The sequence below is a fragment of the Macaca nemestrina genome, chromosome 3 (genome assembly GCF_043159975.1).
Source record: "Macaca nemestrina isolate mMacNem1 chromosome 3, mMacNem.hap1, whole genome shotgun sequence".
In the NCBI taxonomy this organism is placed as follows: Eukaryota; Metazoa; Chordata; class Mammalia; order Primates; family Cercopithecidae; genus Macaca; species Macaca nemestrina.
Genome location: NC_092127.1, coordinates 146,106,841 through 146,178,929, shown reverse-complemented (window position 1 = coordinate 146,178,929; position 72,089 = coordinate 146,106,841). Strand labels below are relative to the sequence as shown.

Genomic DNA, 72,089 nt, shown 5'->3' with positions numbered 1-72,089 from the left:
ATATCCCCACTATTGGCGCAATCTATTACATGCTCATTAAATGCCAAACCGAGCTGTTAAGCAGAGTCTATTATGTTATAGAATTCATGGATCTCCATGGGAAAGTAAAAGTTTCTGAGTATATGAAAGGAAAATTGCAATGTGGTTATTTCTATACAGGTTCAGTTTGGTTTTTTTGGCTGAACACTTTATTTGCTTTGAGCTGGGAAAGGAAACCCTAATCTGGTAAAACTTAATGAAACTATTTGGTCCATAATCCTTATTGCACTATTTTTCTCCTACATAAGTTAATTTTTTTTTTTTTTTTTTTTTTTTTTTTGAGACGGAGTCTCGCTCTGTCGCCCAAGCTGGAGTGCAGTGGCCGGATCTCAGCTCACTGCAAGCTCCGCCGCCCGAGTTTACACCATTCTCCTGCCTCAGCCTCCCGAGTAGCTGGGACTACAGGCGCCCGCCGCCTCGCCCGGCTAGTTTTTTTGTATTTTTTAGTAGAGACGGGGTTTCACCGTGTTAGCCAGGATGGTCTTGATCTCCTGACCTCGTGATCCGCCCGTCTCGGCCTCCCAAAGTGCTGGGATTACAGGCTAAGTTAATTTTTTAAATATTCAGATTCTGTGACTAATATTTAGTAAATTGCCTTTACTTCCTAGTCAGAGTTCTTTGAATCACAGGTAAGAGAAACCCAAGCGAAGTAACCTAGGATGAAACAGAGGCTTTATTGTAAAACGCAGGGCTATTTCATAGATCCCAAGGCAGAATATACACTCAGGTTCACAAGCGACTGGCACCAGGAACCAGAAATCTACCAGAAACTAACTGCTTCGTCTCCCCCAGGCTACTAGGCCATTATCTACCTTTGATTTTCTAGGCCTAGCTGCTTCCCTTTCTCTCTCTGCAAATGGGCTCCTTGGCCTCTACAGATATGTCATGTGAGGGGATGATGACCACACCAAAATAGTAGCCTCAGAAACCCATTTATAGGGCCATGCATTTGCATATCAATAGGTACTCTGCCGGGTCTGTCTCAATTTCCCAGAAAACAGCAACCGAGCTTAAATTAGATTCCCATTCTTGGTCCATCAGCTGTGACCAGGAAACAGTGGCTATCACATAGAACAAATGCACAGAATCAACCGCACAGAAATCAACTCTGTGGACAGGTGGGAGGAGCAGTTCTTGGAGGCAGGAAGTGGAGGCAAACATACTAGAGCATTTGGGTGACAATATCCCAGAGAACAGAGACTTTGTAACTTTAATGTGAAATTAATGTAACTGTTAAATCGCATATAGGAATATCATGGCCTTCACATTTACAAAGTGGTGCCCTTTGCATGTGAATATGGACACTTGGCCCTCCACATCAACCAACCAGCTGATCTAATTCAACCAACTGCAGATCAAAAATATTAAGAAAAAGGCCAGGTGTGGTGGCTCATGCCACCTTTGGGAGGCCGAGGCAAGTGGATCACTTCAGGTCAGGAGTTCGAGACCAGACAACATGGTGAAAACCTACCTCTACTAAAAATACAAAAATTAGCTGGGAATAGTGGTGTGCACCTGTAATCCTAGCTACTGGAAAGACTGAGGCACAGGAATCACTTGAACCCAGGAGGCAGAGGTTACAGTGCAGACCACGCCACTGCACTCCAGCCTGGGCAACAGGGCAAGACTCTGTCTCTAAAAAAAAAAAAAAAAAAAAAAAAAAAAAAAAAAAAAAATCCAAAATAACAATACATCAGTTAAAAAAAATACAAACACAAATATAGTATAACAACTATTTACATAGCATTCAGATTGCATTAGGTATTATCTTTTTCTTTTCTTTATTTTTTTAAAATTTCTTTATTTTTGAGACAGGGTCTCTCTCAATCACCCAGTCTGGAGTACGGTGGTACAATCATGGCTCATGGCAGCCTCGAACTCCTAGGCTCAAGGGATCCTCCAACCTCAGCCTCCTGAGAAGCTAGGACTACAGGTGCAAGCCAACACACACAGCTAATTTTTAAATGTTTTTGTAGACACAGGATCTGGCTTTGTTGCCCAGGTTGGTCTTGAACTCCTTGTCTGAAGTGATCTTCCTGCCTCGGCCTCCCAAAGTGCTGGGATTACAGGCATGAGCCATGGTGCCTGGCCTGTATTAGGCATTTTAAGTAATTTAGAGACAATTTAAAGTATGCAGAAGGATGTAGATAGGTTATATGCAAATATTACACCATTTTATATTAGGGACTTAAGCATCAGGGATTTGGGTGTCCATGGGGGTCCTGGAACCAGTCCCCCATGGATACTATATTAGTCAGGGTTCTCTAGAGGGACAGAACTAATAGAATATATATATATATATGAATTTATTAAGTATTAACTCACATGATCACAATGTCCCACAATAGGCCATCTGCATGCTGAGGAGCAAGGAGAGCCAGTTCAAGTCCCCACACTGAAGAACTTGGAGTCCAATGTTCGAGGGCAAGAAGCATCCAGCATGGGAGAAAGATGTAGGCTGGGAGGCTAAGCCAGTCTCGTTTTTTCACACTTTTCTGCCTGCTTTATATTCTAGCCATGCTGGTGACTGATTAGATGGTGCCCACCCAGATTAAATGTGGGTCTGCCTTTCCCAGCTCACTAATTCAAATCTTCTTCGGCAACACCCTCACAGACACACCCAGGATCAATGCTTTGCATCCTTCATTCCAATCAAGTTGACGCTCAGTATTAACCATTACAGATACCGAGGGAACAACTTCTCATATTCTCATATAGCAACTTAAAATAGCCCACATTAGCTCGGTGGTTTTAGTGTTTCCCTTATGCAAGCAAGATGATATGGCTACTCTGAGAATGGTTATCAAAGTAACTAGAAAGTTAATTAATGAGATAAATAAAAACAGAACTTAGATTTTGCTTGGTGGCTAAATCGTGCTCAGCATGCAAATTAGGCCATTTGAAAGGGGCAGCCATTTATTCAGGCCACTAGGGCACCATTTAAGAAATTATTATTCTGGTAAATGAGGGTAAATAGGACCCTAGTGACCGAAAAATTTGAGGTTGTTTCCAGAAGCACTAATTTGTACCCAGGGAGTACAAAGAAGAATCTGGGTGGAATAAATAGCTGGATAAATAATGCAAAAGCAGAGAGTTTGGGCCAAAGTGGAACCCTATTTGAAAGATCAGGTACTGATGGTAAGTTTTAAAGTGTCTTTTACAGAAAGATGATAATAGCAAATTGATTGAGGCAGTGCTTTGACATTTGGGTGTCACTATTTAGGTCATGTACCACATGAATTCACAGATAAATTCACAGCTCAAGCTAAGTTTGGGACTGAAACCAAAACATGGCAATGTGAGCTTTGGGCAAGAGGAGCAGGCTCCTATTCTCACACGGTTCCTGGTATCGATGCTTTCGCAACGTGCCCTCCTCACTGCTTATCTAAAGCTGATCCTTCCACTGGCACATCTATTGTTAGTGAAAGGGTTTTGTTTCTGTTTTTGTTTTTGTTTTTCCTATGTCCACATGGGTGATTTTTGTACACAGAAAGTTATTTTTATTTAAAAATTAACATTCAAATTGTTCAAAATCTAGTTATTTCTTTAGTTTTCAAGAAGTCACAGTTGTTTTTTGTTTTCTGTTTTTAGATGGGGTCTCACTCTGCCGCCCGGGCTGGAGTGCAGTGGTATGATCATAGATTACTGCAGTCTTGACCTCAGGGACCCAAGTGACTCTCGCACCTCAGCCTCCAAGTAGCTGGGACCACAGGCATGTACTACCATGCCCAACTAATTACCTATTTTTTCATTTTTTTGTAAAGATAGAGTTTTCCTATGTTGCCTAGGCTGGTCTTGAACCCCTGGGCTCAAACAGTCCTCCTACCTTGGCCTTCCAAAGTGCTAGGATTTCAGGCATGAGTCATTGCATTCAGTCAGAAGTCATGGTTTTAAAAGCATATAATACTCCTTATAAATATAGACAATTTCAACACTTACTTTAAAGAAAAAAGGTTAATTTAATTGGGTAAATTTCCTGAAATATTTCCAACTATATTTATACATTTAACATACTTGATTTTCCTTTCAAGTACTGCCTAAACAAACAAAACTTTCCCATTTTCTTAGGTAAGTTAATATCTAATAAGTTAAAACAATAATATTTCAACTTAAAATCATGAGCTAAATCAATTGCTCAATTACACACTTGACTGAGAATTACAAAGCTAAAGTATTACTCTAATAGGCCAAATTCTCTTAAATGTTTCCATATCAAATATGTACAGTTTCTTTAACCCCAAAATATTCATGTATAGGTGTAATTTCTTCTAAACATTCCTATACTTAATGCTCTCTGAGGTTGACAGATGCTTACTCACCAAGGAAAAGATTATGTCATTCCACATTCTTTGCAGAACAACCAGAGGTTTTAGCCAGGACATTAGGCCTAACAGCAGACCGCCAGGATGGCTTTCCTCACAACCCTGACTTTGGTTGAAATCCCTTTAGTAATTCCTATAGTTTTTCATGCCATACCTTAAAAAGGGCATGGTCACTTACAGGGCTGACTTATTCAGAATTAGGCAGAAGGTCATAGTGTCTAGAGCCTACGATACTTTCAGATGCCCACAAATGTGTTTTAATTTTCATTTCTTTTAAAATCAAGACAAAAATTAATAAAATAATAATGCACATAAAACATTGAATCCATTTGGATTATGTTTATCTGTATACCAATGCAGTGGTAAAATACAATTTCTAATTTATTTTCCCACAAAGGCAAAAGTGCCCAGAGCCCATGAGAGTCATAATGTGGCCCTGGTCACTTAGCCCACATCCCTGAGTGTGAATCCTATCACGACCTAATTCTTAAAGCAACTTACAGAACTCTGATACCCCACTTAGACTGGCTCATTGTGCCAATGCACTTTGCATTTCTTTGGCTCTATAGATACTTACGTATCTGAATTCATAGAATTCTGAATTCCTTTAAAATGTTTGCTATTTGAAGGGCATACAATCCTTATGTGTGTTAAGATGCTATCCAATTAGCAAAAAATTCAACAGTCATTTCATAAAGGAACCTATTCAAATGGCAAATAAGCACATAAAGAACATTATTAGTCATCATAGAAATGAAAATTAAAACCACAGTGAGGTGGATTATACACCCACCAGAATGGCTAAAATTTTAAAAACTGGCAACACGAAGTGTTGGTCTAATGGAACCACGAGATCTCTCATACATTGTTCATGGGAGTGTAAAATGATACAACCACTTTGGAAAAATTTTTGGCAGTTTCATACCAATCCTATGACCCAGAAGTTCCACTCCTGGTTATTTACCCTTGAGAAATGAAAACATAGCTCTACACAAAGAGTGAGATAAGAATGTTCTTAGCAGCTTTATTCATAACACCACAAGTTGGCAACAACCTCACACGCCCATCAATAGGAAAACAGATAAACAAGCTATGATATATTCATGCAATGGAAACTACTTAGAAAAAAAATGAATGAACTCAGATACATGCAATAGCCTGAATTAATTTCAAAACACATTGTGCTGAGTAAAAAGAACTTAACACAAAGAGTATGTAACCTGCGATTCTTCTTCCTCTTCAAGTTCTAGAGCAAGCTAAACTAATTTATGATGGACAAAGTCAGAGCAGTGCTTGCCTCTGGGTATGGGGTGGGGATTTACTGGGAAAGGGCTCGAAGGGACTTTCTGGAGTGATAGACGTTTGGGTTTATGAATTTGTCAAAACTCATCCAATGTTACACTCAAGATTTGTGCATTTTATTGTAGGTAAATATTACCTAAAAGCAAAAAAAGCCATAAACAAATGTTGAACTCTAGTTAATAATATGAATGTTGAAGTTGGCTTTTTTTTTTTTTTTCTTTTCTTAGAGATAGGGTCTCACTCTGTCACCCAGGCTGGAGTGCAGTGGTGCAATCATAGCTCACTCTAACCTTGAACTCCTAGGCTCAAGCAATCCTCCCACCTCAACCTCCCAAAGGGCTGGGATTATGATTACAGTCAAATGGAGCAAGAACCCTCTCTTAAGAGCCTGTGAGCTTCCAAACATGGAAATAAAGGAAAATCCTGAGTTCCTTCAAAGGAAATTCCAGGCACCTAGCTAGCCGTGAGAAGGAAATAAGCAACTTGACAAGCAGAAGGTAACAGTAACCTAAAACAATAGACAAGGAAGTTAGAGTCAGATGCTTGGTTCCTGTATAGAAACTAAAGATAACAACTTTTTTATTTTTCTTTTTCTTTTTTCTTTTTTTTTTTTTTTTTTTGAGACAGGGTCTCATGCTGTTGCCGAGGCTGGAGTGTAGTGGCACAATCTCAGCTCACTGCAGCCTCTGCTTCCCGGGCTCAAGCGATTCTCCTGCCTCAGCCTCCCAAGTAGCTGGGATTACAGGTGTGCACCACCAGGCCTGGCTAGTTTTTGCATTTTTAGTAGAGATGGGATTTTGCCATGTTGCCCAGGCTGGTCTTAAACTCCTGAGCTCAGGCAATCCACCCACCTCAGCCTCCCAAAGTGCTGGGCCCGGCCCTAAATATGACGTCTTAACTTACCCCTGAGTTGTTTGTCAAAAACCTGGATCTCCACCGAATGGATCCACTGACACATCGACCTCAGATAAGCAGGAACTGAAGACTGAATTCTGAGCACCGTTCTTTGCTCTAAATTTCTTCCTGAGGGGCCTGGAGGGAGTTGCACCCATAAGCCAGAGCTAACATTATTTTCTGCTGATCCCAAAATTTTAAAGAAAGCTTCCCTTCCGGCCAGGCGTGCTGGCTCACGCCTGTAATCCCAGCACTTTGGGAGGCCGAGGAGGGCAGATTGCCTGAGCTCAGGAATTCAAGACCAACCTGGGCAACATGGCAAAATCCCATCTGTACCAAAAAATACAAAAATTAGCTGGGCATGGTGGCACACGCCTGTAATCCCAGCTACTCAGGAGGCTGAGGCAGGAGAATTGCTTCAACCCAGGGGGTGGAGGCTGCTGTGAGACCAGAACGTGCCACTGCATTCCAGCCTGGGTGACACAGTGAGACTCCGTCTACCACTCCCACCCTGCCCCCGCAAAAAAGCTTCCCTTCCTCAACCAATTGCAAATCAGAAAATCTTTGAATCTACCTCTGACCTCTAAGCCCCATCCACCCTTCAAGATATCCCACCCTTTTAAGGCAAAACCAGTGTGTGACCTTCATGTATTGAGTTACAATTTTGCCTATAACTTCTGCTTTCCTGAAATTTACCCTGTCTTTAAAAACCCTTACCTTCAAGCCATCCAGGAGGTCAGGATTTAAGCATTAGCTGCCTGATCCTCCCTGAAAATAAATGTCTTCCTTACTTTTTTTAAATTTATTTTTTTAATATAGAGATAGAGGTCTTGCTATGTTGTCCAGGGTGGTCTCAAATTCCCGGCCTCAAGCCATCCTCCCACCTCAGCTTCCCAAAGTCCTAGGATTACAGGCATGAGCCACCACACCTGGCCCACATCTTCCTTTCTACAGCTGTAAAATCTCAGTGTGGATATCTGGTTTTACTGCTCCAAGCAAGTGAACTCCCTTTGGTTCTCTTTTTTTTCACCCTTTTTTGAGATAGGGTCCCATTCTGTCACCCAAGCTGGAGAGCAGTGGCTCACTGCAGCCTCAACCTCCTGGGCTCAAGTGATCCTCCCCGCTCAGCCTCACAAGTAGCTGGGACTACAATCACATGCCATCATGACCAGCTGTTTTTTTTTTTTTTTTCCTGTAGAGACAAGGTCTTGCTATGTTGCCCAGACTTGTCTCAAACTCCTAGGCTCAAATGATCCTGCTGCCTTGGCCTCCCAAAGTGTTGATTACAGGTATGAGGCACCACACCTGCCCCAGTTCGGTTGTGTAACAACAGACATGAGCCACTGCACCTGGCCTGAATGTTGTGGTCTTTAAGGGTAAAGTATACTAAGGTCTACAGCTTATACATATTGCAATGTTTCAAAAAATAAAATAGTCGACAAATAATTTAAATAGGTAGTTCCCCGAAAGAAGAATGGCCAATAAACACATGAAAAGATCAGCATCATTTGTCGTTAGGGAAATGTACATCAAAACCACAATAAGATATCAACTTGGTAAAACAGTTCAGAACGTAACGCACCAAAATATACCACTTTTGCATACTGATTATTTTGAACTAAACACACTTGAGTAACAGCAGTTGTAGGAATTCTCTGATCTCCCCTTTTTTCACCAAATAGCAGATCCTAAAGTTTCCTATGAGAAAGGTGCCCTCCTTGTTACCAGGAAGTAAAGAACATTCTTATGACCAGAAACTAAGAGTTACCCTGAAAAGGATCTGTACAACTCTGAACATACTAAAGTAGCTTTTATTTTCCACTATTTTACCCATGTTTCCTAGTCTCTATACCACAGTTTACTGCTCTAGCCTGAGCCCCCTTGTCTGGTTACATCCCCACTAATTTAGTACTCTTTGTGGACAAAGGCATGTAAGCTTTAGGGCCCAATGGCTTCTTTGGGTCTTCAATATCCTTGTGAAGACTCCCATGTACATGTAAACATATTGAATGAATTTATATGCTTTTCTCCTATTGATCTATCTTATGTCAGTTTAATTATTAGGCCCGGTCACAGAACCTAAGTGGGTAGAAGAAAATTTTTCCTTCCCTACAATGGCTATAATTAAAAAAGACACATGATAATAAGTGTTGGTGAGGATGTGGAGAAAATAGAACCCTCATATATTGCTGATGGGATTGCAATATGGTATAGTCACTGTAGAAAACAGGTTGATAGGGTTGATAGTTCTTCACAATGTTAAATATAGAGTTATCATATGACTCAGCAATTCCACTCCTAGGTATATATCCAAAAGAACTGAAAATCTTGAAAAAAATCCTATTTGTTCATAGGATTATTACACATAATAGCCAAAGAGCAGAGGCAGCACAAATTTCCATCAACTGATAAACTGACAAATACAAGTGGTATATCCATATAAATGGAATATTATTCAGCCACAAAAAGGAAAAAAGTACTAGTTTATGCTATAACATAGAAGAACCTTGAAAACATTGTGCAAAGTGAAAGAAGCCAGACACAAAAGGATACATATTGTATGAAATGTCCATAATGGCAAATCCATAAAGACAGAAGGTAGATAGCAAGTAAGAGTTACTTCTAATGGATATGGAGTTTCTCTCTGGAGTGATGAGAGTGTTCTGGAATTAGATAGTATTGATGGTTGCACAACCTTGTGAATATACTAAAACCCCTGAATTGTACACTTTAAAAGGGTGAATTTATGATATGAAAATTGTATCTCAATTAAAAAATAAGATAGATTGATGAATAGAGAGAGGGATGAATAGAGAGAGAATTGTACACTTTAAAATGGTGAATTTATGATATGAAAATTGTATCTCAATTAAAAAATAAGATAGATTGATGAATAGAGAGAGGGATGATTGAATGGATAGACACATAGTTAATTGTAGAACCTAGGTGGTGGTTACAAACTTTTATGTATGTTTGTAATTTTTATTATAATAAGAGGATGGAAATGATAGAAAAATTAAAATGTTTCCCTGTTCCATGGGGTTGTGTCTGAGTTCTGGGGCACTTGCACAGTGCTGAGGTGTGATGCATGTCAGGAGTGAGGCCAGGAGCAGGCAGATGACAGGAGGAAGTGATCTTGCACTCATCTGTCCATCCAGGTATCACCTGGAACATCTATTGGTCCACCTGCCCCTGGGTCATCTGCAAGTCCTTTCTGTCAATTGCAGCTTCATCACTATTTTACAATATGTAATGTGAAAATGTTGGATTGTATCTAAACTTCATTTACTTTATCACAGAAAATTTCATCATTGTCTTTTTTATGGTTTGATTCTGGGTCAACACTATCTTTCTCATGAAAGAAAGGAATTGCTGTGAGATTCTTTTAATAAATACAACTGTTAAAATTTTTAAATTGTTTGTTACCTACTGGCATGAGCAAAGTTTTTATTAGGAATTTGAAGAGATTATTGAAAGTCATTAATTAAGATGGTGGACAGACATTTCAAATACACTGGATATTAAAAAGTTATGTTCTAGCCAGACTTGGTGGCTCACACTTGTAATCCCAATACTTTGAGATGCTGAGACGAGAATTGCTTCAGCCCGGGAGTTGGAGACCTTGTCTCTACAAAAAATTTTTAAACTTAGCAGGGCATGATGATGTGCACCTGTAGTCCCAGTTACTTGGGAGGCTGAGGCAGAAGGATTGATTGAGCCCGGGAGATTGAGGCTGCAGTGAGCCATGATTGCACCTCTGCACTCCAGCTTGGGTGACACAGTGAGACTTTGTCTCCAAAAAAAAAAAAAAAAAAAAAAGGTTGTGTTCATGAACTCAGGTTTTTATTAAGAAAATGTAAGAAACAGCATTTGGAGGTTGTTGACAAATAAAATATTTTGCAAACGTGTGGTCTGTATTTTATGTTTCTTATCATAATTATGTAACATACAAAATGTAATGTATTTTACACCAAGGGTGTACGGATTTTCTCAAAAGCATCAGCTTTCCCAGAGTGCTCTACAAATGCTGTCATTTTCTATGTCATTTGCCCTTTGGAAGGGCAAAGCAGGAGAATCACTTGAGGCCAGGAGTTCGAGACCAGCCTTGGCAACATAGCAAGACCCCCATTTCTACAAAAAATGTTTTTTTTAAATTTTCCAGGAGGAACAGAAAACCAAACATGGCATGTTCTCATTTATAAGTGGGAGTTGAACAACGAGGATACATGGACACAGAGACACATCACACACCGGTGCCTGGCAGGGGGTGGAGGGCTAGGGGAGGGAGGGCATTAGGACAAATACTTAATGCATACGAAGCTTAAAACCTAGATGATAGGTTGATAGATGCAGCAAACCACCATGGCACATGTATATCTATGTAACAAACCTGCATGTTCTGCACATGTATCCCAGAACTTAAAGTAAAATAATAAATACATAAATAAGCCAGGTGTGATGGTACTTGACAGTAGTCCTAGCTACTTGGAAGGCTGAGGTGAGAAGATTGCTTGAGCCCAAGAGTTTGAGGTTACAGTGAGCTATGATCATGCCACTGAACTTCAGCCTGGGTAACAGAACAAGATCCTGTCTCTAAAAAAAAAAAGTATTTGTTATAATTACTTTTAATTATTTAACAAATATATTTTAAATGTTTCAGTTTTAATTTTTAGTGCAGCAAATATGGCAGATGTAACCCATGTGGAAAAAAAAAAATTCTTTGGAATCCCCAATACTTTGTAATAGTGTAAATGGTTCCTGGGATCAGAAATTTTGAGAACTGCTGCCAAAGTTTTACTCTGCCACACCTCTAATATGTGAAAACTCTGCAGCCATCAAAATGGAGCATGAAAACATTTATTACAATGAAAAGATATCCTTTTCTATTGTTAAGTGGGTATAGTGTGATCCCATATTTAATTGTAATAAATGTGTGTGTTTGTGTATGTATGTGTCTATTCATAGGGAAAAAGTATGGAAGAACACATACCAATAATGCTAATTATTTCTAGCCTGTAAGATTATGACAATAGTATTTTATTTTCTATTCCTTTGCTATGTATACTAAATTTTAAAGCTTTTAAAAATCGTGGTTAAAAAAACACATACAATTCACCATCTTAACCATTTCCAAATGAACAGTCTAGTAGTGCTAAGTATATTCACATTACTGTGAAACAGATCTACAAAACTTTTTTATCTCGTAAAACTGAAACTATAACCATTGAAAAACAACTCCCCTTTTTGCCCTCCCCCTCATGCCTGGAAATCACCATTTTACTTTCTGTTTAGAAACAAGTATTTGACTACTTTAGATATCTCATATACATGGACTTACAATACTGGTCCTTTTGTGACTAGCTTATTTCATTTAGCATAATATCCTCAGGGTAGCAGCATGTCAGAATTTCCTTCCTTTTTAAGGTTGAATAATATTTTGTTGTGTGCACAAGAGGACTTCAGAAAGTTCTTGGGACCATGTGTGGTGGCTCATGCCTATAATCCCAGCACTTTGGGAGGCCAAGGCAGGCACTTGAGGTCAGAAGTTCGAGACAAGCCTGACCAACATGGTGAAACCCCATCTCTACTAAAAATACAAAAATTAGCTGGGTGTAGTGGCGTGCACCTGTACTCCCAGCTATTTGGGAGGCTGAGGCAGGAGAGTGTTTTGAATTCAGGAGGAGGAGGAGGTTGCAGTGAGCCAAGATTCTTGGGAAACGTAATTAAAAGACAAATAAATAAATAAATAAATAAATAAATAAATAAATAAATAAAGTAAACTTTGGCCGGGAATGGTGGCTCATGCCTGTAACCCCAGCACTCTGGGAGGCCGAGGCAGGAAGATCACTTCAGGTCAGGAGTTCAAAACCAGCCTGGTCAACATTGTGAAACCCCATCTCTACTAAAAATACAAAAATGAGCCGAGCATGGTGGCACACACCTATAATCCCAGCTACTCGGGAGGCTGAGGCAGAAGAATCGCTTGAACCCAGGAGGTGGAGCATGAGCTGAGATTACGCCACTGCACTCCAGCCTGGGTGACAAAGTGAGACTGTCTGTCTATCTATCTATCTATCTATCTATCTATCTATCTATCTATCTATCTATCTATCAATCAAAACTTTATTTCTCAACATAAGCTCCAGCAAAGATATCCATCATTTAGTTTATCCCTAAAGAACGGAGGGTCCTGGGAATGTAACCATGTCAATGCGGTCTTTTTAAAATTATTGACTGAAGAAAAATGGGTGCCCTTTAAAGATTTTTTAAGATTAGGAAACAAAAAGAAGTTAAAAGGTGCCAAACCGGGATTTTAAGATGGATGGCTAATGATTTCCCATAGAAACTCTCACAAAATGACCCTTGTTTGATGAGAAAAATGAGTAGGAGGATGATTATGGTAGAGAAGGACTCTGTGCTGAAGCTATCCCAGGCATTTTTCTGCTAAAGTTTGGCTAATGTTCTCAAAACACTCTTATAATATGTAGATGTTATTGTTTTTTGGGTCTCCAGAAAGTCAATAAGCAAAATGTCTTGAGCATCCCCAGAAAAATGTTGCCATGACCTTCGCTCTGGCCCAGTTCACTGTACTTTGACTGGACCACTTCATCTCTTAGCCATTGCTTTGATTGTGCTTTGTCTTCAGTCATGTTCTGTTACAATTTTTTGTCCTGTTACAATTTTTTGAAGAAATGCCTCAGGATCTTGATCCCACTTGTTTACAATTTCCATGGAAAGCTCCGCTCTTGCCTGCAGCTGGTTTATGTACACATCATGGGGGAAGTTTGCTCAACTTTAATTTTTCAGTCAGAATTTTGTAAACTGAACCAATTGAGATGTCTAATGGTGTTGGTTATTTCTTCTGCTGTTAATCATCAGTCCTTTTCAATCAAGACATGAACAAGGTTAATTTTCTTTTTTTGCAAATTGATGTGGATGGGCTGCTACTGTGGACTTAATATTCAACATTGTCTCAACCCTTCTTACAACAAGTAGTCCACTTGAAAACTGTTGATTTCTTTGGGGCATTGTCCTCATAAATATTTTGTAAAGCATCAATGATTTCACCATTCTTTTATCCAAGCTTCATCATAAATTTTTTTTCTTTTTTTTTTTTTGAGACAGAGTCTTGCTCTGTCACCCAGGATGGAGTGCAGTGGTACAATCTCAGGTCACTGAAACCTCCACCTCCAGGGTTCAAGCAATTCTCCTGCTTCAGCCTCACAAGTAGCTGGGACTATAGGCATGTGCCACTGTGCCCGGCTACCGTTTGTATTTTTAGTAGAGATGGGTTTTTGCCATGTTGGCCAGGCTGGTCTCAGATGCCTGACCTGAAGTGATCCATCCGCCTCAGCCTTCCAAAGTGCTAGGATTACAGGTGTGAGCCACTACACCTGAGTCATACATTTTGTGTTTGTTCTTGTTTCAATTTTTGCAGAATTCATGTTGCTCTGATAGGACTTGATATGGTCTGACTCTGTGTCCCCACCCAAATCTCATCTTGAATTGTAAACTGAATTGTAATCCTCATGTGTTAAGGGAGAGACCTCATGGGAGGTGATTTGATCATGGGGTGGGCCCCTCATGCTGCTCTTGTGATAGTGAGTGATTTCTCATGAGATCCAATGGTTTTATAAGGGGCTTTTCCCCTCTTTGCTCTGCACTTCTTTCTTTTGTCACCACATGAAGGATGTTTGTTTCCCCTTCTTCCATGATTGTAAGTTTCTTGAGGCCTCCCTGGTCATGCAGAACTGTGAGTGAATTAAACTACTTTGCTTTATAAATTACCTAGTCTCAGGTATGTCCTTATAGCAGCATGAGAACGGACTAATACAGTAAATTGATACCAAGGTAGTGTGGTGCTGCTGTAAAGATACCGAAAAATGTGGAAGCTACTTTGGTAACAGACAGAGGTTGGAACAGTTTGGAAGGCTCAGAAGAAGACAGGAAAATGTGGCAAAGTTTGGAACTTTCCAGAGACTTGGAGGGCCCAGAAGACAGGAAGTTGTGGGAAAGTGGAACTTCCTAGAGACTAGTTAAATGGCTTTGACCAAAATGCTGATATGGACAATGAAGTCCAGGCTGAGGTGGTCTCAGATAGAGATGAGGAACTTGTTGGGAACTGGAATACAAGTCTTCTTGCTATGCTTTAGCAAAGAGACTGGCAGCATTTTGACCCTGCCCTAGAGATCTGTGAAACTTTGAACTTGAAAGAGATGATTTAGGGTATCTGGAGGAAGAAATTTCTAAGTGGCAAAGCATTCAAGAGGAAGCAGAGCATAAAAGTTTGGAAAATTTGCAGCTTGACAATGCAATAGAAAAGAAAAACCCATTTTCTGGAAAGAAATGTAAGCCTGCTGCAGGAATTTGCGTAAGTAACAAGGAATTGAATGTTAATCACCAGGATAATGGGGAAAATGTCTCTAGGGGATGTCAGAGACCTTCAAGGCAGCTCCTCCCATCACAGGCCTGCAGGACCAGGAGGGAAAAGTGGTTTCATGGGCTGGGCCCAGGGGCCTCTTGCTGTGTGAAGCCTAGGGACTTGGTGTCCTGCATCCCAGCAGCTCCAGCTGTGGCTAAAAGTGCTCAAGGTACAGCTCAAGCTGTGGCTTCGGAAGGTGCAAGTCCCAAGCCTTAGCAGCTTCCACATGGTGTTGAGCCTGCAGGTGCACAGAAGTCAAGAATTGAGGTTTGGAAACCTCTGCCTAGATTTTAGAGGATGTGTGGAAATGCCTAGATGTCCAGGCAGAGGTTTGCTGCAGCAGCAGAGCCCTCATGGAGAGCCTCTTCTAGGGCAGTGTAGAAGGGAAATATGGGGTTGTAGCCCCTACACAGAGTCCCCACTGTGGCACTGCCTAGTGGAGCTGTAAGAAGAGTGCCACTGTCCTCCAGACCCCAGAATGGTAGATCCACCAACAGCTTGCACTATGCACCTGAAAAAGCAGCAGGCATTCAACACCAACCCGTGAAAGCAGCCAGGAGCGGGGCTGTACACTGCAAAGCCACAGGGGTGGAGATGCCCAAGGCTGTGGGAGCCCACCTCTTGCATCAGCATGATCTGGATTTGAGACATGGAGTCAAAAGAGATCATTTTGGAACTTTAGGGTTCAATGACTTCCCCATTAAATTTCAGATTTGCATAGGGCCTATAGCCTCTCTGCTTTGGTCAATTTCTCCCATTTGGGATGGATGTATTTATCCAGTGCCTGTACCCCTAGTTTATCTAGGAAGTAACTTACTTGCTTTTGATTTTACAAGCTCAGAGGTAGAAGGGTCTTACCTTGTCTCAGATCAGACTTTGGATTTTGACTTTTGGGTTAATGCTGAAATGAGTTAAGACTTTGGAGAACTGTTGGGAAGGCATAGTTGTGTTTTGAAATGTGAAAAAGATGAGATTTGGGAGATCGGGGTGGAATGATATAGCCTGGCTCTGTGTCTCCACCTAAATCTCATTTTGAATTGTAATTCCCACATGTTGGGGAAGCTACCTCATGGGAGGTGATTCGATCATGGGGACAGTCCCCCATGCCATTCTCATGACAGGGAGTGAGTTCTCACAAGATCTGATGGTTTTATAAGGCACTTTTCCCAACTTCATTCTGCACTTCTCCCTCCTGCCACCATGTGAAGAAGGACATGTTTGCTTCCCCTTCCACTATGATTGTAAGTTTCCTGAGGCCTCCCCAGTCATGCAGAATTGGGAATCAATTAAACCACTGTTTTTAAAAAATAAATTACCCAGTCTCAGGTATGTCCTTATAGCAGCATGAGAATGGACAAATACAGGGCTTTTTTCAAACTGATGTCTTATCCTTCTTAGTGCATCATACTAGATTCTGTTCAGACATGTTATAACAAGTTAGTAGGAGTTTATTTTGGCACAAAAAATTCAAAATCCATGCATAGTTTTTTCATAATACATATTTTCCATGAATGTTTTGAAGACCCTTTATATATACCACATTTTCTTTATTCATTCATCCATCTATAGACTGTTGGGTGGTTTCTAAATATACTAACTTTTTTTTTTTGAGATGGAGTCTCACTCTGTCACCCAGGTTGCAGTGCAATGGCGCAATCTTGGCTCACTGCAACCTCCGCCTCCCAGGTTCAAGCGATTCTCCTGCCTTAGCCTCCCAAGTAGCTGGGATTACAGGCACCCACCACCACACCTGGCTAATTTCTTGTATTTTTAGTAGAGAGGGGGTTTCACCATGTTAGCTAGGATGGTCTTGATCTCCTGACCTCGTGATCTGCCCACCTCAGCTTCCCAAAGTGCTGGGATTACAGGCGTGAGCCACCACACCTGGCCTAAATATACTAACTTTTTAAAAAGAACATGTAGTCACTTTATAAACAGAAATAAAACAAAGCTATTTCCTTTTTGGAAAAAGATAAAACATACTCCCTCACAAAGCACAGGTAACAAAGAGAAAAGAAAACAGAAGTACATAGGTCTTTAACTTCATTGATCAGCCCCTTCTGCAGGACTCCTGGGAAGTTAACCTACCATGGTGGGTTGAGGAGGAAAGACTGTCCCGAATCCCAAAATCCATGAAGAAATAAGGGTTTCGACTAGTTTTCTAATATAAAATCTAGCAAACCACCTGGAAGCTGAAACTTATTCTAATTTGACCCTTTCACTTTGAATATTGTATTCTGCCTGCTGGCTACTCACCATACTCTCTTCTCTCCTATTTGACACAAACAAACCCATCCAGACAGTCACTGACTTTCACACATGCTGCAATGTGTATGACTAAGGAGTCTGTGAAAGTTTTCCATACTGTAAAGAGGACTCTGTCTCCAAAGAGCTAACACCATTGTAAAATTCCCAGTCACATCTCACCTTTTAGATAAATCTGATGGTGTATTTCTACCATTTTTTTCAATGGCCATACAAGTTTTTAAAAAATGTTTTATTACAGACAATTTCAAATATATACAAAAGTAATAAGCAGAATGGCATAACACAGCCCAATTTCATTTATATTTTACTATGTAACAAGTTACTCCAAATCCATGATGTAAATCAAGAGCCATTATGCTCATAGATTCTGAAGATCAGGATTTGAACAGTACATGGTAGAGATGGCTTCTTTATGCTCCATGATGTCTGGGCTTCCACTGGAAAGACTAGAAATGCTAGTGTAACTTGAATCACTGGGACCAGAATCATCTGGAAGTTTCTTCAGTCTTATGTCTGGTTCCTGGGTGGGACAACTTGAAGGCTGGGCTTGGTTGGGACTATGGGCTGAAACATCCACACATGGTTTGTCCATTTGACTTGAGCTTCTCTCTTCCTTAAATAACTTTTTCCTTTAAAATAACTTCTTCAAAGTTTCTTTAAAATAACTTTTTTCTTTTTTCCCTTTTTTTCTTTTCTTTTTTTCTTTTTTTTTCAAGACATGTGGTCTTGCTATGTTGCCCAGGCTGCTCTTGAACTCTTGGGCTCAAGTGATCCTCCTGCCTTGGCCTCTCAAAGTGTTGAGATTACAGGCATGAGCCACTATGCTCAGCACGATTTGAGCTTCTCATAATATGGCAGCTGGGTTCCCAGACAGAGTATCCTAAAAAGAAGTGTCTGGATAATAACCATGCCAAGAGAATCAAGGTGGGAGCTGCGTGGCCTTTTATAGACTGGCCTCAGATGTCACATTGTGTTATTTGTTTTACTTTATTGATTAAAGCCTGCCTAATATTCACAGGGAAAGGGCATAGATCCTTGCCTTTCTATGGGATGATGGAAAAGTCAAATTACAGACTAACATGGATGGAAAACATTATTGCTACATTTAAAAAATAAAATCTGCCACACCCATCATGTACCCATCACCCAGATTCAATAACTGTTCACTCAGAGTCAATCTTGTTTTATCCATATCTGTACCTACTCCCTTTCTCCCTTGGAAGTTATGTTGAAGCCAATCCTAAACATCATGTCGGTTTACCTATAAATACTTCAGCAGATATCTCTGAAAGACAAGCATACTCGAATAGCCACAATGCCAATTTTCTATCCTTAAAAAATTAACAATAACTTGCTTAATATCATTCAGTATCCAGTCCATGTTTCCTTGATTGCCTCATAAATGGTTTTTAATAAGGTTTATTTGTTTGAGTTGGTATTGAAATAAGGTTATTTCTAGCATTCTTCAATAGGTTCTTTAGTATGAGTTTTTCTTCAGAAGTGAAAACACATTTCACTTCTGTTTTAAACCTCGAGTATCAGACTGAGGATAAAGATTTGTCTCTCCTAGCACACCTAATGCTTTTCCACCTGGTTGCAAATGAAGTAAGTTAATGAAACTCATGTTTCTTATCAATAGCATTTTCCATTTTCTATTCATTTTATAAAATAATGACAAAGTCTAATACGATATTCAAACAATTGAACAATCATGCCTATCTTAGTCTGTTTTATGCTGCTATAACAGCATACCCAAGATTGAGTAATTTATAATGAATAGAAATTGATTTCTCACAATTCTGGGGTTGAGTAGTTCAAGACTGAGAAGCCCACATCTGGCGAGGGCATTTTTTGTTGCATCATCCTATGGCGGGAGGTAGAAGGAGAGGGTGAGAGAATGATTAAAGGAGTCACACTTGTTGTTTTATAACAAGTCCACTCCTACAATAACAGCATTAATCGATTAATAGTCTAATCGCCTCTTAAAGGCCCCACCTCCTAATAGTTACAATGCTGATTAAATTTTAACGTATGTTTTTTTGAGGACACATTCAAACCATAGCAATGCCTGGATCAACTATTCAATTAAAGTTGTAAAAACAATTGCCTATCCAGTTCTTTGGCCATTCCAACATGCACCTTGGCTGAATCTGGATGCTAAGGGTAGCCACTACAAGGCCTTAGTCACCAGTGATAAAGGAGATCTTTCACAAGGAGTGTTTCCTACACAGTCCACTTCCCTTATTAACTCCTTATTTGGAGTCCACAAAATCGAAGGTATTTTTGCCCTACTTCAAAGCACATATTTCTTGAGAGGGCCAAAAAACTGACATCTGGCCAAAAGCCAAGCACACAGCAGAAATATAGTCTACACATAATATCAGGATAGGACACTTTCTCCTAATCTACCCACCCCAATCACTTCTTTATGTTCAACGCACTTGGTAGAATTCTTCCATCTATGCTGTGATGTTATGATATATATTGGTTTTCATTCAGGGTTCCTGGCTCATAACTCTGATAGCCCCTCTTAGAGTCTTTTGTTGTAATGTTGGGTACTTTAGGCTTCAGGGGCAGGCCTCTGACCTTCTCCTGCCCTCCTTTCACCTGCCCCAAGGAAGGACTCTAATGTTTCATAATATAGTTTGGATCTATGTCCCCACCCAAATCTCAGGTCGGATTGTAATCCCCAGTGTTGAAGGTGGTGGCTGGTGGGAGGTGATTGGATCATGGGGCAGTTTCTTATGAATGGGTTATCACGATCCCTTCAGTGCTGTTCTCATGATAGTGAGTGAGTTCTCCTGAGATCTTGTTATTTAAAAGTCTGTAACTCCTCACCAATCTCTCTCTTCCTCCTACTCTAGCCATGTGAAGTGCCTGGCTCCCCCTTTGCCTTCTGCCATGATTGTAAGTTCCCTGAGTCCTCCCCGGAAGCTGATGCTGCTATGCTTCCTGTACAGTCTACAGAACCACAAGACCATCAAACCTCTTTTCTTTATAAATTACTGAGTCTCAGGTGTTTCTTTTTCCCTTTATTTTCTTTTTCATTCTTAGGTATTTCTTTATAGCAGTGTAAGAATGGACTAATACATTCTGCCTTTCTGATTGTGGGTGTTAAGACCCTCTCCAGAGAGACTCCTGCAGTATACCTTGGGGGAGGGAATGCTGACATCCTGAAGTTTCCATAAACACCCAAGAGGACTGCGTTCAGGGAGCTTTCAGATAGCTAAATATGTGAGGGTTCCTGGAGGGTGGCGCCCAGGGAGGGCGTGGAAGCTCTGACCCCTTCCCCGGACCTCACCCTACACATCTCTTCACCTGTATCCTTTGTAATATCCTTTATAATAAACCAATAAATGTAAGTAAGTATCTTTCTGAGTCCTGTGAGCCACTTCAGCAAATTAGTCAAACCCAAAAAGGGGGCCATGGAAACTCCAACTTGAAGCTGGTTGGTGAGAAGTTTCAGAGGCCCAGACCTGGGACTCCTGTGGAAGGGTGAGGCAGTCTTGGGGACTGAGCTCTCAACTTGTGGAATCTGACACTATCGCCAGGTAGATAGTGTCAGAACCGAATTAAAGGACACCCAGCTGGTGTCTGCTGCTTGGTGTGGGGAGGAAAACCACACACACCTGTGGTCACAGAAGTGGTCTTATGTCGATGATTGTTGTGGTTTGAGAGTAGAAGAAAAAGCACAGTTAGAGAGAGAGTTTTCCGTACACACATATGCCCTGTGTTTATACTGTATATACCATTTACAGAGCCTGAGGACAACATAAATAATGTACCCCTCAATTCACTTTATTATGCTTTTTTTGAAATGAGTATAATTAACATCTTGCAGGGCCTTCATATGCCAGAGACAGGTGACCAAACTCGGGCAGTCAGTTCTTTAGGGACTTTCGAATGACCCCTCAGCCTACAGGATAATAATCTAGCTGGTTAGAGTGTATGGTCACTGAGTTTATTTGCTCTTGCTCTAGGGACACTTCCTGCTTTCTCTGGCATCCTCTAGTTCACTTGCTGATACCCAGTACCCAATTGCCCACAGGCACAGAGAGAAATATATATTAATTGTGTGTGTGTGTGTATAAGCTTGTGTGTATAAGCTTATGTGTATATACATGTATGTAGGCATATATATAAGCGTAATTTAAAAAATAGAAACTCTATATCTATAGAGAAATGCACATCCATGTTCTACGACAGGCATCTATATAGCAGAGGAAACAGAACATTTATAGCTTGCCCCTTAAAAATACGAATCTGAGGCCGAGCATGATGGCTCACACCTGTAATCCCAGTACTTTGGGAGGCCAAGGCAGGCAGATTGCTTGAGTCCAGGAGTTCAAGACCAGCCTGGGCAACATGGCAAGACCGTGTCTCTACAAAAAAACACAAAAATTAGCCAGATGTGGTGGCATACGCCTGTGGTCACAGCTACTCTGGAGGCTGTGGCAGGAGGATCATTTCATCTCGAGAGGTGGAGGTTGCAGTGAGCTGAGATCATGCCACTGTATTCCAGTGTGGGTGACAAAGTAAGAGCCTGTCTCAAATAAATAAATAATTTAATTTAAACATTAATCTGATCCTATCACAGCACCTCTTGAAGCCCTTTCAATGGCTTCTCATTGCTCTAAAAGTACTGCAAGGCTCAGCAATGTTTGTTCCTATATCCCCAGCTGCCCCCTTGTTCTCTCTGATCCAGACACCCCAGCCTTCTCTCAGTCCCCTCACTCTCCATGCTCTCACACACCTCAGAACCTTTCCACAGGCCATTCCATTAGCCTTGAATGATTTCCCTCTACCTAGTTGTCTACTCACCTTTCAGATCTTAAGTGTCACATCCTCAATGGCCCCATTCCCCAAATAGAAATTCTCCCTCATACACATGTAAAGCACCATGATCACCTTTGAAGCACCTACCGAACTTGCAATTTCACTTTTGCATGATATTTTAAAATTTATTATTATTATTATTATTATTTTGAAACAGAGTCTGTCTCTGTTGCCTAGGCTGGAGTGCAATGGCGCAATCTTGGATCACTGGAACCTCTGCCTCTCGGGCTCAAGCAATACTCCTGACTCAGCCTCCTGAGTAGCTGGGACCATAGGCACATGCCACCACATCAGCTAATTTTTTGTATTTTGGGCAGAGATGGGGTTTCACTACGTTGCTAATGCTGGTCTTCAATTCTTAGAGTCAAGTGATCCACCTGCCTCAGCAGTGAGATTACAGGTGTGAGCCACCACCAGCCTGTGATTTTTAAAATACCTTCTACTTCCTCAGTAAAACTTCAGAGCACAGGAACCATCCCTCCTTGCTGCTTACAGTTGCCTAGCTCAGTGCTTGGTACATGGTAGGCACCCAATAACGATTTGAATGAATAGATGAATAAATGAATATGTGAAAGCACCTTGTAGAACACCACACATGCAATAGATGTTAACTTCCTTCTTTTCACCATTCAGCAAAAATTTTTGCTTAATTTCTCCTTGCTTTGAAATATAGTTTGATTGGCAAATAATTAAAAGCAAAACTTAACTTTAGAAAGTCATAACCCAATAACTCAAAACAACACATTTGTAACTATTTATTTGCCTGGAGATAACTACAAATGCCTAAAAGTTTGCCTCCATTCAGAGAGTTCTACATTAGAAAAGTCTTAATTTTCTAAACAGACAAGTGATAAGATTATCATTTTCTGAAAATATCCTGAAATCAGTCTGTTGTTTTACAGGTGTTTGTAATTGTTGACCAGATAAACCTTGTGTGAATCCCTAAAAACCCACTGCCAGTATGAAAATCAATCCACAGGCCACATGGAAATGATATCACATTATAATTATTTTTTGTATTTTTATGCATTTATTTTTTATTTATTAATATTCTTTGAGATAGAGTCTCACTTTGTTGCCCAGGCTGGAGTGCAGTGGCATGATCATGGCTCACTCCAATCTCTATCTCCCGGGCTCAAGCAAACTTCCCACCTTAGCCTGTGAAGTAGCTGGTATACAAGTGCATGCCACCACATCCAGCTAATTCAAAAACACTTTTTTTTTAGAGATGGGGTCTTGCTATGTTGCCCTGGCTGGTTTCAAACTCCTGGGCCCAAGCAATTCTCCCTCCTCAGCCTCCCAAAGCACCGGGATTACAGGTATGAGCCACTGCACCTGGCCCTATAATTAATAAAGGGTTGACATAAACTTTCTAGTTCATTTAAAGTTTTTTATCTCTAAATCACTGTCATCACATAATTTGTGAGTCCGTAAATCTGGGTGAGATAGTGGAAAAACTCTGGGCTTGAAATCAGAAAGCTGTAAACCTACTTTACAAGGTTATTGCAAAGATTAAGTGGGGGTAATAATTTTGTTAAAAATAATCTCTCATCTGTTAAACACATACCTCACGTTGTAGATGGAGCTAACTCTGTTACATTATTATCAATTAATTCTTTAAAAAAAGACTATGGGCCAGGCATGGTGGCTCATACCTATAATCCCAGCACTTTGGGAGGCCGAAGTGGGTGGATCTCTGAGCTCAGGAGTTTGAGACCAGCCTGGGCAACATGGAGAAATCCCATCTCTACCAAAAATGCAAAAAATTAACAGGGCATAGTGGGGCACACCTGTGGTCCCAGCTACTTGGGAGGCTGAGGTGGGAGGATTGCTTGAGTGTGGGAGGTGGAGGTTTCAGTGAGCCAAGATCACACCACTGTATTCCAACCTGGGTGACAGAGTGAGACTCTGCCTCAAAAAACAACAACAACAACAAAAACTTATGAAATATGTATTATTACCCTACTATGCAGATGAAGAAATTGAGGCTCTTGGAGATTGACAATCTGGCCCAAGATTGTACATCCCATCAAGCTGCAGGGCTAAGATGCATGAAAAAGGGCTCTAGCTAGGATGTATGTAGCTGTAACTTGCTATAAAAATTAAGATGTCTTATTACGAAATATCTCTGAAATGACAGTTCCTATTAATATTCCTATATGTTCCTCCTTCCTATGTATCCATATCAGACATCCTTATCATCCTTATCAGATATTGTAAATCAAACCAAATTAGAGGCAGGGAGGAGCCTAATCTCAGCCATCAGACCATCATGTGTGCAAATTGCTTCTCTGCCCCCTTGTTTTTGTTTTCCCAGTTTCTTTTTCTTCTTTCTCCCTGCCTTCCTTCCTTCCTTCCTTCCTTCCTTCCTTCCTTCCTTCCTTTCTTCCTTTCTTTCTTTTTTTTTTTGACAGGGTCTTGATCTGTCTCCCAGTGTGCAGCAGCGTGATCTTGGCTCACTGCAATCTCTGCCTGCCATGTGATTCTTATGTCTCAGTCTCCTAAGTAGCTTGGATTATAGGTCTACACACCACTCCTGGCTACGCCATGTTGCCCAGGCTGGTCTTGACCTCCTGGGCTCTAGTGATCTGCCCACCTTGGCCTCCCAAAGTGCTGGGATTACAGGTGTGAGCCATCACACCCGGCCCCCAGTTTCCATATTAGTAACTCCCATGTAGACCACAAGGATGCACCATTTAGAAAACTTGCAATGGTCCACTTTTCAAATCACCCAAATATGTTAAAGAAATTGGTATGACTGTTGACTCACAACAGGAGGCAGGGGCATGGGGTGGGGTGTAAGATTAATGTCGTGACAAATGTGGAAAAGAAACTTCTCCTGTTTTTCCAACTCCATCTCTGCTACCATATTATTACACTCTTCTGGTAGTGTGGTGTTTATGTGTGAATTTTTTTTCTTATATATACAGTAATTGTAGGATATAAACCTGATTCCAGTTGCAAACTTCACTATGAGCTTAGCTTTTAAGTTGCTTAAGAATAGTTGGATCTATGCAAATAATGATAATTATTATTATCTGAAGAGAGTGGCTCATTTTGTCACCCAGGCTGGAGTGCAGTGGTGTGATTAAGGATCACTGCAACCTCCACCTCCCAGGCTCAAATAAACCTCCCACCTCAGCCTCCCAAGTAGCTGGGAATACAGGCACGGCCCACCATGTCCGGCTAATTTTTTGTATTTTTTGTAGAGATGGGGTTTCATCATGTTGCCCAGGCTGGTCTTGAATTCCTGGGCTCAAGCAATCCTCCAACCTTGGCCTCCCAAAATGCTGGCATCACAGGCATGATGGCATCACTGGCATCACATGCCATGCCTGGCCTGATTTATGCAAATTTTCAAAATAATCAATTTTTATTTGTTGCTTTATTGGTGGTACAATCTCCAGTGGAAAAATCTAAGGGTTTTGGTGTTATTTGCTTACTCAACCAATATTTATTAGACTCTTACTAAGCACCAAGCATGGTCACATGCCTGAGCTGTGGCTAGCACAGTGTATAAGACAAACTTAATCTCTGTTTTCGTGGAGCATATAATCTAGTAGATGAAGCCTATGTTGAGCAACATCACAATACTAACAAATTGAGGATGCTATGAGAGTGTCTAACAAATTGAGTGTAACAAATTGAGGATGCTATGACAGTGTGCCATGGGGACTTCAGCCACCTGGGGATTGAGAGAAAGCTTCCTTGAGGGAAGGTACATTTCACCTGAGACACACTGCCGTCTGCTCTAGGTTTTGGGTTTTGTAACTGCATTCACATCCTGATTCTGACACTTCACCCAGTTATTGTCTCAGAGCTTGGGTCCGCAGGTGTAAAACAAGGACAGTATGAACCTTGGCAGGGTTGTGAGAAGGGGAGAGAACACAAGTAAAGCACCTGTATCAGGCATACAGTAGGCATTAAGTGTGCAATGCTTGCTATGATTATACATCATTGTAAGCGTCAAGAGAAAGTTGAAGAAAAGTCTGACCAACAGCGAAAGATAAATGTGCAGAGGAGAAATTTGTCAAAGTTTCCAAATTCAGGGGCAGTCCATATTCCACATTTTGTTTGGGGGCTTCAGGTCCTGAGTTCCAGACATTGGAGCAATTAACAGTTTAAGATTGCTAAATATTGTCTTCATGAGAAGTTGATAAGGAATTTTGGGTGGTTGATCTCTTTCTAGCAGCAGTTTAGCGTATGCTGAGGCCAGATTTTTTCAAGCAAAAGTAAAATACCTAAGAAACTGCCTGGCCAGAGGACAATCAGATTTTGGCTGGCTCAAGTGACAAGCGTTTATAAGCTAGATGGGAGAGGAAGGGATGAATACTCCATTGGAGGTTTTACTCGAGGGTCAGAGGGAGACCCGGCGCCACCAGAATGGGACCTGGAAGTGGGAAACGCTGGGTTCCCACGAGAGCGCGCAGAACACGTGCGTCAGGAAGCCTGCTCGGGAATGCCCAGCGCTGCTCCCCGGGCGCTCCTCCCCAGGCCTCCTGGGCGCTTGGATCCCGGCCATCTCCTCACCCTTCAAGTGGGTGTGGGTGATTTCGTAAGTGAACGTGACCGCCACCGAGGGGAAAACGAGCAAGGAAGTAGGAGACAGCCGGGCAGGCGGGGCGGGGTTGGATTGGGAACAGTGGGAGGGATGCAGAAGAGGAGTGGGAGGGATGGAGGGCGCAGTGGGAGGGGTGAGTAGGCGTAACGGGGCGGAGGAAAGGAGAAAAGGGCGCTGGGGCGCCGCGGGAGGAAGTGCTCCAGTGCTCGACTCTCCGCTGCGCGGCCGCTGGCGGAGGGGAGCTGCCAGGTGAGCCTAAGATGCTGCTGCGCTCGAAGCCTGCGCTGCCGCCGCCGCCGCCGCTGCTGCTGCTGCTCTTGGGGCCGCTGGCTCCCCTCTCCCCGGGCGTCCTGGCCGGACCTGCGCAAGCACAGGACGTCGTGGACCTGGACTTCTTCACCCAGCAGCCGCTGCACCTGGTGAGCCCCTCGTTCCTGTCGGTCACCATCGACGCCAACCTGGCCACGGACCCGCGGTTCCTCATCTTCCTGGGGTAAGCGCCAGCCTCCTGGTCCTGTACCCTCTCCTGTCCTCCTGACACCTATGTCTGCCCCGCCAGCCACTCTCTTTTTGCGCGGAAACAACTTCACACCGGAACCTCCCCGCCTGCCTCTCCCCACCCCACTTCCCGCCTCTCATTCTCCCTCTCCCTCCCTTACTCTCTGACCCCAAACCTCTTTTTGGGGGGTATCATTTAAAAAATAGATTTAGGGGTTACAAGTGCAGTTCTGTTCCATGGGTATATTGCATTGTGGTGACATCTGGGCTCTTAGTGTAACTGTCACCTGAATGGTGTACGTTGTATCTAATAGGCAATTTCTCATCCCTCATCCCTCTCCCACCCTCCCCACCTTTTGGAGTCTCCAGTGTCTACTATTCCACTAAGTCCGTGTGTACACATTTTTCGCGCCCACTCTAAATGAGCCTTTTTGTTTCATTCATTCTGTAAGTATTGAGTAAGCACCACCTAAGGTCAGGTATAAGTGGAAATTTGAAAAAAGAAACTGCCCACTTGCCCCAGTACTTCCCTCGCCAGGAGGAGGGAAACTGGGCAGGTGCACCTGGAGGCCTGTGAATGCTTGAATTGCTGTGCAGTGTAGGACAAGTAAGATTGTGCATAGGCTTCTGTCTTTTAAACTCTGTTAGGAGATTTCTTTTTTTCTTTTCTTTTTCTTTTTCTTTTCTTTCTTTTTTTTTTTTTTTTTTTTTTTTTGGCAGCTGCAAAGGGCATCTAGAACAAGAATAAAAATCTAAATATTCAATAAATGAGACCTAGGAGACTACTTCAGTGACTCACAAAGTCCTAATAAAAAGATGTCTCTCCAAAATGGGGCTGCGAAATGTGGTGCTGCCTTATCAACTCCAAGTTTTGTTCTTGCCTGAGAAAGAAGGAACCTGATGCAGGTTCAAGCCTTCTGCCCTATAGCTGTTAGGGAATATGGGTAAGTTTAGAACTCAATTTAGAATCCAATCCTTAGCTAGGTGCGGTGCCTGTAATGCCAGCACTTTGGGAGGCTGAGACAAGAGGATTGCTTGAGTCCAGGAGATCAAGACCAGCCTAGGCAATGTGGCGAAGCCCCATCTCTACAAAAAATTTAAAAATCAGCCAGATGTGGTGGTGTGTGCCTGAAGTCCTAGCTACTCAAGAGGCTGATACAGGAGAATTGCTTGAGCCCCACTGGTCAAAGCTGCAGTGAGCTGAGAGTGAGACTGTGTCTCACAAAAATCATCCATTTCTTGAGGATGTGGTCAAAGGTCATCATAGTCCATTTTCCCTTCAAACATTCCTTGGACTACAACCCTCCTCATTTCTGCATAATCCTGATATCTTCTATATTTTTGCCTTTTTCTTCATATTTTATAATTTCATATGACTGGGAGACTAAGATCCATGACTCCAAGATGGGGAGCTACAGCGACAATCCCAGGTCTTCTGGTCTCTTATTTAGGCCCTGGGAGCCTCCAGAGTTGGCCACATCTTGACCAGCCCAGATGGAGGGAATGATCACCACTATCTCACCTCTGTGTTAAATACCTAGGTGCTGTCCTCCCTGAGCCCACACGATAGTTGCCAGTGCTAATTTAATGGGTAGTGTACTGGTTAAGAGATGGACAGACCGTCCTGGCTTGACTCTCAGCTCTGGCAAAGATGAGTGGCTTGGTTTTTCCATGTCTCTTGGCCACACCAACCTTGATTTCTTCCACTGTAAAATGGAATTTCTCAAGCTTGCCTCAAGGATTATTGCCCAAAGATTTGATGATATGGTAAGAGCTTCACAGTGTTTGGCCCATAGTAAGTGTTTGACATTCAAATGAATTATTTCTTCCTAGGACATGGTGAGCATTTGGTAGCCATTCACCAGTTTTCTGTTTTCTTTGGATCATAGTTAACCGCTCCTTTCCCTTGTGGCACTAGAATTTTCTGGTGGGGAAGAATCCTCACTTTTTGCTCTTCCTTTTAAGGATAGGAAGCTGATACTAGGCAGCAACTAGTTGGGGGATAGGAAGATTACTCCAGAGAAATACTGAACCACAGGGCTCCAGATCTCAGGACCCTGGTCTTAGCTTGCTGGAGTGTGGGGCAGTGGGTGGGTGGGTGAGGGGGCGGGTTTACTGAAAACGTGTGTGAAGTAGATGTCCATTTACCGAAATGTGAGGACCCAAGGCCTCTTCTACTGCTGTAGCCAGCATATTCCCCAACCTCTCCCCAAGAAAGGACAGACGTGGGTTCACCTCTGGAGTAACAGGTCCTAAAGAAAAAACATACAGTATGACTTCCAGGGTCTGGGCCTGATCACCCAGCAGTCAAAGCTCCCCGCAATTGACTGACACCCCTCTAACACGTAGAACTTCCAATCTGCAACTTAGTGAGGATGATACCTTTATTCTTCTTAAATACATCTCTTCATTTCCCAGAGCACCCTTTTTCCCCCCTCCTCTGCACCTTTTTGTTAAACACTGGAGTATAATGAAATACCAAGAGAGCATAACGTGTGATGCATAAAACTTTCTTTCTGGTTTACAAGACAGTTTATTCTTGTCTATACGTGCTTCTCTCCAAGGCTGGCTTCTGTCTAAAAGAGGCAGGAACCCCTCTCCTCATCTAAGACCTAGCTTCTAAATCGGAGTGTGAGGGTCCATCTCCCCAGGAGGGGCACAGGGCCCAAGCAGCCCAGCCATCTCAGAAGACAACACTAAGCTTTGTATGGGTCCACAGTAGAGGAGAGTAAGACGCCTGTTGTTTAATTTATTACAGTTCCTCAAAAGTGAAGATGTGTGGGCGGGATGGCAAGAGCTGAGCAGACAAAAGCTGAAGGAATAAGGAAAGAGAGGAGGACACAAACAGCTGACACTTCCTCAGTTCTTGTCATTTGCCTGGCTCTGTTCTAAGCACCTTCTAGGTATTAATCCATTTAGTCTTGGCTACAACACTATGAGGTTGTATCATCCCCATTTTATCATCCCGTTTTAAAATGAAGAAATTGAGGCTCAGGGAGATTAAGTAACTTGGCTGCCGTTTGAAACTAGACTCTGATCATATGAGATAATAATGCCCATAAAAAGGGAAAGCAGATTATATTTTTTAAAGGAAAGAGAGTAGGATATGGTAGAAAAAGATTGTTTGGAAAGGAATTGAGATATTGATATAATGAAAAGAAGCATTCACATGAGAGTAACAGTTTCAGGGCCCAACCCTTCATCTAAGGTACTTCAAAGAGGCCTAAGCAAACTTAGTCATATGGTGTGGTTCTAGCCTCCATGAAGGCAAATACGTTGTGTACAGCCCAACTGCACACAAAACTGAAATACCAATGATAGAGCAATCTAAAATTTAAAAAATAGAACTTTCAATTTGTCGTCTTCCCAGAGGGACTTAATCAAGAAACCAATCAAAATACTTCCTAAGCCCAACTGTGTGCAGAACTCCAAAGAGAGCCTGGCCCTGAATCAACACTGTCCAATGGAAATATAATATGATGTGGGCCTCATATGCAAGGTCATATGTAATTTTAAATTTTCTAGTAGCCATATTAAAAAGGTAAAAGGAAACAAGTGAAATTAATTTAATAATTTTATTTAGTTCAATATATCCGAAATGTTTTCTCAGCATATAATCAATATAAAAATATTAATGAGATATTTATTATTCCTTTCCTCAAACCAATTCTCCATAATCTGGCATGTATTACTTATCGCACTTCTCAGAGTATATTTCTTTTTTTTTTTTCCAAGACAGTTTTGCTCTTGTCACCCAAGCTGGAGTACAACGGCATTACCTTGGCTCACCGCAACCTCTGCCTCCCAGGTTCAAGTTATTCTCCTGCCTCAGTCTCCCAAGTAGCTGGGACTAGAGGTGTATGCCACCACGCCTGATTAATTGTGTATTTTTAATAGAGACAAGATTTCACCATGTTGGCCAGGCTAGTCTCGAACTCCTGACCTCAGGTGATCTGCCCACCTCGGCCTCCCAAAGGTTTGGGATTACAGGCATGAGCCACTGCACCTGGCCTCAGATTAACTATGTTTCAAGCACTCAGTAGCCACATGTAGTTAGTGCTATGGTAGTGGACAGTACAGATCTGCATTTCAGTTAAGACACATATGCAAGCATAGTTCACTAATGCACGGTAAAAAAAAAAAAAGTATAGTGCTGAGTTAGTGGTAGAAATCCTAACTACTGCAGAGCAAAAGTGGTACGAACAGCAATCTCAGTGATAATGCAACCAACCATGTTTGCTTTTCATTGCAATTTGCTTATTTTCCTTCAGCAAAGTTTATCTCTTTTTGCCAATTCAATAAATATTTACTGATAAAAACTTTCAATATTAGATTCTTGCATCTTTGTAGACAGAGTTGCTTTTCCCATTTGGAAAATTACTTATCAATGTAAACACATGTTTTGATAACCAGTGTTGGAAAGAGGCGCAGACCCCCCATGTGCCTACTGATGGCAGAAATATCCACGGCCAAAGGGAAACAAAGGGCTGGGGGCAATCACACACCTCATGTCTCCTAACTCCTGGGAAGTGCTGTCCCTCTGATTGAGCTCTTATCATCCCTTCCCCACTAACCCTATCCACTGTGCCCTGGAGCCCTTTGCGGGGTAACCCTGCTCTGTCCTCCTCACAGAATATCTCCTGTACCTCCTTGTCCAAGCTACAGCTTGGTTCTTCTCTGAAGACACCGTCTTCCCTGTAGCCCTTTTGAGTAGTGGCTGCACATTCTCCCATAGTCCAGTTCTTTTCCCGTTCTCCAGTCCGGCTTCTGGATGACAGCCCACTAGTTTGAACTCCACACTGCTGTAGTTCAAATCTCTTTTGATTTGTTACCTTGGGCAAATTACCTCCTTTTGTTCAGATTCCTTGTTTGTAAAATGACGATAATAATGCCATTTGCTTCATTGGGTTGTTTTGAAATTAAGTGAAAGAAGGCAGGTCAGTTCCCTACACACTCAGTACAGACTAGGCTGATGAGCATTACGGATGATGCCATGATGCAGTGTGTGGTTCCTCATCTCCACATCCGGCTCTCATCCAGTGCTCCTGCTCACGGCACTCTGTCCTCCTCTTACTTACTCCCCCTTATTAACTGAAGACTGGCACTGATCTCACAGTTTCCTCTCCACTTCTAAGTCTCACCATCATCCTAGATGACTTCAAGTCACCTAGATAAACTGTCTCAGTTTCTTCACTCTCACATTTTTTCATATGTTGTAACAGATAATGTTACACTCAAGTTGTAACAGAACCAGCTTGTCCAGCTCATGAAATGTATGCGTTTCCTCTCAACTCTGTATTCAGTGACATCCTGTGGGTATCTGCAAATCAGACAGTGATTTGCACTGGTGAGAATATTTACCATGGAAACTGGCAAATACTAAAAAGCAGGGCACCTTTTTTTCTGAGAGCCAGACCACAGCTCCTCTACTCCGTAGCACCCATCATAACAATTTTTAAATACCTCCACTGAACAGCTTCCTCCTGTCTCTACTTCTTCCATATCTGATTTGAGCTTCTTAATTTATCACGTGAACCACTTTTGTGATAATAACCCCAAATCCCTGTTCCATTGTTCTTCCAGCTAAAATCCTAAAATCCTAAACCTGATTTAGTCCAAGCGTATTTTCTCTCTTTGGAATCTACAGGGTGGCCCAAAAATGTGGAAATTGAAATATATTACTTATTGATTTTAATGCATATTAATAAGCCATTTTAATGCCTCATTTCCAGTCTCAGTGGCCAACCTGTATAGCTGGGCTAGTGAGCTCTGGGGGAGTGGACAGTTTCCCAGCCACATAGACTGACGTTGCACCAAACATTTTTTTAGCTTCCAGACTTCCCTGGCCCTTAGTGTTACCCTTAACTCTCCATTTCTCTGCCTTTCGCATTGTCTACTTTTTAAAAATCTCTGACTCCACCTTCACCTTATCATTCTTAGCACATCACCATACTTCTGCTTCCCAAAGAAAATGAGCAATTACTTCCTTTTCCTTTTCCTCCTGTCATCAAATCTGCAGACATGTCATGCCTAAGTCCAGCTTTCCTCCTTTCTCTGATCTCAGTCCGCTTCTTCCAGTTCTGCTCTGAATCCCGTCCCCTCCCCAACCCCCAAGGACTTTGCTCTGTCAGTCACCTCTTCCCTCTCCTGTATCTTCAACCCCTCCCTTTTTACTGGCATCTTCCTCGCAGCATAGAAGCATCCCCAAGCCTTTCCCATCTCAATCACCTCCTCGCGCACTGTCTCTGCAGAAACCACTCCGTTTCTGCCCTCCCCTGGGCAGCCAGTTCTTGCTGTTCCGCCCGCATGATGCCACCATTGTTATGTCACTGAAATCAATCTCTCTGACATCATCAATGGCCTTCCTGTGTTGGGAAACCTAATAAATACTTTATCTTATTTGGTCTTTGTTATGGGTTGAATGAGGTCACCCAAAATCCATATTAGAAGTCCTAACCCCCAGTACCTCAGAATGTGACTTTATTTGGGAATAGGGTCATTGCAGATGTTATTAGTTAGGATGAGGTCATACTGGAATGTGGTGGACTCCTCTTCTAATATGACTGATGTCCTTATAACAAGAAATTTGGAGACATACACACACATAGGGAGAATACCATGTGATGACAGGAGTTACAGAGTTGGAGTCAAAAAGCTATGGGAACTCAGGAGAAAGACCTGGAACAAATCCTTTCTTGTGCCTTCAGAGGGAGTATGGCCCTGCCACTGGCTTCATTTCAACTTTTTGGCTTTTCAGAACTGTAAGACAATACATTTCTGTTGTTCGAACCAATTAGTTTACAGTAACTCTGCCACTGCGGCCCTAACAAACTAGTACAGTCTCTTGGAGGCATTTGGCAAGGTTGACAATGGAAGCACTTTCTTACCTCTTTAGGTCTGTCGCCTTTCTAGGAGGGGAGTGTTCTCTAACAATTCCTCTCCGTCTCTCTCTCTAGCTTGTCTTAAACATTAGTGTTCCTCAGACTTCTGACCTACGCCTTTTTTTCACTTCACGTATTCCCCGCGTGGTCTCACCCACTTCCGGAAATTACTTAAATTACTGGTCATGCAGGGCTATGCTGGAAACTATTTAACAACTGGCTCTCTGGGAGAAGGGGAGACTGGTTGATGGGTTTTGCTGATTTCTGTAGTGTAAATACTCCCTCCATAGCCGGTTCCAAACTGTCAACAGTTTAACAACAGGCTCACAAAATTTCTCCAGATTTAACATTTGGCTTTCACAGGCCGACAACGTGGTACAGCCGACTCCAGCACACCTCTGCTTTCGTGTCAGAGAGAAGTAACTTATTTTTGTACAAAAGGTAAAATAAAAACACCTGCAGCGCCCCCCCTTTTTTTTTTTCTTTAACAAACTGCTCTAGAAATAGAACAGCTACAGCTTCTTTCATGCGTTCCTCTGTTATTTCCACGTCACTCTGGTAGTGGGATCATTTTTCCTTTATTTTTCTTGTATATGATTGAGATACTGTACCTTTGATCAATTTTAGTTTTGTGGCATATTTTGCAGCCATATTAAATCTAGTTTTTGTCAGAGGGCATCAATATTATTTTCTCAAAACAAGAAACTATTTCATTGCAAAAGAGATAAACAGAAAGGTCCTTAATACCAAAACTTTGAAACGTGATTTATTTTACTTGGTAGTGTCCAAGTGGTAAACCCAGATAGCATTGAGTTTTCATTTTGTTCAGGAAACAGTCTTCGTCTGGCCCCGACTTACACTTACATCAGGTGGGCCTTGCTCATTCATTCACTGAAGTATTTCTTCAACACCAGTGGTGTGCCAAGTACTTATCTAGGTATTGGGTGGATTCTGATAAGTCAGTCAGGTCCCTGCTCTCAGGGAGCTTGCAGCAGAGATGGGGGCTGCAGTAGAGAGTAAGCCAAGGAAATGAACAAGGAAGCTGATTTCAGAGAGCGACAAATGCTATGAAGAAAATGAAGGCAGGGCAGTGTGATGGAGAGTGAACCAAGGTGGTACAGTTTGTACCTCTAAGGACCAGGCCATGACCCAGGTCACGCACAGATGCCCGTCATGTGATGCCACAGCTCCTTTTCCAGATGCTCATTTCCTCCCACTTCCCCATCTCTTGCCCAGCCGCGACTGCTTACAAATACAGCTAGAGGAATCTAAATGAGGTTCCTCTATCATCATACCCAATCAAAATGCCAAGGAACAGAATCAGTGCCTGGTGGAAGGCAGTGGAACGGGGCCAGCCTGGAGTGGTTCTCTCTGAGGAAGTTCCTCATCTTGGTTTTAGGGCCATGCCTTGCGACCTGTGAGCTAGGGGTTGCCAGTCCCTGGTATTTCTACGGGACTTGCCTGTCTATATTCCCAGCCTATATGTGTCTCCTGAGTTCCAGGCACACAGGGCCAAGCACCTGATGGATGGAAATATGTTTTTTGGTGTTCCATTGGTATCTCAAATTCTACAAAACTTAGCGCCCCTTCTCCTCCCTGTTCCTCCCCATCTTGAATCTATCACCTATTCCTCATCCAGCAAATGATATTACCATCTTCCAAGGTGCTTCCCAGAAGTAATCCTTGACTCCTCCTCAACATCCAATTAATAATCAAATCTAGGCCGGGTACAGTAGCTCATGCCTGTAATCCCAGCACTTTGGGAGGCCGAAGCAGGTGGATCATTTGAGGCCAGGAGTTCAAGACTAGCCTGGCCAACAAGGTGAAACTTGTCTCATTTTTTAAAAATTATTTTAAAAACCCAAATCTATTATTTCTACTTCTAAGTGTGTCTTGAATTGATCCATCTCTCCCCATCTCTGAGCTGTCACCTTACCTCAGTCCATCACATTTTGTCTACATTAACATGACCAGAGTCTTGCTCCTTCTTTTCAGTTATTTGTACTGCAGCCTGTGATTCCTTTCTAAAATAGGTCTGGTGAGGTCACTCCAACTGCTTCAGATCCTTCCATGGCTCCCCGTTGCCCTCATATGAAGTTGGCACTCCTGGACTTGTGGCTTACGGGGCTCTCCATGATGTGGCCCTATTTGCCTCTGCATTCTGTTCTCTCCCAGCCTCTCTGCCCCCCATCTCTAGGCACCAGCCACACCCTTCTGCTCATCAGTGGTGCCAGCTTCTCTTCTATCTCTGGTCTTTGCACAGACTTTTCCCTTCACCTGGATTGCTTTCTTCAATCCTACCCCACTCTCTTTAATCTAGATAAGGTTTATTCTTTTTGAATGTCTAGCAGTGAAACCATTTCCCCTGAAAAACCTTCGCTAACCAACCTCCTACCCTCAGCCCAAAGTCTAGATTAGGAGCCCCTCTAAATGTTTCCATAGCATTTTTTAAGAATTGCCTATTTACTTGTTCGTATCTATCACTAAACTATAAATTGTATGAGAACAGTCGCTATCTCTGCCTGGTTCACCATTCATCTCCAGCAACTAGCATAATGCTTGGCGGAGTCGGCCCGCAACAAATATTTGTTGAATAAATTAACAGATGGCTTTATCTCCTTAAAATCTTGTTTTTTTCACCTATTAAAACAGACACAAAGGCCAGGTGCGGTGGCCCATGCTTGTAATCCCAGCACTTTGGGAGGCCAAGGCGGGTGAATCATCTGAGGTCAGGAGTTCAAGACCAGCCTGGCCAACGTGGTGAAACCTCATCTCTACTAAAAATACAAAAATTAGCTAGGCATGGTGGTGGGTGCCTGTAGTCCCAGCTACTAGGGAGGCTGAGGCAAGAGAATCACTTGAACCCAGGAGGCAGAGGTGGCAGTGAGCCGAGATCATGCCATTGCACTCCAGCCTGGGGCAATAGAGTGAGACCCTGTCTAAAAAAAAAAAAAACCAACACACACACACACACCAACTTGTATAATTTAAAATATCACATGCTTGTTATGGAACACTTGTGAAATACAGGAAAGCAATGAAAAAGTCTACTATCTAGCTCACCACATAATGATCATTGCTATCATCCAGGCATACTTCTCTCGTATATAAATATATATTCTTTTATTGTTAAAATTACACTACAAGTACTATTTATTTTATTGTGGCAAAATACACAAAACATAAAAACTTGCCATTTTAACCATTTTAAGGTGTGCAGTGTGGTGCATTCACCACACTCACATTGTTGTGCCAATACCACCACTATCTATCTCAGAACTTTTTCATCTTCCCAGACTGAAACTCTGTAGTCATTAAACAGTAGTGCATCCTCTGTTTTCCCCTCCCTACAGTTTATTTTTATTTGGGTTCATACCAAACTGAAAATAGCTACTTCTTCCTTACCTTAGATCAGCATTTCCATTTATTTAGCCGTGGTTTTGAGGATCCTATGGCAGATGCCATCCTTCCTAGAGCTCTTTGGGGCTGTCAGGTATTTCAGTAAGGGTGAATTCGGGTTGACAACATTTTAAAATCTCACTTTATTCTGAGGTTCCTAGTGCCAGAGCCCACTGTATTTTTAGGGACTCACAAGTTACAAACAAAAATATGGTAAGGAGGAATCACTGAAGTTTTACCACAAGAGACTTACATTTTGTTCAATTTCTATCTTTTGGTTTATTTCCTAAGCATAAAGAAATACTTTGAAATTCTTACATAGCATATTTAATTAAGCATGAGCACATCTTAGAATTTTAAATTTTAGGCCGGGCGCGGTGGCTCAAGCCTGTAATCCCAGCACTTTGGGAGGCCGAGGCGGGCGGATCACAAGGTCAGGAGATCGAGACCATCCTGGCTAACACGGTGAAACCCCGTCTCTACTAAAAAATACAAAAAACTAGCCGGGCGAGGTGGCGGGCGCCTGTAGTCCCAGCTACTCGGGAGGCTGAGGCAGGAGAATGGCGTGAACCCGGGAGGCGGAGGCTGCAGTGAGCTGAGATCCGGCCACTGCACTCCAGCCTGGGTGACAGAGCAAGACTCCGTCTCAAAAAAAAAAAAAAAAAAAAAAAATATTTAAATTTTAGATCAGATCTTTAATTCCTAAGATATTAAGAGGTGCTGGCAATTTGGCCAGGCGTGGTGGCTTATGCCTATAATCCCAACACTTTGGGAGGGTGAGGTGAGCAAATTGCTAGAGCCCAGGAGGTGGAGGTTGCAACGGGCTGAGATCATGCCATTGTACTCCAGCCTGGGCAATGGGAATGAAACCTTGTCTCAAAAAAAAAAAAAAAAAAAAAGAAGAAGAAGAAGTATTGGCAATTAGTGCTCCAAGAATAATTTCCTGACTTGAAATAAACCTACATGTAGACAAACTAATTAGGCCATTCCAAGAGTTACTAGCATTGGTTTAATATGTTTTCAGAACATTCCAGGAAGCAGTGTGGCCAGCCTTGCATGTTTGATACTTCAGAAATGTATGACAGGTGTTTCTCTTACCCAGGTCTTCTGTTCTCTTAGTTTTGCTCATATAAATATTTATGAACATTCTCATCTTTTTGAGGGAGGGGATTATAGATCATTCTAATTCCATTTTCTAGCATTTGGTACCATTCTAAGCACATAATAGGCACCTATTCGGAGCATTTTTGGTTTGACAGAATATGCATTTAGAATTGCTCAAATTAGAGGTGTCAATGATGGAAATTAGAATCCTATATAATTTTAAGTCATTTGACTTAAATACATAATAATGATTTTCCTTGGTGGGGAATGGTGAAGGGAGGTGGGAGTTAAGGAGAGGAGAAGAGATCCTAAGTCATTTATAAACTTCTCTGGAAACACAGGTGTTTGAAGACTTTTTAAAAAGTCTTGCACCAAGTTGTGTGTGTGTTTTAAATAGACTTTGTTTTTTAGAGCAGTTTTAGGTTCACAGCAAAATTGAATGGAAGGACAGAGATTTCCCATAAACCCCCTGCCCACACACATGCGTAGCCTCCCTCATTATCAAAATTGCCACCAGAGAGGTGTTTGTTCTAGTTGATGAACCTACACTGACACATCATTATTACCCAAAGTCCATAGTCCACAGCAGGGTTCCCTGTTGGTGTACATTCTATGGGTTTCAGCAATGTATAATGACATGTATCCACCATTATAGTAACATACAGAGTATTTTCAGTGCCCTACAAATCCCCTGTTCTCCACTTATTCATCCCTCCCTCTCTGCATTTCCACCCCCATTTCGTGGTAACCGCTGATCTTTTTACTGTTCCATAGTTTCGGACAATCTGTTTTTCAGACAGACACAGAGCTGTCTTTCCCTTAGTTTCCATTCTGTCATTTCTTTTTCCCCATCAATCATAAAAGGCTATGAGTTTTTTAAAGTGTTGAACACTATCCTACTTGTCAAGTTAAAGCATAAGCTCCTGGCTGGGTACAGTGGCTCATGCCAGTAATCTCAGCATTTTGGGAGGCTGTGACAGAAGCATCACTTGAAGCCAGGAGTTCGAGACCAGCCTGGGCAACATAGCATGACCCCATCCCTACACACACACACACACAAACACACACGCACACACACGCACACACACAAACACACGCACGCACGCACACGCACGCACACACAAAAGCTCTTGCCAGAATTACAGCTGAAAGTTGCCCTCAGGTGCCTAGACCATCAGTCTTTCAATTAGATTCAGATTGAGATGCTTCCTGTTTTAAACAATGATTCCCTTTCTATCATGCCCAATAAGAAAAAAAATAAAAATTAAACAATACTGTCTGTAATCTCAGCTACCCAGGAGGCAGAAGCACAAGAATTGCTTGAACCTAGCAAGCAGAGGTTGCAGTGAGCTGAGATCGTGCCACTGCACTCCAGCCTGGACAACAGAGCAAGATTCTGTCTCGAAAACGAAACAATATGATTTCCTCCTCTAAGTCTTCCACAGACAAATGTTAAGAAATAGGTCCACCAGGAAAGAAGGAAGTAAGAATGTTTGACTAGATAGTCTTGGAAAAAATAGTTATACTTTCTTGCTTGTCTTCCTAACAGTTCTCCAAAGCTTCGTACCTTGGCCAGAGGCTTGTCCCCTGCGTACCTGAGGTTTGGTGGCACCAAGACAGACTTCCTAATTTTCGATCCCAAGAAGGAATCAACCTTTGAAGAGAGAAGTTACTGGCAATCTCAAGTCAACCAGGGTGAAAATTTTTAAGGATTAACTCTATATTTTAATTAACGTCAGTCTGTCATGAGAATGCTTTGAGAAAACTGTTATTTCTCACACCTAACAATTAATAAGAGATTAACTTCCTCTCCCCTCATCTGACCTTTGGAGGAACCTGAACAAAAGGAGGAGGCAGTGGGCAGGTTTCCTCAGCATGATGTTTGTCATGTTCAGTGTGAGACCTCACAAAAAAAAAAAAAAAAAGATGTCCTGGATATAACTGAGAGCTCATCGTACTGTAAATATTAATAGAACAGTGATTGTAGCTGAAGGACAGAGCTGCTTGGAGAGAGCAAGTGGGTAGAATCGCATCAAACTAAAGAGAGTATTTCTAGCTGAAGATGCAATGATAGATTGAAGGATATTTATTCTAAAAATAGAATGTGGGTGAAAGAGATCCATGATCACCTGGGTGAGTTTAAATATTTGGACTTCTGGGCTCCAACGTTAGATTCTGATTTGAGCAAGTTTGTCAGGGGATTCTGATATTGAAAGTCTGTGGCCTTCACCTGAGAAACCTGCCCTAGGGAGCCATGAAAATTTGTCCTGTCTTTCAGAAGTGCTATCAGACATCAAATGGTAGTTAAATCATATCTTAACAATTACTAGGATGGGCGCAGTGGCTCACACCTGTAATCCAAACACTTTGGGAGGCTGAGGCAGGAGGATCACTTGAGCCCAGGAATTCAAGACCAGCCTGGGAAACATAGAGAGACCCTGTCTCTATTTTTCAATAATTTAAAAAGAAAAAAGATACTGAAAATATTGTATACACCACTGAATTATAATAACATGTATATAATGTATATATTCATTGAGGAATATTTGAGTATTTCATATATTATATCTTTTCCTTCTGTTTATTTTCTCCAGTTACGAAGTATTTAGAGCAATTCATAGGTATTTGGGGCTAAATTGACATAATAGTAATTAGAGAAAATAGAAAAAAGACAGATGGGTTCTCCTTGAATACCAGGTTGGAATGTTTATGAGTTTGTGTTTTGTTTTGGGGGTGGTTTTCTTCGACAGAGTCCCACTCTGTTCCCCGGGCTGGAGTATAGTGGCACAATCATGGCTTACTGCAGCCTTGACCTCTTGGGCTGAAGCAGTCTTCCCACCTCAGCCTCCTGAGTAGCTGGGACCACAGGTGCATGCCACCACACCTGACTAATTTTTTAATTTTTTGTAGAGACAGTCTTTCTATGTGATCCAGGCTGATCTCAAACTCCTGCACTCAAGTGATCCTCCTGCCTTGGCCTCCGAAAGTGTTGGGATTATAGGCATAGCCACCATACCTAACCTAGTTTCTGTTTAGACTTGACCCTTTCCCACCAGCCATGTGTGTCCCCAAGATCTCATACGTTTAGACAGGAAACTGTTCTTTGCTCATCAGTTGTCTTCATCCTGTGTCTAGGAGGATGGTTGGTGGGGGAAACTGGGGTTATCCAATTCCTCTGAAACATCCTCTGTGAGCCCAGGGATGGATGAGGCATCAGCCACCAGCAAGTCAGTGTGCAGCTTTCCAGAAAGGAAGTCATCGGTCAGTCAGCCGGCCCTGGCAGCCAGCACCCGGCGACCCTGCTGTCTTGTGATAAAGAAATGATCTGCCTGACAGGAAGGGGTGGATTTTTCTTTTTTCTTTCTTTTTTTGAGACAGGGTCTGGCTCTGTCGCCCAGGCTGGAGTGCAATGGTGGGATCTTGGCTGACTGCAGCCTCTGCCTCCCAGGCTCACGCCATCCTCCCACCTCAGTCTCCCCAGTAGCTGGGACCACAGGCACACACCACCACACCCAGCTAATTTTTTGTATTTTTAGTAGAGACAGGGTTTTACTATGTTTTCCAGGCTAGTCTCGAATTCCTGAGCTCAAGCTATCCATCCACCTCGGCCTCCCAAAGTGCTGGAATTACAGGCGTGAGCCACTGTGCCTGGCCAGGGTGGATTTTTTTCAAGTGCACATGTTGTGGTCCCGGAAGTTTTGATGGTACCAAATTCAAAGGGAAAAAACGTCAATGGTTCCCACCCATCCTACCTCCCATGATGGCAAGAGGAAATCACCACACTGCAGATACAGTCCATGTAAAACAAATTGCTATGGATTTTGAATGTGAACCTGAGGAGAACTGCACTGTGTTGTCTATTAGAGTTCTCTGGTAATGTCAAGCTTTTTAAATTTTTTTAGACAGAGTCTCGCTTTGTCGTCCAGTGTCACCCAGGCTGGAGTGCAGTGACGTGATCTTGGCTCACCGCAATCTCTGCCTCCTGGGTTCAAGCGATTCCCCTGCCTCAGCCTCCCGAGTAGCTGTATTTTAGTAGAGACGAGGTTTCACCATTTGGCCGGCTGGTCTCGAAATCATGACCTCAAGTGATTCACCCATCTCAGCCTCCCAAAGTGCTGGGATTATAGGTGTGAGCCACTGCGCCCGGCCAGTAATTTTAAGCTTTTGAGGAACCCTCTGAATTGTTAAATAACTTGGAGCTATGTCCAACATATCCATGTTCAGTGTGTGTTCAATATTTCGTAGGAAACCTGCCCTTGGTTGTTTTCTTTGTGGTGATTCATGAGCCGGCAAATTTGACACATGTTACAGAATATATCTTTTCTCTGCTCTCCTACCTCATAACCAGAACTTAATTATCCTGCTTTAGTCACATAAATAGCAAACTAAATAAACACATGGGATTTCAGCCTGCTCACTGTGAAAACAGATCCTCTAAATGATCTCTCTCACTTGCAGATATTTGCAAATCTGGATCCATCCCTCCTGATGTGGAGGAGAAGTTACGGTCGGAATGGCCCTACCAGGAGCAAGTGCTACTCCGAGAACACTACCAGAAAAAGTTCAAGAACAGCACCTACTCGAGTAAGAAATGAAAGGCACCCTAGAAGTGTTCCAGCCCCAAAGATATTTGAATAGATTGGACTTGGGCACCGATCTAGCAAGTCCTACACTAGTTGTATAAAGCTGAAAATACTGAAGCATTTCCCAAACAGGAAATCCTGAACTCAAAACTTATTTTGTTTTTTTTCTTCATCTGACATTGCCTAGTAGCCACAGAGTGAAAGATAAATCAATCATTCATGATCTAACAATGACCTTCACTGCTCTAAAAAACTAGGCAGTCAAGGAAAACATGAATATATTCCTTATGTAAAATTCAAATACAGACATATAAAGGGCAAAATGTGAACGTCATTCATACCTTGCTGTCCGTCTCCCTCCCAGAAATAACCTCCACTATGCATTGGTTTAGAGCATTAGGCAGGAGGGCCCTGAGTCACTCCAGACAGCCTTGGCCACCAAGCAACATTCTCTTTTTGTTTCCTCTGTGGCTTCTGCAAACACAGAGCTAGCTCAGCTACCCATTAGTGTATTTTCAGTCACTAAAACAGTCTTCCAGTCTTCAAATTAGGATGACATTGTCACATGGGGCTTTAAAGCAAGTGAAACAAGCAATCCTTATTTTTTTTTTTTTTTGGAGACAGAATCTCGCTCTTGTTGCCCAGCCTGGAGTGCAATGGTGCAATCTTGGCTTACTGCAACCTCTTGACTCCCGGGTTCAAGAGATTCTCCTGCCTTAGCCTCCTATTCATTATGAAGAATATTTGATTATTCAGTTCCTGTAGGGTAAAGATATTACCCCCGATCATATTATTGATTATTGAATAGCTGAGATTACAGGTGCCTGCCACCATGACAGGCTAATTTTTTCTATTTTTTAGTAGAGACAGGGTTTCACCATGTTGGCCAGACTCCAGGCTGGTCTTGAACTCTTGACCTCAGGTGATCTACCCACCTTGGCCGCCCAAAGTGCTGGGATTACAGGCATTAGCCACCGCACCTGGCCACAGTCCTTTTTTAACTATGAAATATATTTTTATCTGAAGGTTCATGTTTATACCCAACTAAGGAATGATGTTGCCCCATATCTCAGTTAAAGAAATAACATGCTCAGATACTTTAAACTGTTCTTTTGACTTTTGAAAATAAATTTTCTTGAAGTTACTGTACTTGTTTTGGTTAGTTAACATTATTCAAGTATAATAATAATTATACTTTAGTATATTTATATACTTACAAAGATAATAAATTATCCTTGTAAGATTTTGCTATGTACTACCTGGAGTTCAATGTATCAGATTTCAAATTTATATACATTTTTATGTATATGGTACAGAAAAAAAGGTGATCCATAAGAAATCAGAAAATAGCTCATATGCTAATAGCTAATGTTGTCCTCTAAAAAAACTTTTTTTTTTTTTTTGCATTTTTAAGAGGGGGATCTACTGTGACACTTTACTAAGTATAATTAATTATTGAATGGAGTTTGGCATAAGGCAGGGCCATTTCAGATCCCATTAAAGGAATGACATGTACCACAGAACCACAGAAGTAAGGTCACATTTGTAATAAATCATTATAGCTCTGCTAGGAGAAGACCCGGTTGTATTAGGTAATTAATGGATTTGCTCTTAAAATACATGTCCCAGAAGATATAGGTAAGTCTTGGGGGGTCATATTAAACATTATACCAATTTATCTTAAATTTCTAAGACAGTTTTGCTACTTCACACGATCTTTCTGTTACCAAAATGGTAAGTTTCCAACTCCAGGACTTGGCTTTCATAGTTCCTACACCAGGGGAAATGCCTTCCTTTGCTAACTATGCAACTGGGTTAGTTAATGTAAGTCTGACTACCCTGTTGGCAATGCTAAAATATACAAAAAATACAGAATTTTATTTGTATTTGTAAACATTTGATTTCCGGCTTGAAATTTTCAGTTTTCATGGGCACATCATGGAAACAGAAATCTGTGTTTAGTTTGGGCATCTACTCATTGTAGTGACAAATATTTTAGAAGCCAATAGGAGATTCCACACATTGTTGTGAACCTGTGGCTGAGGTTGGTAATGGCTGAGTGACATGGGGACATACCACAAAGGAAGAGGTAGCAAAAGGCTGCAGAGATAAGGACATGCTCATTGCTTAGCTAGTGGCCTGCACCCTTAAAACAGGTGTCCCAGACTGGGTGCAGTGGCTCATGCCTGTAATCCCAACACTTTGGGAAGCTGAGGCGGGTGGATCACCTGAGGTCAGGAGTTCGAGAGCAGCCTGGCCAACATGGTGAAACCTCGGCTCTACTAAATATACAAAAATTAGCCAGGCATGGTGTTGGGTGCCCATAATCCCAGCTACTCAGGAGGCTGAGGCAGGAGAATCACTTGAATCCGGGAGGCAGAGGTTGCAGTGAGCTGAGATTGTGCCACTGCACTCCAGCCTGGGCGACAGAGTGAGACTCTGTCTCAGAAAAACAAAAACAAAAAACAAACAAAAACAATACAAAACAAAAAAGCAAAAAACAAAACAAAAAAACAAGTGTCCCAGAATATATAGGTACGTTTTCTAACACAGGTCCTCTTGAATGGTGTGTTCCACTTAAGTAGAAGATGACAAAAACATGTGTCATGAGAATATAGACTCACATTTTAAACCTGTTTGAGCAGGAAAAGGAAGCAATGTTACAGATGTAATGCTGGATGTGACTGCAGAAAGGATGACTCCCTTATTAAAGTAATCATCCTGAGTGAGCTAACTCTTTGTAGTTCTTCTTCTCCACCTGTTCCCCTCATCACCCCATTCTTCTATTGCCTACACCCAGGCCTACACTGGATGCTGACATAGACTTACGTGGTACAGTCCAAGGGAAAGAGTCTCCCATTTTTTTCAATGTCTCATCTTGCTTATCTTCATTCCAAGGATCTCTCCACTTTTTATACAGTAAGAGATGAGAGTTTGGAAAAGTGTTGGGAATAAGATAATGAATTATAAGTTTTTAAATTCTTCTTCCTATTTTGGGGAAGGAGTAGGCTAGGTGGCGCTTTTTTTTTTTTCTTCAGAGTAGATGTGGCCAGACATGGTGACTCATGCCTGTAATCCCAGCACTTTGGGAGGCCGAGGCGGGTGGATCACTTGAAGTCAGGAGTTCAAGACCAGCCTGGCCAACACAGTGAAACCTCGTTTCTACTAAAAATACAAAAACCAGCCAGGCTTGGTGGCATCCACCTGTAGTCCCAGCTACTCCAGAGGTGGAGGCAAGGAAAATCGGGAGGCAGAGGTTGCAGTGAGCCGAGATCACACCATTGCACTCCAGCCTGGGTGACAGAACGAGACTCTGTCTCGAAAAAAAAAAGAAAAAAGAAAAGAAAAGGAAAGAAAAAAAGAATGGATTTGAACGCAGTCATCAATAGCCTCTATTCCAGGAGATGTTACAGTTTATTATGTTATAGGGGTTGTATAATAGAATTTCAAGCTATGTAAACTCCAAGCACATTTGGAAGAATGAAGAAATGGAGGAAGGGTAAAGTATGAGTGCAAGCATTCCAGGTTTTTTGAAAACGCTATAATCTTTGTACAGGGCTAGTACAAAGTGCTATTTAACTGTAAGGGTTTTTTTTGTGATTTACAGCCAGTTTTCACATGTCTCATTTCAACCTTGGTTTTACAGGTAGGCATGTGATGGTGCTTGTCCCAGGACTGTAGATCCATAGCTGAGGTTCCTGTCGGGTAAAGATATTACCCGCGATCATATTATAGTCTGTAAGTGGGAGAGCTATGCCTGGAGCTCAAGTCTTATGATTCCTGATCCAGGGCACTTTCTACAACATGATTTTGAAATACAAAAGCCTATAATATGTAACTAAAGCAGGTCACTCACCCCTTGTAACAGGCTCTAGTAATGGTACTGCCACCAAATGGCTGTGTGATATTGGGCAAAGACTTACCTTGTTTGGAATCTCAGTTTCTCCCTAGAAAAATGAGGGTGGAGATTAAGCACAGGCTGGTGATCCCAAAGCCTCCATACTGCCCGAAACTGTGGCTCTAAGATCCAGTAGAATTCTGGGTCACAGGACTCTAGGGAGCTTTTCAAACCCAAATGTCTGTCATTCCTTGATGGTAGGCAGCAGATTATGGAAGTGGGTGACACAGCAAATATCAAAACACCTAAAGCAGCTTGCAAGAGTTGTTTCTGCCTAGTGGTCTTTATAGCTAATAGTAAATAGTTAATTTTTTTTTTTTTGAGATGGAGTCTTGCTTCATCACCCAGGCTACAGTGCAGTGGTGTAATCTCAGCTCACTGCAAACTCTGCCTCCCGAGTTCGAGCAATTCTGTCTCAGCCTCCCAAGTAGCTGGGACTACAGGTGCATGCCACCACACCCAGATAATTTTTGTATTTTTAGTAGAGATGGGGTTTCACCGTATTGGGCAGGCTGGTCTGGAACTCTTGACCTCAGGTGATCCACCTGCCTCAGCCTCGCAAAGTGCTGGGATTACAGGCGTGAGCCATCGTGCCCAGTCTAAATAGTTAATATATTCAGGCCAAAGACTTAAAAACAAAACAAAAACAAAGCCACTTTTAAGGAGAAAGGTTGTAAAGTTTGCCAGATAGATAGAGGTCTTTTTTTTTTTAACTACAAAAGTTCAGGAATGAATTACTCTTTAACAAACGACTGTAGATATACATGAAAATTGGAAGGACGTATTATGCATATGATAATCAATTTAAAGACAACACTTAAAATTATATTGTTGCCACTCTCGAAATGTGATAATAGAACAGCTAATGGTTTAAAAAGCAGAGTACAGAAGTTCCCAAACTTATGGCACCTTAATATCACAGAAAATTTTTTTACAGCACGCCTAGGCCACAAAAAATACTTGTGTTTTGATTATTAAATTGTAAGGTCTACACAACCTAATAGTAATAGGACTTGTGTTGTCCAACAGATGTTGATGTTTTTCCCTTGCAAACTTAAAAGAGCCTACAGTGCCTCTGTGAATAGTATTGCCTGGTTAGAGTTGAATTTCAGATAAATAGTTCTTTTCATTTTAATTATTTTTCTTTTCTTTCTTTCTTTCTTTTTTTTTTTTTTTAAATTTTGAGACAAGGTCTCATTCTGTTGCCCTGGCTGGAGTGCAATGGCATGATCATGGCTCACTGCAGCCTTGACCTCCCTGGGCTCAGGTGATCCTCCCACCTCAGCCTCCCAAGTAGCTACCTGGGACTACAGGTGCTTACCATCATGCCCTGCTAATTTTTGTGCTTTTTGTAGAGATGTGGTTTTGCCATGTTGCCCAGGCTGGTCTTGAACTCCTGGGCTCACGTGATCCACCCTCCCAAAGTGCTAGGATGACAGGCATGAGCCACTGCACCTGGCCCCTGTGTTAAGTATTTCTTAACGGTTACATAGGACATACACTAAAAATTATGAACTGCTTATCTGAAGTTCAAGTTTAGGTGCCCTGCACTTTTAGTTGCTAAATCCTGCAGCTGTGCCCATGCATTCACTGGTGCTCCCCAACTTGCCTTGCACAGAGTTTGGAAACCAGTCCTATAACTCTAGGCCAATTTTTTAATGTGAAATTTGATTCACTTTAAATTAATAAATCATATACAGGTATTTAAAAAATTGTTTTAAATATAATGAAAATTATTAAAATATTTTTTAACTTGTGATTAGAGATATTTAGATTACGAAGAGTGGGGTTTATGCTAACTAATGACAGTCTGGCCATGCATGTGGAGCACTGAGCTATAAATTGTGGCTTCCCCAATTCTCCTGATATCACTTGAACAAAACCTAAGTGTCAGACCAGAGCTTCTGGTATCTTCCATGGGACTTCATTCAACAACTGGAGCAAATGAAGTGAGATTGATTTTTTTAATTTGTCCAATTTTGTTGTCTCATAAACATAATTATAATCATTTGTTAGAATTAGCATTTCTTCAGTTTAACAACAGAAATAGGTATTCATAACGAAAAGCACATCTGGAGGCCTTCCTCATCGTGGTGCCAATCTAACCATTAAATTGTGACATTTTTCTTTTAGGAAGCTCTGTAGATATGCTGTATACTTTTGCAAATTGCTCAGGACTGGACTTGATCTTTGGCCTAAATGCATTATTAAGAACAGCAGATTTGCAGTGGAACAGTTCTAATGCTCAGTTGCTCCTGGACTACTGCTCTTCCAAGAGGTATAACATGTCTTGGGAACTAGGCAATGGTAAGTACCCTAGGGAACAATTCATTAATAAGGAGATTCCCCACTAGCATTATTTCTTATGACACTCTTTTTAATATTAGCAAATAGACTTCTGCCTGGGCACATTCTTGCAAGTGCTCAACAATGCAACTTTTGGAAGTGCATATGGCAGAAAACTCCTACTGTATCTATTCCAGAACCTATTATTGCCAATCCCAGTTTATGTTACATTTGAGGTGAGAACCAGCTGGAGTCAGCAACCTTCCCAGCTCCTAAATTCCCTTGAGATTTTCAGAATCACTTAACCCTGTTTTGCTTGGCAGACTGGACTCAGCAAAACTGGGAAGTCAGCAGTTTGTTTTATCCATCCCTTCTTTCCTCAGTTTCTCAAACGTGTCAGCTAATCTCAGTAACCCCATTGCAACCTTCGTTTCTGGACCCAGTGGTCTACAACCTGCCCGTATAGAATCCTACGTGGGTCAAGCTCCTGATTGTCTTCACTCTTTTTTTGTAAAGAACTTGTAAATTTTAACTATAAGTCTTCATGATTCGCCACATGTATTCAAAATATAGAGTGCTTTTTCCACATATCAGCCAATGGAAATGAGGATTAAATGGGAGATGAAATGTAGTAATAGGGTAAGCACATGTCTTCCTGCTCAAACTTTTTTTTTTTTTTTTTTTCTCCCAGACAAGATCTGGCTCTGTTACCCAGACTGGAGTGCAGTGGTGTGTTCATAGCTCACTGTAATCTCCAACTCCTGGGCTCATGCAGTCTCTCACACCTCAGTCCCTGATTAGCTAGGACTACACTATGCCTAGCCAATTTTTTTTTCTTTTGTCTAGTTGTGTTGCCCAGGCTGGTCTCAATCTCCTGGCCTCAAGTAATCCTCCTGCCTCAGACTCCTAAAGTGCTGGGATTATAGGCATTAGCCACTGTGCCCTGTCTCAAACCTTTTTTATCCAAAGTAAATGAAGTTATTAGATATGGAATACAGGCTAGTTCCCAGATATCCATATCCATTGGTTTATCACCCTCATTATTAACTTCAAATTGTTTAATAGCCCCTCATATCTCCGTTATACAGTTAAAATTTTTGTTTTGTTTTTCTGGAGTATCTTATTTATAACTATGAGTTTTACTTTACTTATTTATTTTATTTTTTGAGACAGAGCCTTGCTCTGTCACTCAGGCTGGAGTACAGTTGCATGATCATGGCTCACTATGGCCTCGACCTTCTGGGCTCAAGTGATCCTCTCCCTCAGCCTCCCAAGCTGGATCTACAGGGTGCACCACCACATCCAGCTAATTTTTTTTCCTTCCATGGAACAGGATTTTTTTACTATGTTACCCAGACTGGTCTCAAACTCCTGGCCTCAGGGGATCCTCCCATCTCAGCTTCCCAAAATGCTGGGATTACGGGCATAAGCCGTAACGCCAGACCTGGTTTTACTTTTCTTGACTGAATTACAAGTTTTTGTAATTTGGAAAATGTTTTGTTGCTTTTATATACTGCTGTATGTTTGCTTTTTAATATATTTCTCGATATATATTTTGAGAATTGCTATCTTTCAGAACCTAACAGTTTCCTTAAGAAGGCTGATATTTTCATCAATGGGTCGCAGTTAGGAGAAGATTTTATTCAATTGCATAAACTTCTAAGAAAGTCAACCTTCAAAAATGCAAAACTCTATGGTCCTGACGTTGGTCAGCCTCGAAGAAAGACTGCTGAGATGCTGAAGAGGTAGGAACTAGAGGATGCAGAATCACTTTACTTTTCTTCTTTTTTCTTTTGAGACAGAGTCTTGCTCTGTCACCCAGACTGGAGTGCAGTGGTACAATCATGGCTCATGACCTCCCAGGCTCAAGCAATCCTCCCATCTCAGTCCCACAAATAGCTGGGATTACAGGTGCACGCCACCACACCTGGCTACTTTGAAAAAATTTTTTTGTAGAGATGGGGTCTCCCTATGTTGCCCAGGCTGGTCTCTTGAATTCCTGTGCTCAAGCTATCCTCCCACCTCAGCCTCCCAGAGTGCCAGGATTACAGGCATGAGCCACCACACCCAGCCACCACTTTTCTTAAAAAAAAAAAAAAAAATCTGATAGACAATCCTCAATAGTCCACATGTTATTAAACAATTTGCTGCCTGCATACATGATTTACCAAAAGAGGAAATTTTGACAGGTTCAGAATATCAAGGGATCTGAAGCAAATAGCACCTATGATAAAATTTGCTATCAAAATTAGGAAGTTTGCGTTTACCTCATCCTAAAGCAGTAACCAGCCCATTTCTAGGGAATAAAACTCTCATGAGTATATTGTGCATATATATGTATTATCATATGATGACTGAGTGATACTAAAATTTTTTTTTCTAGCTTCCTGAAGGCTGGTGGAGAAGTGATTGATTCAGTTACATGGCATCAGTAAGTATGTCTCCTATTCTTAATACTAGGAAAGTAAGGCTAGCTTTATTTATTATCTAGTATTCAAAAAGTTAGTTCCATTTAACTGCCAATTGACTGCAGTTCAAATAGGAAACAAATAGTGTCTCAAGTAGCACTGTGCTCCAATTTTAATATTAATAAAATGAAAATTTAAAGCTATTTTAAATAATATAGTAATTTCTATAAAGATCACTTTATACAGAAGAACAGTGCCAATTAACCCATGGAACATATAAGTAGCTAACACCAATTGCTTGCCAAAGAACCAGTAATCCAGGAGTACATGTACTTGCCACTGTGTTTTTTCAAGACAGAGTAACTGATTTCTAGTTTACTTGCACAGAATGGATTCCTCCTCATAACCCCCTTCCATCTTGGTCTTTCCCTAGTAGAACTTCTACCTTTTTTAGTAACAGGTGAGTGGGAGAGGTAAGAAGAAGAATAAGGTCAGCAATTAGCTTAAAAGCAGAAAATAAAGTTTGTTATTTTTTTCTGAATATTTTCTGTATAATTTAGCTACTATTTGAATGGACGAACTGCTACTGAAGAAGATTTTCTAAATCCTGATGTATTGGACATTTTTATTTCATCTGTGCAAAAAGTTTTCCAGGTAATAGTCTTTTTAACATTTTTAATGTAAAACCAGAATCCTTATTTTATAGGCTAGCTAGTTCTAAATTCTATAGGTATGTATATTTACATGTTTTTCTAATTTTAGAGAACAAGTATTACGACTTATCCACTGTTAGTTTCCCCCTTAGCATTGGGTCTTACCCCATGTGTGTGATTAGAAACTTGAAATATTTCCAATAGCCTTTAGTAGAATTAACTCTCATAGATGATAAGAATGGGTTGGTTCACTTCATATTCCTTCCACAGCCTACTATTTCAATAAAAGAAAATTTCCCATTAAATGACTGTGGACATATTTTATAACCATATAGGATGGGTAGGTCTAGGAATACAAAGTTTTGAATGTTGTTAATCTACAACACCACAGTTGAAGCCACAGGTCAGCTTTTTTGCAATTACCATGAATACTTTTCTGTTCTATAGGTGGTTGAGAGCACCAGGCCTGGCAAGAAGGTCTGGTTAGGAGAAACAAGCTCTGCATATGGAGGCGGAGCGCCCTTGCTATCCGACACCTTTGCAGCTGGCTTTATGTGAGTGAAGCAGCGCTGGCCTTAGGGGTCAGAGTGCAGCTCTTCTCCATCCTTCTATTCCACTGAAATAGCTCCCCAGCCAAAAAGCAGATCAAAGACAGTTTCAGTGACTGAGCCCCAAAATTCATGCCAGATTTTGCAAGAAAATGATTTACTAAAGCTTGATGGACATCTTTGACAAGGGTCCTAAATTAATCACTATAAGGATAAATTGTTTTAGAAATTTTGTCCTTTAATTATGGCCCATAAATATGTCAAGTAGTCCTTCCTCTAAAGAAGTACATTGTAAAATAATGCATATAGCCGGATATGGTATTTTCCTGTAATCCCAACACTTTGGGAGGCCAAGGTGGGAGGACTGCTTGAGCCCAGGAGTTTGAGGCTGCAGTGAGTTATGATGGTGCCACTGCATTCTAGCCTGGGCAACAGAGTGAGACCGTGTCTTTTTTTTTTTCCCTCTGTCACCCAGGTTGGAGGGCAGTGTCACGATCTCACCTCACTGCAACCTCTGCCTCTCGGGTTCAAGCGATTCTCCTGCCTCAGCATCCTGAGTAGCTGGGACTACAGAATTATCACCTCGCTGGGCTAATTTTTATATTTTTAGTAGAAACGGGATTTTGCCATGTTGCCCAGGCTGATCTGAAACCCCTGAGCTCAAGTGATCTGCCCACCTCAGCCTTCCAAAGTGCTGAGATTACAGACATGAGCCACCACGCCTGGCCACACCCTGTCTCTTAAAAAAAAAATGCAAGTTAGAGCATATTACAGCTTTGTCTCTCAGGAGGATACTTAGTGTATGTAGCTATAATTCATAGATTCCCAAGAAGTTTAAGCCTAAAATATGAGGTCCCACCAGAGGAGGTATCATTGAATTTAAAGATTTATTAAATCATCTCATTATCCAACACGACAAACTTGATTGCTTTAAAATACTGGTTTGGTTACATTTAGTAACTCTGTTAGTGCTTTTAATCTATAGTGCTATATCCTCACATTGAGATTTGTTTCTCGGCTGGGCGAGGTGGCTCATGTCTGTAATCCCAGCACTTTGGGAGGTCGAGGCGGGCGGATCACAAGGTCAGGAGTTCGAGACCATCCTGGCTAACATGGTGAAACCCCGTCTCTACTAAAAATACAAAAAATTAGCCAGGCGTGGCGGCGTGCACCTGTAGTCCCAGCTACTCAGAAGGCTAAGGCAGGAGAATGGTGTGAACCCGGTGAGCCGAGATTGTGCCACTGCACTCCAGCCTGGGAGACAGAGCGAGACTCTGTCCCAAAAAAAAAAAAAAAAAAAAAAGAAAGAAAGCGAGATTTGTTTCTGTTTTCTCTTCCATCTTCATTCTTTTTTCTCTCATCCTCATTCTTATAAGCCTAGAATAAACCGCAAATCCTTTATGCCCATGGAAGCATGAGGAATAAAGAATGGAGATGTTTGTTTTGCCATTAACTAAAGATCTGGGGTGTCGGGGAGAGGGGGATAGAGAAGGAGCAGTGGAAAGAGGTGCCCATAATAGCTTAGGTGCAATTCTGCTTATTTTACATTTTACCCTTGCTGACGGCAACTTTTTCTTCAGCCCTCACACATTGTTTGTGCAGGGACCTCATAGGACCAGGAGTTGTCTATAGGGGTGGGAATTTGTCTACTTTGCTTTGTGGAAGTTGTCTCACCCTGAAAGGGATACCTCTAGCATGGTAACAGTCTTCTCGGATTTGTTATCGTATGGAAAGATGTAAAGGGAGGGATTCTGCTGCTGCTGCTGCTGCTGCATGCAGTTGCCATTTCATTTAAATGACTTATTTATAATTGATGACACTTTTCTGGCTTCCTGATAATTCCTCCCTCAAAGATGAATAAATCAGAACCAGACATGATGGCACACACCTGTGGTCCTGTAACCGCCCAACGGATTCACCTTGCCTGCTGTCTAAATAGAGCCGATTATCAAGACAGGAATTGCCATGGAGAAAGAGTAATTTATGCAGAGCCAGCTGTGCAGGAGACCAGAGTTTTACTATTACTCAAATCAGTCTCCCCAAACATTTGAGGATCAGAGTTTTTAAGGATAATTTGGCGGGTAGGGGCTTAGGAAGTGGAGAGTGCTGATTGGTCAGGTTGACGATAGACTCATAGGGAGTGGAAGTGAGTTTTTCTTGCTGTCTTCTGTTCCTGGATGGGATGGCAGAACTGGTTGGGCCAGATTACCAGTCTGGGTGGTCTCAACTGATCCATCCAGTTCAGGGTCTGCGAGATATTTCAAGTGCTGATCTTAGGTTTTTACAACAGTGATGTTATCCCCAGGAACAATTTGGGAAGGTTCACACTCTTGGAGCCACCGTAATCTCTAATGTTGTAGCTAATTTGTTAGTCCTGCAAAGGTAGACTGGTCCCCAGGCAAGAAGGGGGTCTTTTCAGAAAAGGGCTATTATCAATTTTGTTTCAGAGTCAAACCATGAACTGAATTTCTTCCCAAAGTTAGTTCAGCCTACACCCAGGAATGAACAAGGACAGCTGAAAGGTCAGAAGCAAGATGGAGTCAATTAGGTCTGATCTCTTTCACTGTCAGAATTTCCTCAGTTATAATTTCTGCAAAGGCGGTTTCAGTCTCAGCTACTTGGGAGGCTGAGACAGGAGGATCACTGGAGCCCAGGAGTTTGAGGTTGCAGAGAGCTATGATCACGCCACTGCACTCCAGCCTGGGCAACAGAGTGAGACCCTGTCTCTAAATAAATAAATAAATAAATAAATAAATAAATAAATAAAATCAAGATGGTGTGCAATTAGAATTGAGCAATTTTGTTTCCAAACCTGAAGAAAGCTTGGTCTCGCTCTGTCCCAGGTGGCTGGATAAATTGGGCCTGTCAGCCCGAATGGGAATAGAAGTGGTGATGAGGCAAGTATTCTTTGGAGCCGGAAACTACCATTTAGTGGATGAAAACTTCGATCCTTTACCTGTAAGTGACCATTATTTTCCTAATTCTAGTAGAGCAGATTAAAGTCAACTCAGGACCCCTGGTGTTAACCTCCTATGAATAGTCAATCCTCTCAGTAACTAGCCAAATCATGAGATGATGAATTAGAAGGAGCCTTAGATATCAACCAATCTAATATTTTTTGTGTGTGTTTGAAGAGAAGAAATCAAGAGCTAGGAATAACTTTTTAAATGTAAGCCATTTGCGGTATAGTGTGGATTTTGTTTAAAAGGGGATAATTTGAAATTTTATGACTCATTATATAAGATAAAACAAGTTGGATTTTTAAATATTTTACAAAGTAAATCAAAGTTATAATTGCCTACAGTAATGCAAAGCTTCAAAACATTTTTTGTTATGAAATTGTGATTTATTTAACCTTAAAATGAGCCAGTACCATGTATTTGCTTAAAAATCTCATGCTAAGAATTTACTATTTTGTTAATATTCTTCAAGATATTTATGAATAAAGTCTCATGTCTAATCCTTCCTCCAACCTCATCTGGTGCTAAATCAGGAAATGTTTCTTCCCAAAAAGCCTTGTGGAAGATCTGTATGTCTAAATATATGTCAGGGATAATACAGATGTAGCCCTGAGAAGCATGACCTTGATTTTTATAGTCTAAAATGTCATTTGCAGATATCTATTTTCTAAGAATAATTCCTAAAATAATTATTTGAATGTTGTAGGAAAGCTAAGAAATTTTGCAGAAAGCCTATGTGAAAATATAAGCTAGGCTTTTGTGGTTTGTGGATAGACTTCCCAACAAAATTGCTTTTTATCTATAGTGGCCCAAGCTTGTGGAACATATTACTCATCCTTTTTAAGAAAATTCTTCGAAAAGTGACCTTGCAAAAATGGAATTTATCTTTCCCCAAGTATATTCTGTCATCTATAGAGTTAAACTAAGCATAGTAATTTCACTAGACAAACATTCAAAATCTACTCCTCACCTTTTTATCTCATCCAAATTTTCCCAGGGCCCAGACATAAACCTTTGCCTTACAAACTCTTTGTATATGCACTAAATATGCTTCTCCTTCAAGGTTCTCAATCAGATAGAAAAAGGTACAAGAGTAAATGGTACCCTTGACACTTGTACATCCAAGGGGATTAGGCTTAAACTCACTCTACATGTCTGTGAATTTATTTTATTTGCATGACAGTCCTGTGAGGTGGCAAGGCAGGTATCTTGGATCCATTTTTTAGATAAGGAAGTTTAAATTAAGAAGAGGTTACCTGATTTACAGGAAGCCACACTGTAGTCCTACGTTACTCTTAAAACTCCCATTCAAATCTTGCCTCTGAGGCCCGCACACTTTCTACCCTACCAGTCATTGACCCATGCGTATGTCTCCTTTGAAAACATTGATTCCACTCTTGTCTCCAGTGAAAAAGTGGAATTTAAGCAGAGAAACGAAAGCCATTTGTCTTGTTAAATCTACTTTCCCTTTACTTTCAAGAAGGAAAGTTGGGGTACATGTTGAATGATGATTTATGTATTTATTTATTTATTATTTTTAAAATTGAGACAAGGTCTCACTGTATTATGCAGGCTGGTCTTGAACTCCTGGGCTCAAGTGATCCTCCCACCTCAGCCTCCCAGTGTTGGGATTACAGGCATGAACCATTGTGCCTGCCACCGATCCGTGGTTTTTTAAGAAAAACTTTTACTATAGAAAATTTTAATCATATACAAAATACAGAGGAAAGTATATGAACCCATTTTAGGAGACTAGAATATGCCACCCCAAAATATGCCACTTTGGCATAAGGATTATTTTGAGCTGAAGGCAACTGGGAAGAAACACATAGAAGAAAAGTTCTGTGTCCTCTTCCATTTGCTTAAAAGCAGGACATAAAATTTAAAAGTCCCCCTCCTTCCCTTTCTACCAGGAAAAACAAGAGTTAATCACTGAAGATAACTTCAGACCCTTATCAGTCTAAAGATGGCACTAGAAGAAACTATATTACATACTCATTTATTTTCCTTCCCACAACTTGCCACCCCTAGAGACTCAAAATCCTTTTCCTTTGTCATGTCTCTTGTCCAAAAATGTATTGTTCTTTCTTAAAGATGCTATATAAGCTGGAGTTCTAAGCCACCTTTTTGAAAATTACTTGTTCTGTATATATATACATACAGAAAATATATTTTCTGTATATATATATATGCACATATACACTTATATATATAAAATATATATACATATATTTCTCCATTTATATATACATGTATATATAAAATACACATGTTAATACACTTATGTTTGTTTTTCTCCTGTTTTCTGTCTTGTTACAGAGATCCATCCCAACTAAGAACTAACAGTAGAAGGAAAATTATATTTTCCTCCTGCATACTTTGATCTTGTTTGATCCATAATCCTTCCCACTTTTCACCTCCTACCTATTAGATTACTTTGAAGCAAATTTCAGATATATTACTTTATCTATATATATTTCAGTATGTGCTAGGTGTGGTGGTTCACACCTGTAATCCCAACATTTTGGGAAGCTGAGGCAGGAGGATCACTTGAGCCCAGGAATTCAAGACCAGCTTTGGCAACAAAGTGAGACCCCCTCGTCTCTATGAAAAATCAAAAAGTTATCTGGGCATGGTGGCACATGCCTGTGGTCCCAGCTACATGAGAGGCTGAGGCAGGAGGATCGCTTGAGCCCAGGAGGTTGAGGCTGCAGTGAGCTACGTTCACACCACTGCACTCCAGCCTGGGTGACGGGGTGAGACCTTGTCTCAAAAAAATATATATATATATATATTTTTTTTTTAGTATGTATCATTTTTATAAAAACACACTATTTTATCATACTTTAAATATTAACAATAATTCCTTAGTATCACCAAATATTTTGTCAGTGTCTTATATTTTCCTTATTATCTAAAATATTGTTGATAGTTTATTCAAATCCAAACAAGGTTCATATATTGCATTTGGTTGATTTGTCTCTTAAGTTTGTTCATCTTTAAGTTCTTCCTCCCTTTCTTTCATCTCTTGTAATTTATTAATGTGAAAAAACAGGTAATTTGTTCTATAGTATTTCCTACATTCTGAAGTTTGCTAAATTTATTCGTGTGATATCATTTAGCATGTTCCTCTGTCCCCTATGTTTCCTGTAAACTAGTAGTTATACCTAGAAGCTTGAGTTTATTCAGGTTGTTTTTTTGTTTGTTTGTATGTTGCAAGAATGCTTTATTATGTGCTTCTGGAAGCACATAATGTCTGGTTGTGTCTGGTTTTGATCTTGGTAGCTAGTGATGACCATTGCCTAATCCATTACTTCATTGGGGTGGGGGAATAAGGTTTTAAATGAATTTTTTTTTCTTTTATTTTGAGACAGTGTCTCATTTAGTTTCCCAGGCTGGAGTGCAGTGGCGCAATTATGGCTAACTGCAGCCTCGACCCCCTGGGCTCAGGTGATCTTCCCACCTCAGCCTCCTGAGTACCTGGAACTACAGGTGCACACCACCATACCTGGCTAATTTTTTGTATTTTTTGTAGAGAAGGGGTTTCATCATGTTTCCCAGACTGATCTTGAACTCCTGGGTTCAAGCAATCTACCCACTTCAGCCTCCCAAAATTCTGGGATTACACTTTGGCCACTGTGTCTGGCCTAAATGAAATTATTTGTCTCTTAGACAAAAGTTTTACTTTAAAAATTTGTCTTTGTGAGTGTGTACGTGTGTGTGTGTGTGTGTGTGTGTGTGTGTGTGTCTAAAAGTTTGGCTTTGAGCTTTGCTTTGAATTCTCAGATGAACGATAACCAAGGATACCTAAACTCTGATCATTCTTGACAGATATGCCCTAGAGGATATGGCCTTTTGAATTGTGTCCTCCAGTGCTAAACAGCAGCAAGCAAGATACTGCTGTCAGATTCATGGTGGTCACATGTGAGGAAAAAAAAGATGAATCCTATTTAAATGCTCCCAGGATAACAGTGATACTATTTGTAGGATAACTATTTGCTTGCCACTGGTTTTCTTAAATAAGGAAGTAAGTAAAGATCTATTTTTGTCTCCAACCACCACAACAAGGATTATTGGCTATCTCTTCTGTTCAAGAAATTGGTGGGCACCAAAGTGTTAATGGCAAGTGTGAAAGGCCCAAAGAGAAGGAACCTTCGAGTATACCTTCATTGCACAAACACTGACAAGTAAGTATGAGACACACCCTTTACCAATCATCAAGTTTTAGTGGGTAAGCACGTAACTTTACTCAAACACCCTGTTGCATGTATCTATACATTGCATAAGTGTAGGCGGTTGCAGTTTAGTAAAGTTTTATACAACGATTTTATTTTATTTTATTTTTAAAAGAAAAATGATACTTTTATTGTTGTTGTTTTTTGTCACCCAGGCTGGAGTGCAGTAGTGCAATGTCAGCTCACTGCAACTTCTGCCTCCCAGGTTCAAGTGATTCTTGAAGAGGAGAACAATAATAACAACAATATTATTTTCAAAAGTTGTGACCGCAGTTTCTGGAGTTGAGAAGACATAGAGATTTTTGTAGCCTCATACTCTTGCTTTAGGTAGCAAAAAATGTTCCTAAATCTCAGGAATATTCTCTAGATAGGTTTCAATCTATCATTCCTGATAAGACGATACTGAAATACTAATTCTAACCAAAAAAGACCATCTACCATTTCCAATTATTGGTGACTGGGAACTCTGTGGATAGTGAGGACCCCAGTGGGAAGTAGCAAGGGGAATGGTTTGAATGGATAAATTCATAAGAAACGTCAGTAGATTTAATGTTCTTATTTGTTTCAGTCTTTTTATAAGGTTAGGAAAAGCCCCTGTTTTATTGTTTATAATGTGAATTCACATGAACACATAAAATTTGCCTTTTACCTTCCTATGTCTGTAAATGGATAGTCTGGCTGGCTTCCTAGCAACCTAGCTGGCAGAGCTGTGAGGATCTCAGCGTGCTCTAGCCCAGACATTGGTAGCATGAAGGGCAATGTTTTTAATCATGTTTTCAAAATAGGACCACACTAGTGGTCTAATATGATCATAAAAGAAGGATACTAAGAGTGCCCACTGTCATTATGGATCCTAATACTTAGGATGCATTATGGATTGTCATTATGGATACTAATACTTAGGATTCCATTTGTAATTGAGTTTTAATTGCTTAAATTAATAAATATTTTTACTGAGTTAACCTCTTTGCTTTTAGTCCAATGTATAAAGAAGGAGATTTAACTCTGTATGCCATAAACCTCTATAATGTCACCAAGTACTTGCGGTTACCCTATCCTTTTTTTGACAAGCAAGTGGATAAATACCTTCTAAGACCTTTGGGACCTCATGGATTACTTTCCAAGTAAGTAATTTTCCTTGTTCATTCCAAACTTTCAATAAATTTATTGGTGTTTATCAGAACAGAGAGTTTGGACAGGGAGCAAAAGACAAAGTCAGCTATTTCAAGTTCTAATAATTCTTCATATTCAGGAAATTTATGTATGAATACTTACTAATATGAGTATAACTCACCCTAAGAGTCTAAAGCAAAAGGATGTGAACACAAACTAGCAGTTATCTTAGAGAATAAGTTTGCATTTCAAAATAACTTGACATATCAAGATCCACTCAACGCATTTAAATTATTTACTCTAAAAAGACATAATTCTTGGCAACACATTCACTAAAGCAAAATATACCTGTATATAATTGCTGTTAAAGGTATGTGGGTTGGTATAAAACGTCATACCATGTGAGATCAGTGTGATTCTTTTATAGCATTAATTTTTATTGGTTAGAGTAAGAAAAAGAATAGCTACAATGTACTTCTTAAGTAGATTCTCATATATTTTGGTTTCAAAAACCAATTATTGACTACATCTTATAAAAGCCTGTATTCAATGGAGTGCCAAAAATGACAATGAGTCTTGAAGATTTAGACATATAAATATTTTGAGGTTTCCGTTCAATGTATGTTGGAAGGAGTTCCTTTCTCATGACTACTCTCATATTGGAACATAAAAAGAGTTTACAGGCTTGGAGCAGTGGCTCACGCCTGTAATCCCAACACTTTGGGAAGCTGAGGCGGGCAGATCGCTTCAGCCCAGGAGTTCGAGACCAGCCTGGGCAATATGGTGAAACTCTCTCTACAAAAAAATACCAGAATTAGCCAGGCATGGTGGCGCGTGCCTGTAGTCCCAGCTACTTGGGAAGCTGAGGTGGGAGGATTGCTTGAGCCCAGGGGGTCATGGCTGCAGTGAGCTGTGATGGTGCCTCTGTCACCCAGGCTGGGTGACAGAGTGAGACCCTGTCTCAAAAATAAATAAATAAATATGAAGAGTTTACAAAATTCTCACCATCTCCTCCCATCTTTGCAAATGCCACATAAGTGATGTTTTCCAGGACTATTAGCCTCAGAACTTGAGGCAGTACAATAAGCTTGCTTTCTTCAAAGTCCTATCCCCCACAGACAAACATTATTAACACTGGGTACTGCTCTTTTATTTTTTTCCCTTCTATGCTTTATTTTACTATAACTATAATCATATAACACATAATAGGAAAAAGGCAGGGTTGGGGGAGAGATCCGGAAGTCTTCCCAAGAGCCTTTCCAACATAGCCTCTGTAGATACTTTTTCCTTTTTTTCTTTTTTTTTGAGACAGAGTCTCACTGTCGCCCAGGCTAGAATGCAATGGTGTGATCTAGGCTCACTGCAACCTCTGCCTCCCAGGTTCAAGCGATTCTCTCACCTCAGCCAGGATCCTTAGTACTTGGGATTACAGGCGCGCATCACCACGCCTGGCTAATTTTTGTATTTTTAGTAGAGATGAGGTTTCACCATATGGGCCAGGCTGGTCTTGAACTCCTGACCTCAGGTGATCCACCTGCCTTGGCCTCCCAAAGTGCTGGGATTACAGGCATGAGCCACCATTTCCTGGCCCCTTCGTAGACATTTTTAATGGGCCGTATGTTTTATAAAATACTACCATGATTTAGTTAACCATTTTCCTACTGTTTAAATATTTTCTTCCCCTTGTTGTAAATAATGCATTTTTGGGTAACAGATACTTTTTTCAATTTAGGTTCTGACCCTTTTTGAAATGGTTTTTTTTTTGGTTTTTTTGTTTTTTTTTTGTTTTTTTTTTTAGCATATTTGTGTTTGCTGCTGATAAAAAATAATTTTCTGAAGTAATTGAAAAACAGTTGTAGAGTTGGAAGCATCATAAGAGATCATTTTAGTCCAACTACCCATGGAAAGCCCTTCAGGGTGACTATTCTGTCTGGCAAGGATAAAGTGAGCCTCTCGGTGCCTTCACTTGCTGCTCTTAGTTCTGTTCTCTAGAGGAGAGGTTGGAAACTATACCTCATTCTTGTGGACAAGTTAGTTTGGAGGATTCCCCCCTCCCCTTTTTCTGGTAGGGGAGGTTGGCATGCACTTTGTGTTTTGTTTTTAGTTAATTGTCAGCATCGAAAAATTGACAGCTATTAAAATATCTGAATCTCCAGCTTTTCTTTAAAAATGGATACTATGGCAACTCTGGGCTTGCTTTCCTGACTAGCTGGAGTTGAATGGGGATTGTATACTTTAGACAGGTCATTCAGCTTTGCAGCTCTCTGCAGTCTCTTCCTGACCCTATTATCTTACATCTGTCCTACTGTTCTTGCACCTATCACTTTCTTGGCCTTTGTGTCACTTGAGTTTGCCACCCCTAATTTGGAGCAATGCTGAATACCTCATTTTCTCTGGAATAATTCCCAAGTGTTTGAAGGAAAATTGGATTGTCTTCACTTTAGGCTAACTATGACCAATTTCTCCAATGACTCTTCTTTTTGCTGTATTTAGTAGACCCTATTACTTTTTTTTTTTTTTTTTTTGAGGTGGAGTCTCGCTCTGTTGCCCAGGCTGGAGTGCAGTGGAGAGATCATGGCTCACTGCAACGTCTGCCTCCTAGTTCAAGAGATTCTCCTGCCTCAGCCTGCCGAGTAGCTGGGATTACAGGCACCCACCACCACACCTGGCTAATTTTTGTATTTTTCAAAGAGATGGGGTTTCACTATGTTGGCCAGGCTGGTCTCGAACTCCTGAACTCAAGTGATCCACCCACCTCGGCCTCCCAAAGTGCGGGGATTACCTCCGTGAGCCACCGTGCCCTGCCCCTATTACATTCTGATCACACATTTCATGTTTTATAATTGGAAAACTGGTGAAATTATAGACAATGTTTTATTCCCCTAAATTCTCTTTGATGAGTATATATTACTTATACTCTTCTTGTCTTTAAAATTTTGCAAAAAAGTATCCTAGATAAGTTTATGAGTGCACAGTCTGTATGCATGCTCGTATTAACAACCTCAGAGAGTTAAACAGCAGTCACCTTTAAAAATCATTACTATCATTATTATTATTTTTGAGGCAGGGGTATCATTCTGTCTCCCAGGCTGGAGTGTAGTGGTGCCATCACAGCTCACTGCAGCCACCACTGCCTGGGCTCAAGTGGTCCTTCCTCCTCAGCCTTCCGAGTATCTGAGACCACAGGCTTATGCTACCATACCTGGCTAATTTTTTAATTTTTTGTAGAGACAAGGTCTCATTATGTTGCCCAGGCTGGTCTCAAACTCCTAAGCTTAAGTGATCTTTCTCGGCCTCCCAAAGTGCTGGGATTACAGGCATGAATAACTGCACCCAGCCCTAAAAATTATTAGAGTTCTGCATAGTAAGTATTTAATAAATATTTAAATGAACTTTTTTTTTAAAAAAATAGAGACGAGGTCTCACTATATTGCCCAAGCTAGTCTTGAACTCCTGGACTCATGCAATCCTGCTGCCTTAGCCTCCCAAAGTGCTGGGATTACAGGCATGACCCACCTTATCTGGACTGAATGAACATACTTTTAACATAAAGGCAGTATTTTATATTTATCTCATAAATTTTGCCCAGCATCCCCACTTCTGCTGAATCTGTTGCTTGCTAATCACTTCTAGCTTCATTTCATCTGAAATTTGACAAACATCTTCTATTTCTTTGTCATCATGTTATTGACTTCAGAATATAAAATAAGACACTATACCCAAATTAAACCCCATCCTCATTGCCCAGCCTGATGTGAAAATAATCAGCATACATTAAGCTTACCCTTGATAGATGTGTAACATCTTTTAGATAAATGTACAGCTGATTAAACAATATAGCCTAATGGTATAATATCTTGCCCATCTACCTCGTCTTATCCACAGCAGGATTAATTCGCAATGACCAGATTTACCTTTAAACTTTGTAGCAAAATATCCTCTCCAAGAGCGTATCTAAAACTTTTGTGTGTACTCTTGCAAAGTTCTTAATTTCATGCAGAACAGGCTCTTAACACTGTCAGTTGGAGATATTTTCAAGACCTGTTTTTGTTTGTGGTTTCCTGATGATGGTCATGGCATTTCCTCCTTCTCCCCATCTAAAAATTGAGGTGATACAGGCTTTTAAACAAAACCAACTCATGTAGACTGAGTACAACTGCAATGCAGGCATGTTAGCCTCTGCCACAATCATGCACATGCTACTGATATGTCTTAAGTTACAGAACCCAGGACTGAGCATCTCATTAGGTCAAAATGGAAACCAGTTTTTCTGCTCACTGATGCTTAATGAGGACAGGGTGTGAGAGATTTTTTTAGGTGAAAAAATATATATAATAATGCTACATGGAAAAATATCTAACATTAGAGAATTAAGTAAATCATATACTCACACCATGGAATCCTGTGCAGACATTAAAATTAGGTAGTGGATGAATGTTTAATAGTGTGAGAAAAAGGATGTGCTGGGGCAGGGGGAAGAATCAAGTTTTAAGAAAATACAGTATACCCATACTTAAGTTAAAAAAAAAAAAAGGTGTGTACAGTGATGTGTTGCTTAATGATGGGGATACCTTCTGAGAAATGTGTCGATAGGTGATTTCATCCTTGTGTGAACATCATAGAGTGAACTTACACAAACCTAGACGGTCTAGCCTACTATGCATCCAGGCTATATGACTAGCCTGTGGCTCCTAGGCTACAAACCTGTAAAGCATGCTACTGTAGTGAATATACAAGTTACCATTGGGTTAAGTAGTTGTGTATCTAAACATATCTAAACATAGAAAACTAATGTGTTGTGCTACAATATTACAATGGCTATGATATTGCTAGGCAATAGGAATTATAATTTTATAATTTGATGGGAGCACGCTCATATATGCGGTCCGTAGTGGACCAAAACATCCTTATGTGGCATATGACTGTATACATGTACATTAAAAAATAGATGAAAGAATGGATATACATCAAAATGTTTAAAATGGTTATGGTGACTTAGGTTACTTTTTGTATATTTATCTGAGTAATAATAATGATGATAGATAATACTTTTATAGTGTTTACTATATAAAGGACACTGTTGTCAGTGTTCTACATACATTACATTACATGTATTACATAAATGATATAAATATAACTCTGACAGTAACTAATCTTATACATTCTCCGTTGTTTTTTTGGTTCTTTTTTTTTTTTTTTTCTGAGGCAGAATCTCACTCCACCGCCCAGGCTGGAGCGCAGTGGTGCAATCTCAGCTCACTGCAACCTCCGCCTCCCGGGTTCAAACAATTCTCATGTCTCAGCCTCCTGAGTAGCTGGGACTACAGGTGCACACCACCCACCACCATGCCCAGCTAATTTTTGTAGTTTTGGGTAGAGATGGAGTTTTGCCATGTTGGCCAGGCTGATCTTGAATTCCTGGCCTCAAGCGATCTGCCTGCCTCAGCCTCCCAGAGTGCTGGGATTACAGGTGTAAGCCACCATGCTCAGCCTAATCTTACAAGTTTTCAATATTTAAAGAGGGCTAACTTGGTTCACAATATAAAACATATTTGAGGAAAAGGGATATAAGCATCTTATTTAGAATTATGAAAATATCAATAGATCTACAGCTGACTAAAACTTTTCTTCATAAGCTCTTGTCCATATTTTTTTGCTTCTGTGAATATGCATTAATTTGATTTAAATAATAATAAGTGTGTATAAGAAATAACATTTTTCCTTAATTTTTAAAAACATTCAACAGTTTTTAATTTGAATTCCAATAGTGAAATACATAGGAAATATAAAATGTTCTGTAGTTTAGCCAAATTGTTTTTGGTTCACCACAGCATTCTACCAAAATTTCTTAATAATAGTAAGAAAATGAATGCATTACCTCTGGCGGGGAGAGGGGAGTTAGACAGTTTATGGGCGTAGTTACAAGTGAGAAATTTCATTGGCTACCATTTATGCTAAATTCATAGAAACTGCATTCTATTCTACATATCTATTTGCTTTATATGGAAATAGTTTCAATTATTGGCCATTAAATAAAATAGCCACCATTCCAGAAGGTGTGTCATGTTTATCCTTTTAATACCGCCATCATATTGCCTAGTATAGATTGTGTGTGTTCCATTTTCTGTAATGGGCCAGACAGTAAGTATTTCTGGCTTTGGGGTCCATATGGTCTCTATCATAACTACTCAAAAGATTATCTAGTCAAATGCCTAACTGATACAGTGTTGAAATACAAGTTATATAATATAGGCTGCCACACACACACACAAAAGTTTATTTGGTCTAATAAAGATTTCACGACTTTTGTAGGGGATAGGTGGGGCTTGCGCCACTTTGTTAACTCGGTGTATCTTTCCCCTTTGCAGAGCTGTCCAACTCAATGGTCAAACTCTAAAGATGGTGGATGATCAAACCTTACCACCTTTAATGGAAAAACCTCTCCGGCCAGGAAGTTCACTGGGCTTGCCAGCTTTCTCATATAGTTTTTTTGTGATAAGAAATGCCAAAGTTGCTGCTTGCGTCTGAAAATAAAATATACTAGTCCTGACACTGAATTTTTCAAGTGTACTAAGAGTAAAGCAACTCAAGTTATAGGAAAGGAAGCAGATACCTTACAAAGCAACTAGTGGGTGCTTGAGAGACACTGGGACACTCTCAGTGCTAGATTTAGCACAGTATTTTGATCTCTCTAGGTAGAACACTGCTAATAATAATAGCTAATAATACCTTGTTCCAAATACTGCTTAGCATTTTGCATGTTTTACTTTTATGTAAAGTTTTGTTTTATTTTTTATTTATTTATTTATTTTGAGACAGAGTCTCTCTCTGTCACCCAGGCTAGAGTGCTGTGGTGCAATCTTGGCTCACTGCAACTTCAAGCAATTCTCCTGCTTCAGCCTCCTGAGTAGCCAGGATAATAGGAATGTGCCATCACACCCAGTTACTTTCTGTATTTTTTGTAGAGATGGAGTTATGCCATATTGGCCAAGCTGGTCTCCAACTCCTGTTCTCAAGTGATCCACCCACCTCAGCCTCTCAAAGTGCTGGGATTGCAGGCGTGAGCCACCACACCCAGCAGTGTTTTATTTTTGAGACAGGCCCTCACTCTGTTGCCCAGGCTGGAGTGCAGTGGTGCAATCTTAGTTCACTGCAGCCTTTTAACTCCTGGGCACAAGTCATCCGCCTGCTTAGCCTTGCAAGTGGCTAGGACCACAGACACATGCCGTCACACTTAGCTATTTTTAAAAATTTTTTTGTAGAGATGGGGTCTCGCTATGTTACCCAAGCTGGTCCTGAACTCCTGGACTCAATTGATCCTCCCACCTTGGCCTTCCAGGTGCTGGGATTTCTTTGGGAGTACAACATGGTACAGCAGGAGATCATTTGATGTTACCTCTATGCAGTATTGCTAGTCAGTGAAAGACTTTAATACCTGTGGGGACAGCGATTAGCCACCGCACCCAGTCTTTATTTAAAGTTATTAAAAATGGCTGGGCACAGTGGCTCACACCTGTAATCCTAGCACTTTGGGAGGCGGAGGCAGACGAATCACCTGATGTCAGGAATTTGAGACCACCTGGCCAACATGGTGAAACCCCATCTCTACTAAAAAATACAAAAATTAGCCGGGTGTGGTGGTGCACATCTGTAGTCCCAGCTACTTGGGAGGCTGGGGCAGTAGAATCGCTTGAACCCAGGAGGCAGAGGTTGCAGTGAGCCGAGATTGTGCCACTGCACTCCAGCCTGGGTGACAGAGCAAGACTCCATCTCAAAAAAACGAAAGTTATTAAAAATGTATGTGAATGCTCCTAATATGGCCAGGAAGCAAGGAAGTGAAGGATACATTATGAGTTTTAAGAAGGTGCTTAGCTGTATATTTATCTTTCAAAATGAATTAGAAGATTCTAGAATTCTTTCCTTCATGTGCCATCTCTACAGGCTCCCATCAGAAAAAGTGTACTGCCATTACCGTGAAACTGGTTGTAAAAGAGAAACTATCTATTTGCACCTTAAAAGAGAGCTAGATTTTGCTGATTTTCTTCTTTTGGTTTGTCTTTGTCAGCAATAATATGTGAGAGGACAGATTGTTAGATGTGATAGTATAAAAAATGATTAATGACAATTCAGAGGGGAAGACATTCTATAAACTTAAAATTACTATAAATGAAATTGATTCATCAAGAGGATAAATTTTAGAAAACACCCAATACCTTATAACCATCTGTTAATAGTTACTTTTTCTCTACCTTTAATCCTTGTTTCAGTTGGGAAGCTTTTGGCTGCAAGTAACAGAAACTCCTGATGCCAATGGCTTAAACAATAAGGAAATGTACATTCCCACATAACTAGATGTTCAAACAGGCCAGGCTCCAGCACTTCAGTATGTCACCAGGGATCTAGTTCTTCCCAGCTCTCTGCTTTGCCATCTTTAGTGTTGGCTTCATTCTCAGACTCTGGTAGCATGATGGCTGTACCTGTTCCAAGGGCCCCTTCAGACCTCATAGCAACCAGAAGAAGAAAATGAGTCATTTTTTAAATCTCCTTCATAGACTTGAATAACTCTTTTTCAGAGTTTCTCACAGCAAACCTCTCCTCATGTCTCCTCATGTCTTATTGTTTAGAAATGGGTAATGTGGCCATTTCACCAGTCACTGCCAACAACAATAAGGTTCCTATAATTGTCTCTGAGTAATCCTTTGGAATGGAGAGGGTGTTGGTCAGTCTACAAACTGGACACTGCAGTTCTACACTTTTTAGCAGTGACAAAATGTAATATTTTCCCCTCTTAAGGATTAATATTCTTTATATTTATGCCTGTTATGAATATAGTATCTTTTAAATTTTTTATTTTAATAGCTTTAGGGGTACACACTTTTTGGTTACAGGGGTGAATTGTATAGTGGTGAAGACTTGGCTTTTAGTGTACCTGTCATCTGAGTGATGTACATTGTACTCAATAGGTAATTTTTCATCCATTACCCCCCTCCATCCTCCTCTCTTCTGAGTCTCCAATGTCCATTATATCACTGTGTATGTCCTTGTGTACCTATAGCTGAGCTTCCACTTATAAGTGAGAACATGCAGTATTTGGTTTTCCATTCCTGAGTTACTTTCCTTAGGATAACAGCCCCCAGTTCCATCCAACTTGCTGCAAAATACATTATTTTATTCTTCTTTATGGCTGAGTAATAGTCCATGGTATATATATATACCACATTTTCTTTATCCATTCATCAGTTGATGGACACTTAGGTTAATTCCATTCAATTTAAGTACATTTGTAAGGAGCTAAAGCTGAAAATTAAATTTTAGATCTTTCAATACTCTTAAAGTTTATATGTAAGTGGTTTTTATATTTTCACATTTGAAATAAAGTAATTTTTATGACTTTGATATTGTATGACTATTCTTTTAGTAAAGCTAAAGCCTACAGATTCCTACATTTGGAAGCCTTGTTTTCCTTCACTGCTTTGTTTATACCTGGAAACAGGATATAGAACCACTAGTGTGTTGGGTTTCACCCCTTGTTATACTATTAGGTATCAGAAATGAGGGTTTTCCGATGCACAGTCTGAGACAAGGACTTGGGGTCAGGTGGGTTATTTGGGAATAAGGAATGAGAGATCAGGGAGCATGAGATGGAGGAGAACAAAGAGCCAGTATTAATTTTTGCTGTTGAGTTTGTTGCCGTAGGCAATGAGCGTTCAGTTCCACCAGCACTACTGAGAAGCGTAGGGGATGCCTCCCAAAATTTGTCTTTTACTATTCTCTTATTTCTCATCAGCTATCATTTTATAGTCACATTATTGTCAATTACAATTTCTATAAAGAACACCAGTTCCACATAAAATTGTTTTAAGGCCTGAAGTAATTATAGTTAATGATTGTATCTGTTAAACTTGAAAGTCACTTTTACATCTCATTTGGGAGTCAAACGATAATAAACAATAATTTTTTTTTATTTTCTTTTTTCTCTTTTTTTGAGACAGGGTCTCACTCTGTCACCCAGTCTGGAGTGCAGTGGCATGGCATGCTCATGGCTCACTGCAGCCTAGGCCTCCTGGGCTCAACCCACCTCAGCCTCCCTAGTAGCTGGGACTACAAGTGTGTGCCACCATTTATTTTTGTATTTTTTGTAAAGACAATGTTTTGCCATGTTGCCCAGGCTGGTCTTGAACTCCGAGGCTCAAGCGATCTGCCTGACTCAGCCTCCCATAGTATTGGGATTACAGGCATAAGCCACCACACCTGGCCAATAAATATTTTTTAAACCTAAAACATCTTCTCTAGGGCCCACCACAAAAATCAGATGAAATACAGTAGAGATGAAAAATATGAATGTAGAAGTGCTTCAAACATGTCAATCTGTTCAAATGAAGGGTATATATAAAGTGGAATATTCTGGTTGATGCACCATTTAAACAAATATTTGTGGGATGAATGAATTTATTCTCCATCCACTTGGTGCAACATTTCTGCATTAGGGTTCTCTAGAGAAGAGAAACAGTACCAATAGGATAAATATATATATGTATATAAAGATATAAAGAGAGTTTTTTTTTTTTTTTGAGAGTCTCACTCTGTCACCCAGGCTGGAGTGCAGTGGTAAGATCTCGGTTCACTGCAAGCTCTGCCTCCCAGGTTCACGCCATTCTCCTGCCTCAGCCTCCCGAGTAGCTGGAACTACAGGCACCCACCCCCATGCCTGGCTAATTTTTTGTATTTTTAGTAGAGATGGGGTTTCACCGTGTTAGCCAGGTTGGTCTCGATCTCCTGACCTTGTGATCCGCCCACTTCCGCTTCCCAAAGTGCTGGGATTACAGGTGTGAGTCACCGTGCCTGGCCAATTTATTTTAAGGAATTAGCTCAAGCAATT

At 40.9% G+C, this 72,089-nt stretch overlaps 1 protein-coding gene across 2 annotated transcripts; it reads left to right on the top strand.

Moving 5' to 3' along the window:
• Window positions 1-26,817: 26,817 nt before the first annotated feature.
• On the top strand, window positions 26,818-70,604 carry LOC105496865 (heparanase). Of its 2 annotated transcripts, none has more exons than XM_071093598.1 (12): window positions 26,818-27,137; window positions 40,076-40,221; window positions 42,985-43,110; window positions 49,141-49,314; window positions 50,870-51,038; window positions 51,677-51,724; window positions 52,262-52,355; window positions 52,802-52,908; window positions 55,746-55,860; window positions 59,931-60,049; window positions 61,075-61,221; window positions 67,579-70,604. In XM_071093598.1, exons 1-12 carry the CDS (start codon window positions 26,905-26,907, stop codon window positions 67,736-67,738), a joined length of 1,638 nt encoding a protein of 545 aa, XP_070949699.1. In that variant the 5' UTR covers window positions 26,818-26,904; the 3' UTR covers window positions 67,739-70,604. The 2 variants fall into 2 exon arrangements, with proteins under 2 accessions (XP_070949699.1, XP_070949700.1); XM_071093599.1 differs by lacking the exon at window positions 26,818-27,137 and adding an exon at window positions 33,611-33,903 and having other exon boundaries at window positions 67,579-68,435.
• Window positions 70,605-72,089: the final 1,485 nt, after the last annotated feature.

Coding starts and splice junctions, on each gene's coding strand:
- LOC105496865 (XM_071093598.1), top strand. CDS start 26,905: ATGCTGCTGCGCTCGAAGCCTGCGCTGCCGCCGCCGCCGCCGCTGCTG. Junction 60,050..61,074: donor CATTGCACAAACACTGACAA/GTAAGTATGAGA, acceptor CTTTGCTTTTAG/TCCAATGTATAAAGAAGGAG. Junction 61,222..67,578: donor CCTCATGGATTACTTTCCAA/GTAAGTAATTTT, acceptor TCCCCTTTGCAG/AGCTGTCCAACTCAATGGTC.